The sequence below is a fragment of the Alosa pseudoharengus genome, unplaced genomic scaffold (genome assembly GCF_046254945.1).
Source record: "Alosa pseudoharengus isolate Yale_2024_CS ecotype anadromous, Long Island Sound unplaced genomic scaffold, YU_APseudo_1.1 YU_APseudo_1.1_scf_2, whole genome shotgun sequence".
In the NCBI taxonomy this organism is placed as follows: domain Eukaryota; kingdom Metazoa; phylum Chordata; class Actinopteri; order Clupeiformes; family Clupeidae; genus Alosa; species Alosa pseudoharengus.
Genome location: NW_027468663.1, coordinates 23102486 through 23174574, shown reverse-complemented (window position 1 = coordinate 23174574; position 72089 = coordinate 23102486). Strand labels below are relative to the sequence as shown.

General features: G+C 40.7%; 2 protein-coding genes across 2 annotated transcripts; both read left to right on the top strand.

The window, feature by feature from the left end:
- Positions 1 to 22222: 22222 nt before the first annotated feature.
- Positions 22223 to 37594, top strand: LOC143135131 (uncharacterized). The gene is made up of 2 exons (XM_076295860.1): positions 22223 to 22397; positions 35085 to 37594. Exons 1-2 carry the CDS (start codon positions 22282 to 22284, stop codon positions 35491 to 35493), a joined length of 525 nt encoding a protein of 174 aa, XP_076151975.1. The 5' UTR covers positions 22223 to 22281; the 3' UTR covers positions 35494 to 37594.
- A 19769-nt stretch (positions 37595 to 57363) lies between these two features.
- LOC143135130 (DELTA-sagatoxin-Srs1a-like) lies at positions 57364 to 67409 on the top strand. Its single transcript, XM_076295859.1, has 3 exons — positions 57364 to 57445; positions 57579 to 57652; positions 66830 to 67409. Exons 2-3 carry the CDS (start codon positions 57588 to 57590, stop codon positions 67245 to 67247), a joined length of 483 nt encoding a protein of 160 aa, XP_076151974.1. The 5' UTR covers positions 57364 to 57445; positions 57579 to 57587; the 3' UTR covers positions 67248 to 67409.
- The last annotated feature ends 4680 nt before the right edge of the window (positions 67410 to 72089 follow it).

The following is a 72089-nucleotide window of genomic DNA, read 5'->3' as shown; positions in this document are numbered from 1 at the left end:
GCCAGGCTTTTTAAAATGTCTTTGTATTTCATTCCCAGCCTAAAATAGCACTCTACCATACTATCCCTGTCCATTGTGTGAGCAGCGACTGTTCCTGTTTGAGGAGTTGCGCTTGATTTGCTCATCCAGCTGTCCAGTGCACAGCCTATAGGCCTACCTATTTCGTGGCCACAAATTACTATTTCGTGGGAACGAATTAATATTTCGTGGCCACAAATGACCTATTTCGTGGGAACAAATTACTATTTCGTGGGAACTAATTAATATTTCGTGGCCACAAATTAGTACTTTGTGGGAACGAATTGCTATTTTGTGGCCACAACTTATTATTTTGTGGGAACGAATTGCTATTTCGTGGCCACAACTTATTATTTTTTTTCCCCATGACATATCCGGGGCTCCGTAACAACCTTCCAACAACATGCCCGGAACCAATTTGAACATCAAAAGCATGTATGCTTCTGGGAAATAACCCTAAACTTCACCACCAACGTTTTTCTGTCTGTCCAACGCTGTCCACTCCAGCACATGAGAATATGCAATGCGAATTCCACATATGTGTTGCCAAATGTTCTTTTTCTTACATTACATAGATGGTGATACCATAACGAACAATAATAAACCATACAAAGAGTTTGTATCAATATTTAACCTCATACTAATGGAAATAAATTACCTTTGTTTCTGATGTCCACTCCAACACATTTCAAGTGTAGTGTTTAGGATTGTAGTAAACCATACATTTTCAAAATGAAGTTATCTTGTGTAATGCTATCATGCAGTTAACAAGCATATTTTACCAGGTGGTGCTATATATTAACCTGGCCACGCCCACCTTTCTCCTTTCAGGGAGATACTAGTCTGTACACCATAGTTCAGTTTCCGTCAAACAAAAAATATACCAGGCCAATCAACAACGAGAGGGGATGACAAAATCAAAACTGACTGTGGTAAATGGTAGAAGCAATGCCTGCAAAGCTGCAAACATAAAAAATTGTAGTTGGAAAAATACAGAAATGTATTTAAACCAAAAGTAAGCTCACATGCATTGTTTCCTGACTATTCTGTTTATAGTTTGTAAAGTTTAGGTCACTCTGATCAATGTGATTGACCAATGATTTCAAAGTTAATGACATTTCTACACCCGTCACCATGTTAGCATTGTAATGGATCGTGTGTGACCTGACTATTCACTCATGAATGAATTTGGCTTACCAGGCAAGCTATATACCCCTCAAAAGATTAGATTAAACAGTCATGTTTTCATAGACCCTTATGTTGCTTATCTCTGTCCCTTTTAGTCATTTGTTCATATTTGGAGGGATTTTTCTTCTTTAGATTCTGCACATACACTGCCCTGTCTGCTTTAAAGGACAAGTTCGCTATTTTACACTTAAAGCCCTGTTTTCAGATAGTTTATGATTAAATAGAACGTTTAAGATTGAAATTTGGACACATGCTGCTGTCCTGAGAATTTTCGGTTTCTGTGGTAGCACCCCCCACCTCCACGGCTGCATGGTGCACTGGAACAATCTTTCTAAAACGCATTAAACTTTCGTTTACAAAGACGTGAAACTCACCGAGTGGTCAAGGGTGTTCACTGATATGCTCACACAAAAATCGCTGCAAAGATGCTTTCCAACAGGTTTTATCGTAGTTTTTGTCCAACTCCATTGACTTGTATTGGATGTGCTGTGAGGTACGGTATTACTCCGCCGCCGGAAACGGATATGGGGTTGTTTGTATTCTTTCTGTAGTCTTATGCAGTCGCGGTTTTGTAGGCTACGGTATCCCAATTATTGTCACGTCCATGGCTAATTCTAAAATGTCTCGGAACTTGCACGATGTGAATGATAGCCTACGTGAATCATTACATTTTCATCATGAAAGTTCCACAGCCAAAAAAATAGTAATGTAGTCTAGGGTTAGTGTTAGGCTTATGATGTGAAAATGACAGGTTATGGACATAACAAATAAGTTAATTTTCCGCCTGTTACAAACGTTACGTTACAAAATGTCAACCTTACCCCTCAAGTTCTTCCAACTCTGTCGTCCCAGGACGTAATGTGGGAACCAAGGCCGTCAGTTTGTTTTTAGAAGTGGTGGGGACAATAACCATAAGCTTGAGTGTGTTTTGAAAAGTGCGGGGTAGGCTACCCTTATGTAAGCTATTCATCCATTCAACGCTGCATTACAATATGATCAACAGTAGTGTTGCGCCGGTTAAGGTTTTTTAACATCCGCACCCACCCGACCCGTCAGGAGAGTCAATCGCACCCACTCGACCCTCAATATACACTGATTAACTACCCGAACCTGACCCGACAAAAAAAAAAAAACAATGAGACGTCTTTTTGCCGCAACGTGTGTCTGAAAACTAGGTGAAAATTTGCAGGCCTGCTGATCTGTTCACATGATGCGGAATTTTGGGGAGGCAGCATCAGCTATTAATGTGACGTGCAGCAGGGGCGTGTAGAGTGATAAGCGTAGGCCTTATTATGCGTGGGCCTTCAGATGCAGCAGGTGTGTGATTTCCAAAACCATGGTGGGAGAACCGACTGCACTTTGGTTAGCTTGCATTTGCTTTCCTGTAGCCTACGCACTGTGCGTACAATTCATTAATGAAATCATTTAATACAACAATAAAAACAGCTTGTGTACTGTCTTAATTGAAACATGCTTCACGCACAAATGATAGCCTAGGGCAAAGATAATGGACATCTCAACATAAGGATAGGCCTAAATTAGATGATGGTTGGTGTAAACTTTGTCACACGACACGTGATAAGCAGTTCTGGCGCTTAAAAACGCAACGTTCCATTCAGTCATACATCATTCAAACGTAGGCCTAGTGTTCGTCATGAAAAGAAAACAGCAGCTTAATATTTTTCAGGTGTTTAACAGTAGGCCTACGCGCACTGTATCAGTTATGCCGTAGGCAGTGAGATTATTAGGCATTGCATCCTGTCACTCTGTTTGGAACATCGCAGTTCGGGTTGATAAGATTCAGTTAATGCGAGTAGGCTACTTGTTAGGTTACCAATAGCTGTCTTTTCTGTAGGCCTAGGCCTATCAGAAATCGCGACATAAGATCATTGGTTTCTTTTTTTCTTTTCTTTCTTGTTCGCGTGTTGGGTAGTGAAGCGATAATGCATTTAAATCAATGTACATCAGAGCCGATATGGCCAGCCCTGATCTGCTGCTCTGTAGGCTAAGGTACTTCTGTCCCACACAAATTTGCTGAACTACTTGCGAAGTAGCCTATTCATCACAGACATCACATGTATCACACGAAAGAGCTTTTTCTCAGCTTTTAAACGATGTTGGTGGTTAGTTGTTGTGATAAACGGTTCGCGAGAAAAGTAGCCTAACTTTAATTTAATCATATTTTCTGCACCCGTCTCCCTACCCATTCATCTTGGCTTCACGAACTTTCCCTCAACACATGACAAACCATATATCAGAATAAACAGCAGACCTTACCGAACACAGCAAGGTGTAATTAAAGTTTAAAGTTTTAATTAAAGTTTAAAGCACTCCCCTGTACAGTTAGCCATTCCAGAGTAATCCGGTTTTAAATTTGCAGCAATGTCTATATGCATGTCTCCAACTTTGGGGTTCACAATGTGTTTAAATTGTTCAATAGGCCTACATGATTGTATAACAGGCCAAATACAAAATAAACGTTACAAATATCGCCTAGATAGCCTATCTGTAAACATTACAATCAGAGGATATAGCCTACATATAGGGCAGACCGACGCTCATGAGTTCATGCTTTGTTTTATCGCTGGATTTTAGGATAGCCTACTATGGCAACCGATTGCATTCCGAGCTCCAGTCAACTCTAGCAGGCATTACATGAGGGTCGGGTGGGTGCGGATGTTAAAAAACCTTAACCGCGCAACACTCGATCCACACATAGTCTATCTAGGCAGGTGTGCATGCTGTGAGGATGTCATTGTGCGCGCCTATCGCATGGTTTAGACTCGATTATTTCAGTATGTGGGTTTTTTTTCGGTCACAATTGGTTTGCACATTTTTAGAAGTGGTGGGGACAAAATTCAAATTATAAATAGTGGTGGGGACATATCCCACCCGTCCCCCCCGTAATCTACGGGTATGGTGGGAACCACTGTATTTCTCAGGCGAAAGAGCTTTTTGGGCGATTTCTTTCGACCTCCAGCAAAGTTCAGTAAAATGCAGACCGCAGAGACACGGTGATCAGCTTTCTGCAGATTCTCAACAGGTGTTCTCACATTCAACCCCAGAAATTCCAGCCACAACTTTAGCCTTTCTGGATCGTTGAAAGGAAGTCTGTGACAACTTTTTTGCCACGAATTTTCCCGCAATTCGGAACTGCACAAAATCGCCCCATTTTTAGCTGTCTGTTGCAAAATACTTCAAGACAGCGATCTTCTGCTTCTTCTGTGTATTCAATGAAATGCTGGTGGTTTACTTGTAATTGGCAAGTGTACGGTGTAAGGTGCATTATCGCTACCAACTGGGCCAGAGTGTCTATTATTCAAGCTCTCAACAGAAGAATGTACGGGTGTGAGGCGTTTGGAAAAATAGCTCCACAGTTTTACAACGAATGGTAAAACACCTGTTGGAAAGCATCTTTTGCAGCGATTTTTGTGTGACCATATCAGTGAACACCCCTGACCACACCTGACACTCAGGCTTTTAGTCAATGCAAAGGCTCACTTAATGAAACTGAAACCATGATTCTATTTATCACCTTCTTCACCTTCAGAGGGTGAAGCACAGTTGAAAAAGTGTTTGAGACAAACAGTTTTAGCATTTTACCATTTTAGAAGTAAAATATTAATTATCTGTGTGTTTAGACAAAGAAACACTAAAATGTCCACTCCAACTCAAGTGTAACAACTTTTTTTTAAGCAACAACTTTGTTTTCCAAGGAGGTCTCTCATCCAAGTACTAGTCAAGACCACTCCTGCTTAGCATCAACAGTTTTGCAGAGGCAGGACATCTTTTAGTATGGCTGCTGGCTACACATCTGTATCTGTCTGTAACTCTGGCAGCATTTGTTCCACCCACAGAATTAGAATGTTTTCGGTAGCCATCTACTTGATGTTGTAATTCATCAATATAAATTACACATAAATCACACAATAACTGTATGTGTCACTGTCACTTTGTTATATATTGTTACTTAATATTGAATTTCAGAAAGGATTAATATGTGATCCCTTTAAAAATATGTAGGCTGGGGCTATGGCATTCTGGAAATGTACTGTGAAAATGTGATATTCGTTAGCACAACTTAAATATACGTGTTGTGTTTAATAAACGCATAGCTAAGCTATTGTGTTTTACAGTGTGTGTGTAAGTCTTTACTTGATCCAACATGTACGCTATGTGTGTGAGTCTTTATCTGATACAACATGCTCTGTGTGTGTGAGTCTGTACTGATACATGTTCTCTGTGTGTGTCTTATGATACATGTATGAACTCTAAGGTTTAGACTACGAGCAAATCAGATTTGCATTTCAAATCAGATATTTTTGTTGTTTGTACTATCAATTGTCAGTAAAATAGATATGAAAGTTATATGCATTGTTTGCTGTCATAACAATGTAGGAAACAGTAACTAGTTACTCTGGTACTCACAGCTTTCAAACATGGAAGTATAAGAAAGAAGGAGCATCATCTCACAATCCAAAAACTTTAATTTTCAACTCATGAAGCACAACTGCAAACATTGTTCTATATAGTAAAGTGAATGTGGAAGCATGTGGAAATATCCTCTAAAGAAAGCTAGCCTTCTATGGTGAGATACAGGCTAGTAGAGAAGCAATAGCAGAGTGAGAAGCCTGAGTTACGAACTTACATGCATGTTCAGCAATGTGTCAATAAAGACGAAGTTGGAGAACATTTAAAGTGTGGTGATTCCTCGGCACCTTAAGGATATCACACCTCCCACTTCAAAATATAGTTTGGATCAGATCAAGGTTTTTAGCTATTCAGACAATCAAAAATCAATCTAGACACAATTTGGCTATGCTAGAAATCAATTTTGACTCTGAACCAGTGGTGTAGTCTAGTTATCTGTAGTGGGTATACTGTGATCAACCCCAAATGTTAATACCTATCCTTGCCTATTTTAAAGTGGGTATACTGAGATGGTGAGGCTTTTGAAGTGGGTATACTGCGTAGTCCTGCGTATCACGTAGACCACACCACTAGTCTGACCATAGCCTGAGTCTGACTCCTTACCTGATACAATGTGTCTCATTTGGCAGCTTTGAAGCTTTGACAACTGGATTCGTTGATGGAGAATATAAGGAGGAGGATGGTTTGTTACTGGAGGAGGGAATTCGTTTACTGCAGGATACACAAAGACGCCAAGACTGCACCATCACTCTTACAGGGTTAGTTTACACAGTTAAAGTGTGAGTTGGTTGGTTGGTTGTGTGTGTACAGTACATGTTTGTGTAATATATAAAGTCTCATTCTCTTCTTACAGGAAGCGATGCCATAAAGACGCTGACCAGTGCAATGATTTTAAGGTCAGGGACAGTGATTGCAACCACAAGGTGCAGATTACAATGAAGGGAGAGTACTATAATGAGACACCAGACCGAGGTGACTGCAAAGAAGATGAGGAAGAGGAGGTGAAAGAAAATAGTGAAGAGAGGGATGAGGATGAAGATGATGAAGAAAGTGAGGATGAGAGTGATGAAGAAAGTGAAGAGGATGGTTGGGAGGTTTGGGACAAGAGTTTGGAGATGTATGATGAAGAGCTGGGAGAAGGCAGTGTCCCAGATGCTCCAATCAAGGGCCATGCTTCAGCCGTTCCAGTCCAGGGTCTTCATCAACCATTGTATGCCAATCCTGCCCAAAAAGAGTATGAAGATGGCAACAGTAAAGAAAGAAAAGAGGAAGAGGGTAGAGAGGTGAGCACATACATGTACAATGAAGCAGCAGCCTTGCGTTCTTTTCCAGATCAGGGTCCGGCTCCAGCTTTCTATCCCAATCCAGCATCATATCCTTCTACAGTTCAAGGTCATGTTCCAGGCTTGTATCCTTCTACAGGTCAAGGTCATGTTCCAGGCTTGTATCCTTCTACAGGTCAAGGTCATGCTCCAGGCTTGTATCCTCCTACAGTTCAAGGTCATGCTCCAGGCTTGTATCCTCCTACAGTTCAAGGTCATGCTCCAGGCTTGTATCCTCCTACAGTTCAAGGTCATGCTCCAGGCTTGTATCCTCCTACAGTTCAAGATCGCATTTCAGCCTTGTATCCTCCTACAGTTCAAGGTCATGTTCCAGGCTTGTATCCTCCTACAGTTCAAGATCGTATTTCAGCCTTGTATCCTCCTACAGTTCAAGATCGTATTTCAGCCTTGTATCCACCTACAGTTCAAGGTCATGTTCCAGGCTTGTATCCTCCTACAGTTCAAGGCCATGTTTCAGCCTTGTATCCTCCTACAGTTCAAGATCGTATTTCAGCCTTGTATCCTCCTACAGTTCAAGATTGTATTTCAGCCTTGTATCCTCCTACAGTTAAAGGTCATGTCCCAGCTTCATATCCCAATCCAGCCCAGGATCATGCTCTAACATTGCATCCTGATCCTGAAGAGATTAACTAATCTTTTCTTTTTTTGTAAATCTAATCTGATTTGCATACCTGAATTCCAGTATCCAATAATGATACCAATACCAGAGCATTTTTTTTCTTTCTTTCAGGTGGTGTTTAGACGAAAACGATGCAAAAGATTATATTTTTTTGCATTTGACCCTGTCAATTAGACGCAAACGGAGGTTTTACCTAATCCTCCCCCCCCCAAACAGAGTTTTTAAAAACCGGGCTGATTGTTTTTTTTGGGAAAATTATGTTTGCTCGTTTGTGTCTAAACAGGTACAAATTGAGATTTATGTGATGAGGTGGAGATTTTGTTAGGCAGCCGACATCACAGTAGCCTATGCACAAACTTGCACCTGCGCCAAAAGTGTGACCTATGTTTACACTTTCATTTGGCTATGGTGATTATGGATGCATTCAGAGTACAGTAGCAGTCACATTTATGTTGGTGCAAACCCTTTTCGTCTGTTTGCATTTGCAGATACAGTTCACAGGTTTAGAAGAGAAAGAGGAAGTGATTTGTTGCTGTTGTTGCTATTTTCGGGATTGTGATTGGCTAACGTGGGCTTGAGCTTCTCGTTACACTGTTTGGCATGCTCTTGACGCCATATACCCGGGCCGGGTAAGTGTAAACGAACATTTTTCTGGTTGTTTTTGTAGTCCAACGTTATGCACATAAAAGGCTAGTTGGTTGTTTTTTGTAGTCCAACGCTATGCATATCCAAGGCTATCTTTTTATTATTTCATTACTCCCATTATGGTCAAGTAAAGTCCTTTCTAGAATGGGTCTCTCTCGCTCTAGTATATTCTTAAGAGGCACATTCCATACACTTTTGTCTTTATCTTCTGCCTGTCTGTATCTATATCCATTCTTTTTCACTCTAAGTACTGCTTTCTCTATCTGTCTGACTGTAAGTACTGCTTTCTCTATGTGTTTGTTTCTCCCATTTTTTCTGTTACTCTATCCATAAATTCACTCATTATGTCTGCTTTCTAAGAGTTTCAATTTATATCCCTTCCATGTCCTCCATTCTGTTAATTGATTGTTCAACCTGTCCCCTTCTTCCTCCATGTCTTCTCTATCATGCATTTTCTATGTTCACTCCTCTTATTCCCCAGAACCTCCCCCACTCTGTCTCTATGACATCAATCCTTCTCCAGCTTCTCTTGCTCACACTCAGCATCTCTGTATGATCTCTCTATGAACTCCAATATATGACGAGTAGGTAACCAATAATGTTAGGCCTCAAGGCACAATGAAAGGAGGACTTAACCTCTGCAATTTATTGAATTGGACACAATAAACTTGTGAATCTATGCAGAGACTCCTGTGTTTTGTCTTATTTTCAAATTGAAATTGAAATGGGGAAATAATATGTGTTTATGGTTGTAAACACTACTGCTTTGTAAGATGTGGACATAGGTATGACTTCCAGTAAGGACACCTTTGTAAATCACTGAACAAAATATGGTAGATGTTTGATCTATATTCAATTCTATCTTTATTCCAGACTTATAGGAGGGTCCATAGCAATTAAAATGATTACATAAGATAAAATCATGTCATAATACTAGTAAAATTGCTAGTATGCAGATGTAACAGCCAATAGGTACATATACTGCAATCTGTTCTAGGGTAATCTCTGTTTCACGAGGTTACTGAGTACTGTCGGTAGGGGAAAAAAAACAATCGGTACTACACTGAAAATAAAATAAATCGCTGGATTTACTTGATTTTATTGTGTAGATCGGTTGCACATGAATGAAATATCTAGAATTAGTCCAGCATTTCTCTTTCGGTTTACAAAATTGATTCATGCTGTGATAACCCAATTTGATCAAGTAATTCCAATGAAATTGATATGTGAAACAGACTGTGGGAGGTGGAAGGGGTTTGAATGCTGTCCGGCAGTATGAGTGGAACGTCGGAGGGATAGAACCGGATCAGGGTTCAGACTTCTCCAGGGGGCACACGATTGGAAAATCTTCGCCTGCTGCTATAGTGGGTGCTATTTCGAATTCGTCATTTCACTCACACTCAGCTTAAGTCCGCTGCAGCCAGAGCCGTATATGGAGAGCCATATATGCGGCTCTGGCTGTGGCATCGCTGGTGTGGACTGCCCGTTCGGCGATCTGTTTGGCAGATGGCTAGATTATAAATATTGAATAAATAACACTGCAGTTCTTTAAATTAAGATGAACAATATCAGCATAATCCATGTGTCTCTTCACAAATGAAAGCCTAATTTAAGTACGGTATACTCTGCCATGGTGCACAGAGACATAGCTATTAGGGATGTAGCCCAGGGGTCTTCAGAGAGAGACACGGAGCACGGACCAGCCCCCGCCCCCCCCCCCAAAAAAAAAAAAAACATTAGGCCTGATATTATTTGGAACTAAGTGTCACACACACATACACACACCCCTAGCCTACACATGTAAACATGTATATTATCTGTAACATGGGTAATTTATAGAAATGTATTCTGTTTATTATTGAAATTTTTTCAACCTTAAGGTAATTAATCATGGGGCAAAAAATATGGGCTGTTGCTGAGCGACACTTACCCATTGAGATTGGGTAACATAATTTCTATCTGAACGATTTGAATACTTATGGGCAACGAGACCATCCAATCAGAGTGCTAGCAATGAATCACATGACCAACCATCTCTGAGCTTCTGAAATGTTCAATAAAGATATACCAGGGTCACAATAGTGAAGCGAGGGGAAAAGAGAAGCTTCTTATATCTTTTTACTCCACTAAGTGTTTACAGTATGTTGAAACCCAAAATGGACATTTTACTTCATCAAATGCTTAAAAAACCAACTAAAATCTATTTTACTTGCTAAAGTTGTTAAGAAGACATTGTTTTTTCCAGTAAACTGTTAGCTGCCATTACTCAATTTAGATTGCAGAGGATTTAGCTAAATAGCGGTGGTTTTGCTAACAAAGTTGCTAGTTGTCTGCTGCCCTCATTGCACTGTGTTGCCTAAAAATTTCCTTGTGTATCATCATATCATCAGCTATACAGTTAACAATCACAGCTTGAGTATGGATGCAATATCTCATAGCCTACCTAGCTGGTTGAGGAGTACGGTCACAAATATGTGATCAGATGCAGCTGGGCCCCTGGGAGTACAATCACAAATATGTGATTAGAACGTTTTCGAAAATGGTTCTATAACATGACTCAACAATTACCCTCAGGGACTTTTCTGCCATTAAACAATTTTAAGAACACTGAAACTATAGAACGTTTGCGTATAATTCTAGAAGGAGCCAGGAAAATAATTCACTCTCTGGGGAACGGCATTGTCTTAAAGAATTCACTCCTCAACAGGCTAGAGGTTGTCTGACCCTGGTGAGTAGCACAGATTCTCCAGTGGATGGACGTCACTTCTTCTGGTTTTGTCGCTAACTAAATGGTGCATGTTCCCACGGTGATCATGATTGCATAAAGACTCATATGTAGCCTATATATTTTATAAACGAATACAAATCATCTTTTCTACGTTCTGTTTATGTTTATGTAACCTATAATTTTTCTGAAGAGGGAAAAAATAACCTGACTCTCGCCAGATGAATTTTGTTCTGCCTAGCTCCACTCATCCATCTGGGACCAATCCATTGGAGTGTTGCTTCAGAAGGCTGGGCCTAATCAAAAAATGCTTGCATATGATTGAATAAGCCACTTTTCCGTCTGTAAGAGCCATAATGTTAATATGAAGGAAATCATTTAATTCTAAATATCTGTATTATTTTTGGAGTATTTGAGATTTATAAATAGCTGTTGTAGTAATGTAGTAATGATAAAGTAATAATTTAGTATTGCACATTGTATTTGACCTTTGACTGACGTCACGGATGAGTGCAGCAAACTTAGAGATTGTGGTGAGACGTCAGAGCGCAACAGTCTTTGACCGTGACTACATGGAATTACTGGCACTGCTGAAGGATTTTAAGTTTGGAAGATAATTGTTTTGTAAAGTGACTATTTTTATTTCAGTAAATCTTTAAACTTTCAAGAAGTCTCGCATCATTGATTTTAGTCTCAAGAATTAGAACAACAACAAAACCAAAGAAATCGCCCCTACACCGTCATCTATTGACGTGCTACTTCAACCACTCACATCGAAGCCAACCCGTGACGCTGATAACAGTCTCACAGTCGCTTCTACGCTATGTCACATCTATGAAACTCCCGCCCTGCGTCCTGATTGGCTGTACCATAAAATCGGGTGCAGAAATCACTCTCAATGGAAGAGGTCCCAGATGGATGTGAGTAAAGCTAGGCGGAGCTAAGCGGAACGAAATTCATCTGGCGAGAGTCAGGTTAGGAAAAAAAATGCTTCAGATTAAATAATTTGGCGGACCCCCTGCACAGGGCCAGGTTAAGGTCATCTGGGGCCCGGGGCAGAGGCCTCCCCGAGGCCCCCCCCCCCCCCCCATTTTTTTTCAATATATATTACTATTATTATTATTATCAATATACATAAGACAGAGAGAGAGGCAATTAAATTATGACAGATAATGTAAAAATGAAATTTGCATTTATATTGTGGAACTGTTAACCAACATACAATTGTACCAACATACAAAAAACAAGTAGGCCTAACCTACAAACATGGGGCAATGCACAAAAAAAATCAACTATGAAATATTATATTATTACCATCAATGAATTACTTAAACTAAGGCTTGAAAAAAACTGTCAGTACCCAGGTCAGCCTAAAATGTGCAACTCCCGAACTCATGAAACATTGTAGCCTAGAGTTTGGCGCGCACGCACACAGCCACATCATGATACATTGTTAACACACATCCCTAGCCAACCACGACGTCAAATACATTGAAACACGCAGTGTAGCGCACACACACAGCCCAGCCACATCAAATACAAACAAGGGGGGTGTTGGAGCCGATAAGGTACGTTGTCAGGGACAGGGGTGGACGTGGACTTTACTATTTTGATACTCGTTTTGAAAAAAGTGGACAAGGCGCCTGCAGGAATGAATGCGATGGTACGCACGCACACACCCACCTAACTTTCAACGCTTTGATAATATTTGTCCCGGTTAGGTTCCTGTATTGGTCAGTTAAAAAGTAGTCTACAGAGTAGGCTAATGACATCCACATGCAATATCTTTACAACAACAACGCCTAACAACGACCTATTTATTTGGACAACTTTGTATAGCCCTATAAAGGCTAATGTTACCTTTAGTTTTGTTCTAGCGAAGGCCACGTTCACGTATGGCTTTAAACAGCGGTAATGCTAGCCATTTTGACAAGCAGAATAATCTTGCCTACCTTGTGCTTGCGGCTTGCCCATTAGAAATAACTCTTCGCTTTGCTGTTTTCATCCTTTCTGTTTTCGTTGTTTAAAAAACGTGTTATATCCATGATGAGTCTCGAGTTAATGAATTAGCTCATAACATTGTGTGCTGATAACCAGCATAGATAGTAATAGAAAACAACAAGCTAGCCGACAACTTCTGTAGCATGCGTAAGTAGGCTCCCCTGCTCAAACAAAAGGTGCGCGCGTGCATAGTTCTGCATTAAGTTGATTTTGATAACGTGTTTACAAACTTACTTTACAGAAAATTGTAAAAAGCCTACTGTTATGCAGTTAATGGAATACTGTGCAGAGTTGGGAAGTTATGGTAGCCTAGGCCTATTTGGTGTGAACACACACACACGGGCAATTCTCTCTCGAGTAGCCTGATGATACGCACAGTGTGTACTTGGGTACGGCCGTGGTTTTGGCGCGCCTTACTGAGAACGTCTGGCTGCCGCTCTCTCTTTTTTCGAGCTCCGCTTTCATATTTCCTAATTGTCTCATGCGAAGCCATTGTTGTCTGTGATATCATGCATTGATAAGGGGAAAGACAGGTGACGATAAGACATTTGTTTTCTTTTTTAAATGTCCCGCGCCGGGGCCCCCTAGTGGCCGGGGCCCGGGGCAGCAGCCCCTTTGCCCAATGCACAAACGCGGCCCTGCCCCTGCAGTACCTCCACGGACCCCCGGTTGAATATCACTGTAGCCTATAATTTCATAAAAAGACATTACACAAAGTGTCTTTTCCCTCCGCTTCGCATCGGGGTCCATGTATTTGTTACCGTTTTCATTGGCTTATGCCGAGGAACAAGCTTCGCCAAAGACACTGAACTTGAATCCAACATTCTTTAGAATGCATCTGAACAACCGTTTCTAGTGAATCTCAAGCACGAAATCTGTTGCCATTGACAGCGGTCAAGATACCATACCATCCCCCCTCATCTGACTTTTGTTCTTCAGGTGCTAATCAGTGTTGGGAGTAACGGCGTTTAAGTATAACGGCGTTACTAACGGCGTTAATTTGTCAATAACGGAGTAATCTAATTAATTACTTTTTACAACGTTACAACGCCGTTAACGTTACTGGACGTTAAATGCGGCGCGTTACTTACTTTGCATTGATTAAATAAACTGTGTAATCCGAACGCACCCCCTGCTCACAGCTAGTGAGGAGGTGGGTTAATAACGACGTAAGCGATTATGATTGGCTAAGGCAGAGTCATGTTTCATGATAGCCAATCAGAGCCAGTGTTTTTACACACTTGCCAGCACACGCGCCACACACACACGCAACAGCTAAAGTAGAGATTCGATGAAACAGCAGAGGTCAGGAGCAATCCGATGAAAAGTTGGCATTTTCAAGGTGGAGATATAAGCATTACTTCAAATTCATTGTGGTCAAAGGCAAGAACGTTCATGTAATGTGTAGGCTACATTATGTCCAGGAGCGAAGACTTTGTCGACATCCGTTGTGAGCAACTCTTATTTAATGAGGCATCTCACACACGCATCCAAGCTAGTGGCCAAAAACACCGATAGCCTACCTCCACCACAGATGATAGCTCGCCATCCACTAGCAAAGAAGGACTCGGAGCAAAGTCCTCCAAGCAGCAAAAGCTAGATCTTTCTGCCTCACAACAAAAACCTATGACACAGGCTGAAGTCAACCGTAGGTCTGTCGATGTGCAATATCTTGAATTTCCCCTTGGGGATCAATAAAGTATCTATCTATCTAATAAATATCGAAAGTTATGTAGCCTACAAACACCTGTCTGTTCTACTAATTTCAACTGGCTTTTCAAAACTGCTCAACAAATCATAGAGTAATTCAGTTACTAACTCAGTTACTTTTTGGAACAAGTAGTGAGTAACTATAACTAATTACTTTTTTAAAGTAACGTTCCCAACACTGGTGCTAATACACCACACCTCCCCTCCCCTTAATCCACTGAATAGACATCTTATTTCCATCACAATAGCCAGCAGAGAAAGGCCAACACACTGCATGAAAAGTGTGATTTTCGTCAGTATGAGGCACTGTAGATTGTCGTGGAAGTTCAGGTTAATGGCTGTTCACGGCAATTTGCAGGCAACGCCAAAAACTGCCATGAATTGTCAGAAATTGATGTGGGCCTTGCTTGGCAGTTGTCCCTAAGAACAACATTCTATTTGTTCACTTGCTTTAATGGGAAATAGCAGCGAAATGCAATAATCAAACATGTCATGAGCAGCTGAAAGTGCCGGTATGTTTACATCTCAAACGTGTTATAAACTTCCTGTTTCACTACGTGCAACAGCATAAAGGACCGTAGTGCAATTTTCCCTATCTCCCCCTGAGCCTTGAACACACTTAAAGAAAGGCTGAAAGAAAAACATAGTCAAACAAGAGGCCATATGCACCATAAACACATAAATAAAGTGCACAACAACACAACGCCCACAGGACCCACAGTAATGTTAACCCATGGAATAGTCCCTGTGCCAGGCAGGCACACTGGCCATCCTGGAGGACCGGTGCGGGCCCGCCGCCGGGGACACGCTCGGCTCCGACGGGGGTGAAGCCACAGGGGCCCCAGAGACTGGCAGCGGTGCACGGAGGATGTCCCGGCTCGACGTGTCTTGACCTGGCACCGCTGGTGCAACAGAAGTCATCAGCGTGCCGCGCAGGGGAGAATCTGCCAACAGTACTGGCGGCGGAGCGGGCCCTGTCACCAATAGGGGCGTTATGGGGCCGCTCATGAGGTCAGGCAGCCGTGACGCCACAACAGGTGCCGGCACAGCAACGCGAGTTTCCAGATCGTCGTAGATCGACGGGGGTACCGGCTAGTCGTTGCGAACTGGGCAGAGCTTGCACAGGAATCTCCGGTTCCGAAGCGTGACCCATCCTGACCCGTCAATTTTGATCACGTACTGATCATGCTGTCGCACCTCCATGACGCTGCCCGTCCTGTCCCACCAGATAGGGTGGGGTCCTGTCTGGTTCTGCATGCGGAGAGGCGTTTGGTGTGCTCCGCCCAGGCGCCAGCCGTGTGGATGTGCCGTTTCCGGAGGGCATCCCTTGCCGTCAGCGTCTCACGGTAAGTCTCGTGCGGCCTGTACCTCCCGGGGGCTATCGGGATGAAATCGCGTATCGGGCGGCCGAAGACACACATTGCTGGGGATACTTTTGTGTGGGTGTTACGGTATTGCAGTATCGCCCCCTGCACAGCGTCGGTGTTGTGTTTGCCCTTCGGGCCAGTGTTGTCAGTGATGAGCCGCTTCATCGTCTTCACCCAAATTTCTGCACGGCAGTTGCTGTGGGGGAAGGCCACTGATGAGAGACGGTGGTGCACGCCCCATCTGTGCAAAAAAAGACCTGGTCTCGTCAGAGGTGAACTCTGGCCCCCCGTCTGATGCAAGTTCTTCAGTTCTTGTATGTTGCAAAGGCCCTACGTAGATGGCATATGAGGTCGCCGGCACCGCCCGTCGACCTTGAGATGATTGGCCAGATCAAATAGCGCTCCACCGTCACAAGGTAGTGTACATCCCTGTGCATGAAAAAGTCTGAACACACTGCCTGGGGTAGACAGCTGTGATAGGCAGGGTTGGTGGCGCCGCAGGTTGTGAAGGTGCCATCCGGTGGCAGTGTTCCCAGTCATTCCGAGTGGCACTGATGTCGGCCGACATGCCTGGCCAGAAGACAGAGGATTCTGCGCGGGTGGTCATCATCGAGACGCCCTGGTGGGTAGCGTGAAGGGCGCTCAGTACCTCGCTGCGGAGAGAGGGCGGTACAATAACTCTGTCCTTGTACAGGACCACCCCGTCAGCTGACGTAATGTCCTCGCGGTACTGGTGGAAGACACGAATTGCCTCTGCCATCCCGATCCTCGACTCGGGGAAGCCGTCCACCGCCATCTCCTCTAACATACGCATGTTGCCGTCGCTGCTGGTGGCCTCCCTATAATGCACTGTTGAGCGTTTTAAATCCGAAATAATAAGGAATATGAGGAGGCTGCTATTAACTTTAAAGAGTGCATCTAAAATCGAAACTATCTACTGCCTATGACGCAAATTGAATAGCCATGCCCGGTACACGTCTGCTTTAATTGACAGCATGGTAACTAGATTTTAATCGGTCAATGGAAGCAGCTGTCCGTTAATGTTTGTACTGATTCATGTCCCTTTCATTTTGCAACTGTGAGGTCCATAGCAGGCGCCCCACAGAAATGTTTCATTTTGCGAGTGAGATGCATGCTGTCCCCTCTGCGACGCGTTCGCCCCCAGTTTCAGAGCTATTCTAGGGCGGTGACTGGTAAACAAACTATCCTAATAGAAAATTGATAGCTTTCCTGGTTAAATGGTATAAGCTAGGCCTATTACACAACATACATTGTGCTGGCGACCCAAATAAAATCTGCGCCCCACCCGTGGGTCGCGACCCAGTCTTTGGGAACCAATGCAATACCCAATAATTACGTTGCTAATCATTGCTATTTCTCTTACCAGTTGCCAGTGTCTGTCTTAAAAAAATCTGGAAGCTTGGCACATTTGGCAACATCCTCCTCCAATGCCTTCCTTTCTTTTTTTACCTGGCCTTTTCAGTCCCTCTTGGCCTTTTTATACCATCCATCCTCCCTGACACTTATCGCTACGGTAGGGCCGGCCTGGCTATTGGTAGGCCTTTCTGAGAAAACGTTTTGAAAAAGACAGGCTACAGTATATGGATCCAACCAACTATTTGGGATGGGGAGAACTCCCTCAGATGGTAGGCTACAACCAATGCAGAGGCTGCGGTGTCAGACATAGATTGCGGAACATGAGTAGCCTACTTTAAGAGAAGATAGACTAATGTGACATGTTAATATGTTTTTCCTTGACCGGCCCAAAAGTGAAGCGGCCCACCGATAATTCTCCCGATTACCCACCCCGGGCCTGACAGACAGACTAGACGCACAATTGGGGGTAAATACCATGCATTTTGAATATCCAATAGCACACCACTAACATTTTAGTCCTGTCTCGTCTCGTCAACGAAAACGAAACCTACATTTCCTCATAGTTTTTATTATCAAATATCTATTTTTAGCTCGTCAACGTCTCGTCTTAGTCATGGAAAAAAAGGTCGTTAGGGACTGTTCGTTATTTATAACCGGGGCCACCGGAGGGATTTTGAGTGCTTCAATCAAAAGTTGCATGACCCTCCCCTGCCTGCAAGAAAATTTTCAACGACCCTCCAGCATTATCAAAAAAAAGACATGACCCTCCCCGGCTAATCGATCACAAATACATTTGGCCGAACAACTCTAGGATGTGTGACATATTAGATATTTGTCATTTTTGTGGTTACACCATTTAACAATTTAACAGGCTGTTAGTTCTATCTTTTGTTTAAAAATAGTATACACGTCATATTAAATAATAAGAAACAGAAATACAAAGTATACACTTTAGCAAATCTCTGGCATGTTTTGTTTTAAAGGTTTAAACATATTTTTAATTTTCTCATCTTACCAACCCTTATATGTCACTGACCCTCAAATCATCGTTATGGTTGCTTGAATGCGAACTCAGAGTGATGTTAACCTAGGCCTATTTAGGTTAACAACGTGGTTGTCGTGAGAGCACGATTCATTGGCTGTGTTCGGCCGTAGGCTATGTCTACATGCGCACCTGCCAGGCTACTCAGCTACGAGTAGACAAAGAATTCCCCCTGTATATTCACTCCAAGTTGGCCTACCATAACTTACCAACTCGAGTAAACTGGCTATTTATATTTATACATAAACTGGCTATTTATATGACCAAATGTTTTTGTTCAACTTTATGAAGCAGAATTACGCACTGCTACTTGGAATGTAACACATTTTTGTTGGCAGGAGAGGGAATGACAGCGATTAACAAATTGCACTTGTTGCTGGTTACCAATAAATACTATATATTTTTTTGCAAACAACAAAAACATAAAGAATGGAGACAGCAAAGCTAGAGATGGGCAGGAACAAGGTCAATTGGTAGACATGCTTGTCAAAACGTTAGGAGCTGGATGTGTGGATAAATGAAGCAAAAGTAGCCTATGCTTTACTATGTTAAGCATGCACACTGTTTAAAGTTAGGCTACACGGTAAACTACAAGTAAACCAAAGTTAAATTTAGCTTTTTTAGGGCTGAATAAAGTTGACCAAATGGATATAGGCTGTTAGGCGTGAATAAAGTTGGCTACTTTGTTGCTCCATCCTTCCAACGTTAATGGGAACAAATGTTGACATTTTCCGTGTTTTGCGTGAGAAACCCGGGAAATCTCCCTTATTTTCATTGCTCAATGTTGACAGAGCTATGGAACGAAAGAGAATGTTATATGGCGACAGAAATCAACAATCAAACAAGCCACTTTGATTTTTTGCTGTTTTCATTAATACAAAAGATGGGTGACCCCCCCTCCTAGACAAAAAAAAGTTAGGTGACTCTCCCCTATTTTCCTCCGGTGGCCCCGTTTATAAATAACGAACAGTCATTTAACGAAAATGTTTTGTCATATTTTTCATTAACAAAATTAACACTGCAGTGCAGCAGAATGGCCTGACTGATACTGGTACACCGACAGTGCTTCTGGAACAGCCAGAAGCCGACACCCTCCTTCGACCAGTCTATGGCGAGGCACGTTGGATTGGACTTGTCAAAGATGCAGACACCACGCTCGATGTCCTGGACAATCGCCTCCTTCGACTCGCGGAATATGTTCTCCAGCCCTGGGGACCACTCAAAGCGTACCCCACTCTGCAGAAGCTTACGGAATGGCTGCATACATTCAGCCATACTGAAGGCGTAGGCCACCTGGTTGACCAGTCCGAACCACGACCTGACGTCAGTGTTGTTACGAGGTCGTGGAAAGTCACGGATTGCCTCCAGGTAACGGCTGCATGGCCGCACGTCAGTCATGGTTATTGTGAAGCCTGCGAAGTCTACCGTGGGTGCGCTGAAGACCGGTTGAGGATGATTCCATTCCGGCCGCATACATCCAGCCATTGTATCTGGAAGTAACTCTCCTCGATGGTATCGGCCCACAGCAGTGTGTCGTCCACGCACTTAGTCTTGTTCCCAATGTCTGCGACCACCTTGTCATACCGCCGCGAGCAACCGTGCCCCAATGCCATGTACCCTTGTGGGGCTGAAAGGGACCGGTGGTAGGCGTTCCAGGCATCGAACACAGTCCTGCGTTTCCCCCTGGATACTTGTCTCGCCTGGTGAAACGGGGATTGTGTGTGGTGGGTCTCGCTGAACGCATGCTTGTTCAGAGCCTGAAAGTCAACTGTGCGACGTGGCTTGCCATTCTTCTTCGCACAGATCACCATGTAGTGGCACCACGTCATCGGTGTGCCAACGGGTACCTCCTCCAACACGCCAAGACGAACGTCCTGGTCGAGGCCCGTTTTCACTTCATCTTGCCAGTGTATGGCCACGGGAATGGGGTGTGATAGGCGACCGGCGTCGCATCCTCGTCAAGCATGAGACGAAGCGGTGGACCGGACATCCTCGGCAGGGGCTGGTGAGGGCACGTATTGAATGTGCTCTGCGCATACGTTCTGAGTAAATACTCCTGCAGTGCTTCTCTGTTAGCCTCCGTCGCAGGCATGGGGAGCGTGGTTGAGGGTCAAGTAGGTGTGATGCTGAGCGCTTTCCAGACTCCTTGGCTTCAATGTATTCTATCATGTCCCTCAACGGCATATCGTGTTTTTTTTGGCCAAGCAGATCGAGTTGTATTTCTTGATCCACTATGCCGCGGGCAATCACATAGCGTAATATTTCTCCCGTGAAGTCATTTACCTGATCGCACCCCACCTGTCCCCTTCAAGCTGGCATGGAATGATCGGATGGGCTCCCCATGCCCCTGTCGCATGTTAGACAGGGCCACCTGAGCTACCATGGTATTCTCTGCATGGACGGCAAGCATCTTCATGGCGGCAAGGACATCTTTTTCATCACTGTCCACTAGGCTCTTGCCCGCCGCGCGGGTGAGGTCTTTCCTCAGATCCTCCTCACAGCATTCTAGTAGCTGTGTGACAATGTCAGGTCCAACAAGTTTAGTGCCCATTTTGTACTCACCCCAGCGGGTTATAAAGTACGACCAGGTCTCGGCACTTCCAGCCAGTCCTACCCAGGGCACCTGGGTTTCTCCACTTTTGCATTCGTGCCCGGCTCCCTGGGGACTGCAGCATGTGTGGTAGCATGTATGTTCAGCATGGCCACTACCACCGCTGCCTCTGCATGTGTGGCCACAATCCTCAATCAGGCAACATGCATTCACAGGCACCATCAGCACAGTTACTTTGTGGAATTATCCCGTAATAGTGGGGATGTTAAGCTCAACGATCTTGCTTTTTATAAAAGAAGCATGAAACTTTCAGGTTTTGTTCTTGATGACCTAAGCTTTAATTTTTGATCTGGAGGCATTCATAGGTTTGACCTCTGAGCTCAGATAGAGGTCATTGACCTCTGTAATATGTTGTGACACTACATGTGTGGGGTAAAAAATGTAAATAATAGATATCACCATGAAACTTTCTCAGTTGATTACTCATGTTAAGATAAGAAAATGTATTGAAAGTTTATTGCAAATATGCAAATTAGGCCTTATCTGATTAAAAATGTGCTAATGTGCATACATTTTAAAAAACAAAATCACATTGTCTGATAAAGCCAGGCTCAAAATATTTTTTTCATTTTGTTGTCATATGAGATGGGAAAAGAATTACTGAGGGGTTTATGGACATCTACTTCTATTATCCTGTAATTCACCTGTACCACTGTGATATGAAATTTCTGTTCAAGCTTAAGACCTTAACAGTTCCACTATAAGACAGATTAGTCAGTAGGCTATCAAAGTCCCATTTTTTGTTTTTGAAGACAAATGCGTGTATTCAGATTCCCGGGCGACGTTACTTGCCAATGTCTTCACGGTTCACTCACGGTGTCTATTTTCTTCAGTGCTGGCAATCTCTGCTTGGCTGCATCCAGTTGTGTGATTATACTGTAGATAAGAACAACATTCCATTTGTTCACTTGCTTTAATGGGAAATAGCAGCGAAATGACAATAATAAAACATGTCATGAGCAGCTGAAAGTGTTATAAACGTCCTGTTTCGCTACGTGCAACAGCATAAAGGACCATAGTGCAATATTCCCTAGTAATAAGAACATTCCATGGTACCTTGTCCAAGTAGGTGGAGTCAGTCACACCTAATCATCAGACTATAAGACTTTCAGACTGATAGCAGCTGTTGCAGTCTGCAGATCAGCTAGAGCTCAGAAACTCTCTTGACTTCATCTCACAGACACTGATTGATGACCTGTCCACAATGGCGGCTGCTGCGGCCGGGTTTGCTTTTACACAGGTTCAAAATGTGCTTCCTACACATCGCCAGTGCAACATAGAGATTGAGAACACCTCTATTTTCACCCTGTACAATCCGAGGTAAGTACAGCTCAGCTTTGGTGCTAAACTAGACTACAGCTCAGCCTGCATGCTAAACTACAGCTCAGCCTGCATGTTAACCCTACGAACCCTAGATTATTTTAAGGGCATTCTCACTACCTTTAGTTAGAAGCATTTATCATGGTCATTGTAAGCGCCATACACACATGCTATATATTGTTTTGTTTTTTTCAGCAGAGTCTAGGCTACCCAGATCTGCCACAATTTCATATATTAATAGGCTACTTGCATTTATTTCATTTTTTAAATAATAAAAATACAAAAAGTGTATTATAAAAATTCTTTATGTTGACATGCAGGGGCGTAGAAAGCATGGGAGTTGTGGGTGTTATAACATACACACTTTTGCTGAAACAAAAGTAGTCAGGGGGCCAATTCTGAAAAGGGCTTTCGTTAAGACTTTTGCGGACATGTTTTGGTACAAGCTGTCACCCTATTTTTATAGGTAGAAAACACCCATAGGTAAGATATTAGGATGGTTGTCAAGGTGATTTCTTTTTGTGACTTGTACAAGCAATTTCAGGCCATTCCAATCAGTCCAATCACAGCGCTCTATTTTGTTAGAGAGTCTCAAATGAAAGCTAACATGGAATGTCTGCAGAAGTGTCGGAATGGACATTTGTTGTACAGTGTACAACAAGATACAACAGAACTAGAACATGAAAAAAGCAATCTCCGCCTAAAGCGAACCAGTTTTCAAAGTGAATATCAGCTTGGAAACATAACATAGTATCCCAAAACCTCTTTTAATCAGTACCCCTATGGGAATGAGTCAAGCCGGGTGTAAAGCTTGTAGGGATAGACAGTGCAATGCTGCACAAGTTATAATTCTTTAATTTCAAGGCGGAAATGTAGAACTGTAGATGGAGGTCTATGGTGCTATTTGACTTCATTAATGTACCAGGTTGTAACACAAATTATGTTTAATTGACATATCACTATAGTTATTAATTACATCCTCACATAATTGCTCTCTCACTTCTTTAGGGTTAGGGGTTAGTAACTAGTTATAGTAATAACTATATAATAGTCGTATGGCAAAGGTATGTTTTTCCTCATCCAAGCAGTGACACTCAGGTAGGCAACCAACAGAAGGCAGACTCAATCTGAGTCCTGGTCAGGGACACAAGTTTACTTAAGTTTTGATAATGAATACCTTCCCAATACAAAACATGCATGCATGCATCCAAGGGCATAATATAAATCTAATCTACAAAACAGGATAAACAATATCATGGCAAATAATCTGAAACAATATAGTTGCATATAATGTGGCAAAACGCAATAATATTGATGTGAGTACCTGGGTATTCTTGCACCAAGCTGCACAGGCACACCCACATGCCCCTACAAAATATCCACTTTCCTTGCATCCATATATCGTCAGCTCCAAGCACCTGGCTAGGTTATTTGGTTAAAAGCTGGAGGACAAGAATTCCATCCTTCATGTGCCAACCACAACTGGTTGGTGAGGGCAACTGTGGATGGGTCACACCTTGTCGTCCATTATCCTTTACTTATCACTTCCCGTATTGACCATTTATAAACTGCAAGAGGGCCCTTTAACATAGGCTTCACTGTAATTTGGAAAATGGACAAGAATATAGAGTGGCCTTTGCCTTTGTGTCAGGGGCCTAGCCCATGGGCATCGGAGGCATTTTGAAAGTGGGTGAGACATTTCATAGGTTAGATACAATTTCCTGAATGCTGGTACATTTTAATAGGTTATTTAGATACTTCTACAGTATATGACAAAATAAAGCTATTAATTCAATGACTAATTCGGAATCAGCTTTAATAACCTCATGGCAGAGCTAGTAAATGGAGTTGAGCGTTGCGAATATCCTCGCTCAGGTACTGTTCACTCGGCCGCTCCTCTGCTCAAATTCACATTGCCAAACGTTCACTCTGTTCACTCGGCCGCTCCTCTGCTCAAATTCACATTGCCAAATGTTCACTCTGTTCACTCGGTCGCTCCGCACGATCACTCCCCGCTCCACTTAAAAATCCTCCCGTTCCAGTGAAATCGCTCCACGCTCGCTCCAATTTAAAAGAGGGAGGAATAATCTAGAAGCTGAATTGTCACCTTAGAAAACTTAAATCCCAAAGAACTAAGAGCAAAGGCAATGTCACTCATAGAACATTTATTGTAAAATATAATGCAACACCAATATAGTGCAACAACAAACAAGCTTGGCAACGTCAATACACATAAACCTAAAACTAAAGGGATCAGTGGGATTACAGTTTTTCTCCATTGGTTTGGCTCATTTCTTGAAACAGAAATTACATACTCAAAACACTAAGATAATTTGGCAAAAAGGTCTTACTTTTTTGCACAACACCAATGCTCACTTGCAAAAGCTCATATTTCAAAAATTGCAAAGATCCTTCTCAATTGCTTTGGCTCATTTCTTGAAACAGACCGGACGTAACACTCTTGGTGCTTTTGCCAAAATAACCTGGATGGTTCAGCACAACACCATGGTTCACCTGCAAAAGCTCATATCTCTCCAAAAACAGTTCACTCATGTGTCAAAACTAAATTTCTTTCTCATATAAATAGTCAGTGCCCCCAAAATGCATCGTCCCTTTGGCATTGTGTAAGCACTGCAAGTCGAAATGTTTAGAAGTTTTGTCACCATTGAAATATCTCTCATGTCCACCTCTCAGTCTTAGCCCAGTCCTTCATTGACAATGGTTACTGTACTCGTTTTTTGTCTAGTTGACAGAATATAATTGTGTATAAAACGGAAAAAGAAAAAAATAGGATTTTACGGTAAGGGTAGAGAAATGAGAAACTACCTTTTTGATGTGCCAAATGACACAATGATGCGAAGACTGAACAGGTAGTTTTGAGAATTTCAATTATGATCTGAGAAATGTACCAAAGTGACTGAGAAAAACTGTAAAAAGAAAATGTAGTGCAATATAGTGCAATATAAACACATAAACAAAAAACAAGGCTATTATGTAGCCTACAGTACAGTAAAAAAGAGAAATATATGGTATTCATGGTATTGTGTTCTTCTAATTTTGACAATTGATCAGACTTGTAACAGGATGGACGGCGGCGGAGTAGACAGAGAAGGCCAAGTGATTTCAAAAAGTGATTTTTTTATTTTTCTCTTTTTTTTTCTTTTCTAAAATTACGTGCAAATCATTACCATGTCATAACACTCAAAAACAAAAACTGATCAAAATCCAAAATAAATAGGCACAGAAATTCACCAGGCTATATCTCACTAGACCCTGAGCAATTTGAAAAGACATATTACTCTCACGCTTCTATCTCCAAGACTGAGCCCATGGGGCCTAATACAGACCAGAACTAGCTGTAGCCCCACCTACTAGACACATCCACTGTCTAACATAAATCAATTATCCCCCAAACATTTTGTCACTACAAAATAATAATTCAAAGAAACAAATACAAAATAAACAAAAATACAAAATAATTTCCTTTCCCCAAAATAACTCATAAACCAATACAATTCACCTTAAACCACAGAACATCAAAACACCACTGTCAAAATGGTCAGGCCAACATCAACCCGGGAAACCCATCTACTTGTACCCCTAGTGGTAGTGTCCCTCGGGTTTCCCAGTAATAGGGAGGGAAAGTGAAAACCAGCGCCCCAAGTGGTTGCGTTCCTATCGAAGAGCAGCTCCAATGTTAAGTCCCATAGACCTATTTTAAAAAAATACTGTGAAGCCAAATCAGCGATCTTATCCACCAAAAATATTTTTCAGTGTCTATACAGTAATAATCTTCTAATTGTGAAAATGTCAGACCCTATTTTGCCTTATTTTAAAAAATCGAAATTGCTCCTTTTGTTTCATAAACGAACTACAAAAAAGTCACGTGACTTTACCCTTCGACGTTACTCACGGTAGCATGGTTTGTTTATTAGCCTGGGTAGCATTGCCACTTAACACTTACTGCCAGCTCTTCATGTGAGTAGAAGCACAACACCAGTTATCCAGACATAAAGGTTATCACCACGCGGTTTACATCACCTTCCGTTATTACAAAAATATGTAAGCCAGTTAAGCAAATTGCCGTATTGATCCGTTAGAGATTAAGCGCCCAAACCTGTGACGTCACATGCAACTGTAGTTTGTTATGACCATGTTACGACAAAAACTCAAAACAATTCAACTTATCCTAAAAATAAGGTATGACCACTTGAAGCAATAGAGGTGACCCCAGTGCCTAACATATGGAAGGCATTAAATTAAGATCCCAATGTGCACCGATATTTTTTCTAAAAAAAAAATCCCATCCCCTCCGCTAAACTCTAGGAACGCAACCACTAGATGGCCATGAGATTACTTTCCCTCGCTATGTACGATGCGGTATGGTGGTGAGTAAACTGAATACGGTGTAGTTAGTTTTAACAAATAAATGAGAATGTTTTTAACGGCCAGTGTGTACAGTTGCATTTGTCGAATGTAGATGGAGTTAATACAGATGAGATGTGGAAATGACAATGAGTTGTGAACGAACCTTTCAATGGAATACCGCGTACCCGCAATTGCCCTCACAATATGCCGGTGTTACGGATATACGGTTTCTGAGATTCTGAGTTTCCAGGGCGGAGTTTAGCGTGAATATTTATGAACGGAGTATGTCGTGCGCGAGTACCTAGACGCCCATTGCTGAAGCGTAGTACCCTGGAAATCCAGAGTTCTCGCGAGAGCACAATTTAAATTGTGCCCGCAAGATACTCTGGCCACGAGCAATGATCCAAATTTCTTCTACCTCTCGAGCAAGAGGGACCAATCAAATCGGTGTAGGCGGGACAAAGGCGAGCTGCACTGATGACGACGGTGCTGCGACGTCAGGAATCATCTAGAAAACATTGCAAGATAGCTACCGATGAACACCAGTTGTTTGAAACGGCTTTGGCCGCTACAATAAAGGATTTAGATTTGGCTTTTCAACTAAAAGAGGAGCCGAAAATCGCCCTCAAATCGTTCCTTTGCAAGAACTGGATACGTCACACCGTTAATTGTTGTGATTGGTCGTAGCGTTATCCAACTGCGTGCAGTGAGAGTTTCAAATGCATGCTTGGTGCCGCCCCTCGAATTGGGCCATTTTCATTACTCGTGGCCAGACCCTTAATCTGAAAGATTCCAGGGTCTGGTTTACCAGGCTAAAAGCGTAGATGAAATGGAACTGAAAATGTTGTCAAAGAAAGTAGAAGATCACGGCGTTTTAACACGTTTTTGGATGTTGTCATGTTAATGGAAAGTATGACTATGTCGTGTTCGTCGTGTTTAGATGCAATTTGGCGTCAATGTTGTTATCTTGTGTAGCAGCCAGTCAAACAAAACTTTGTGTCAGATTCAGTGGGTCGCTTACCATTAAGGATATTTAGCGATTTTTACACAGTAGGCCTTGATGGTAGTCCTAGCCTTGCTAGGCTATTATGTTTTTATCGTTTTGATTGTAGCCTAGCCTCTGTGCATCTGTAGTGACATGTTAGCCCAGGCAGCAACATAGCCTAGGCTACATCAGATTGACCCACTGTATAGCCTACAACACAAATGTCTGTGCAATAAATAGCCCATGTTACACGCCTGTGTATGTCCTACAAATGGCATCCTGTCATTGCCCTCATGCACATGTGATATGTTATTCTGAGACATAATCTATAGGAATTACTACACATAACTAAACACAAAAAGTTGTGAACACAATTTATTGTATTAGTTATTTACAGCCAGGGCAAATAAACTGTCCTTCAGTGTCAGGTCAATTTACACATTCAGTGGTAGGCCTACCAGCCCTGGCAGCAATCACATTTTATCTTCAAGACAAAAATCATTGGCTTGACATCAGTATTAACTCAAAGTTGTAAAAGAAAACAATATTATCATACCATACCAAAATACCCACAGAGTATTGTGTGCAAGGATAAGGATATACAAAATAAAGTTTGGGTAGTTTAGCAGATTTGGTCAAAAATGTAAATTCATGCATGCATGCATATAGAACTGGTGAACATATTTTCATCACAGCAGGCAACTAAGTAACTTGTCATCTTGATAATATGATACACTACAATAAGAAAGCAACATAATTCTGTCTGTTTCTCTGTTCCTACCTGAACAGTAAACTTTCAAAGCGATAAGACCTGCTCAAAATGCCATTAACTCTATTAAGAGTGTATGGGCTTTCAAAATGATTTTGGAAACGTTATTTTAAGGTAAAAACTCTTCAGGGGTCCTTTTTGCATCACATGACTCATTTGGGGTTTGAAGGGCCAGTTTACTACCTGTTATAATCAGCCCATATGTAGTCATTCACCTCAATCTGATGAACTTTACGTTATAGTCCCCCCCCCCCCCATCATCCTCATTGAGCACATAGGTTCTTGTAAAGTACTACTTAATTGCATTTGTAACCATTACCTTTTGAATATACAGATTCTATGACCATACCCCACATTAATAACATTAACCCATTCATCGTGTGTATCTAAGGACTTCTGTAAGTAGGCATCATTCATGTAAAGCTAGACAGTGTTTGTAAGGTAATAAAGCATATTGACTTAATGTAGTTATGACCTTTATGGATAAACATAACCAATATACTATAAGTGCATGGCCCATATTGATGCCCTGCTTCCCTAATGGTACAATAACAACATGATTGTATAAAACAAGTTTTATTATTTCAGAGACTCCAAGATATCAGAATGTCCAATAAAGCATGCCTTAATGATCTGTTTTGGCAACAGAGGTAGCTGGGCATTGTAATGCAGCACAAAATTTATCAAACTAGTTTGTGTAGGCAAGCATGCATGACCAAACCTCGAAACTCATTGGACATCACACAAAAAAAACGATGATGTAACTTTAAAGACATCTACCATGATGTCTCACTGACATTACAACTTTAAGTGCTAAATAGCCCATTTAAACAGGGCTAAATGAAAGTAATGACAATTTGATAGGCTGTAGGCTAGCCTGTCTAGGCTACACAAGATCAAAACATAGCTTACGCCAGCCATCACCAAATGGCGGACCGCGGTCCGAGCATAATAGCCTAATTTAGATTTTCACGTAAGATTTCAAAGCTGCGCTAAATGTTTCGTTGGTTAGGATAACAGCATTCAGGAGCTTCAGGAACCATCATTTCGCTTGCTGCTACTCAGCCAGTGAAATCTGTGAATTCTGATAAAGTCGAGTCAGTGAGTAAAGTAGTAGCCTATGGAGAAGAGACTGATAGCCTGAAACGAGCGAGGAGAGGAGACGGGACGAGAAACAATCAGATGGATATAAATTAACGATAAGTAACTTATTTTCAAATCGTCGATTGCTCAAAGAGGAGAAAGCTAGAGAGCGAGAAGAGAGCTTTATATAACGATACGGTGGCAATACCACGCAAAACTGTCACGTCCGTAACACCAACTAAATATGGATGTGACAGTTTTGCGCGGAATTGCCCTGGACCTCTTCTATATTCTGAGACAGGCGATTTTAAGCGCCAATTTGAAGCACCTCTACTAGACAAAGCATATATTTTGAGCAAGCATAGGGTAGGCTAGGCCCATTCAACAGTGAACTGAGACCACAGAATATTTTACGATTTAAGAAGGCAATGCGATTGATCCACCACAATCTAGTTAAGCCTACATGCATTCACTGCCCAACAACGTGACATTCCTGGGTTTCAGGGATTTCGGGTCAACATAAAAAAACTAAACAAAATAAATTAAACTTGCTGATTAATGGGTTCAAAGAACCAGCTGTGGAATAACCATCCTTGTCTCAGCTCAAATTTTATTTTAAGTTCACGTTAAGATCTTAAAAATAGCCAAGGCTACTCAAGTTTTTCTCCCTAGGCTACTCTTATCTTGCCTTATTTCTCCTCATTTCGAATGTTGCCTTTTAGGCTACTTATTTTATTTCACATTAAACATTAGGCCTAGGCCTACACTCTTCTATTTCTTGAATTTCCCCTTGGGGATCAATAAAGTATCTATCTATCTATCTATCTATCTATCTACAACTAGGCTCCATCCATCCATTCTAATATTATACATACATACTGTACATATACATAGCCTAAACACGCATGTTAAACATTATGATGCTCCGGACCTTTGCTTGTGGAAATTTTCCGTAACTGGACCTCGCTGAAGATTAATTGAATACCCCTGGCCTACGCCAAATTGCATAATCGTACACTTACTCGACCACCAGTGGTCGTCGAAATTGTCACGTTTTTCCACAATAACCCATATCAACATTCAAAAACGTGTTAAAATTGCTGTAGTCTTCTAGCTTCTTTACCAACATTTTCAGTTCCATTTGAGTCACGCTTCATGAATGCTCTCTAGGCGCGGGCGCACGACAACCTCCGTTTATAAATATTCACGCTAAACTCCACCCGACTCCACCCATGGAAACTCAGAGGCCGTTTACACGACACCGCCGGGTGGATTTTCTCTTACCGCTTTCACACCTTTAACGACTCCGGCAAGAAAAAACCTCGCGTGTACACACAGAGGTGTAACCGGCTAAATGTGCTGTAGTGTATATGCCAGACCAGTCGATGGCGCCGCTGTGCAGAAGCTTCACGATATTTTCGCGTGAATCGCGTAGAAGAAAACATTGTTGAAACAGTTTGTTAAGCCAGAGAATGTCTAATAAGTGCTCTGGTTAAGCAGTCGCATGAAATAAGGAGACTACAGACAATTCGGTTTTCAATTCAACTGTTAAACTAATAAAGTTAATTTTCAAGGTATGTGACTGCTATGTGAAATTTCAAATGCTTAGTCTACGCATTGCATTAGGTCTGAGCACCACTGGAGAAAACACTAACATGCAGTAAGCTAATGTTTAACTAGGTTAAGCTAAAGTGTGCTTCTAACTTAGCCACTAAAGGCTGATAGGCATATAAATCATGACAGGGGAAAGAAAAACATTTTAATATAATAAATAAATGGTTCGGTTTGTTTTGACAAGCAACATGTCAGGTCGAGTACTGTGGCTGGGTTAGGGGTGGGGCTGGCTATGTCGTCATAGGATTGCCGGCTTCACACGTCTACACGGCACGGTCTAGCCGGCGGTTTCAGAAGTTCCCACTTCGGAAGCCGGTTTCAAAAGCTATCGGTTTCAGTCTCCTAAACTGCCGGCGTCGTGTACATGCAAGGCGTAACCGTTAACAAAACCTCACCGGTTTCACAAAAACCGGCGTCGTGTGCACGGCCCCTCAGAATCTCAGAAACCGTATATCTGGTAACACCGGTAGATGGCTACCTGCACGCTATGCACTGCGCACGGGTCGCGGCTCAGTCTGTGACAAGACTATTGTACATGTGATCAGGGCCGTAGTCACCATAGACATTGAGGGGGACGTGTCCCCCCCAATATTCAAATATATCCAAAATGTCCCCCCCAATATTTGGACATAGAAAAAGAAAGAAAGAATAAAGCGCTATACTATATACTATAACCAACACGTATCTGAAATGTAATCAAACGTAAATAACGCACAAATTAGTGACCTATGGTTCCAGAGTAGCCTACACCCCTGAGTGATTTGTCCTGGTGATTTTCCGTTTTTCGTTAGTGGCGTGCGCTATCAAAAGCTTCCATTTACTGCACCCTACTGCGGTGAGGTAGGGCTGTCAACAATATCGCAAAAGCTACCGGTAAAATTTTCACAAAACTTCTTGGAAAGCTGTAGCACAGGCTAAGGAAATCTCATACATGTTTTGACCCGATCAGACTGAAAGGGAACATTTTCCATACTGTAGCCTATTCTCGCAATGATAGCGAAAGTGAAACATTTTATTTTAAATGATGAATTTGTGCAAGCCTGTGTCATTTCTTTCAAGTCTTTCAACATAAATTATGCATTCATATTCTTGTAGTAATGCCAGAAATTACCGTGTATAGGCCTCTTAGAAATGATTGTTGCATCTTGCATATTATTTAGATGGGCACTTAATCGCGCATCCATGCAGGCAAAACGTGATCAAATGTGGCGACGTTTACAATACGTGATAGCCTACAGTTAATGTGAATCGCGGACAATAACCAAAGAAAGGAATTTGCATCTCCATTCACCAATTAAAGGCTGTAGTAGGCCTAGTGTTTCTACATGTTGGCACAAAACGTCATTTCTGTCAGAAAGCAGTCTTTAATGCATACAGGGGTAACATGAGGTGAGTCAGACAGAAGAGGGGCCTGTCTTAGTAGCCTATTCCTGAATCCTGTCCCTTTCAAACTACGTTAAAATTGTGTGATTAGCCGCCAGCATAATAAAATCTAAATTAAAAGACAAAATCTTATTAGGCTCCAAACCTATGAGTCTAAGCCTTAGTTTAAAAAAATCTTCAGGTGTAAGTAATAAGTTAAAGAACCACAAGATACTCTAGTTTGTAATTTCTTATACATTTTGAACACAAATGGAGTCACGGGTCCAGGGATGGACCAGTGAAGTTGCTTCTTCTCCACCCTTCTCTTTTCACAAAACTCACCAGAGGGGGGGGGGGGGGGGGGGGCATCTGTGTCCAGGGGTTCATAATCCATCCATGCCATGCCTATGTCCGTCAAAAGTTTGGAATAACCTAATTGACTGACCTAACTAACGACTTGTTTGTGATTTTTAATAATATTTTTTGCATGGTAGGAAATGTATTGAAATTCTGTTTGGGGGTCCCTCAGACCCCACCACAGATTTGGTCCCCCCCAATGTTGACATCATGACTACGGCCTTGCATGTGATGACGTATACAATGAAATTATGCTGACATATTTTGGACAGAACCATTAGACTGAGAATCAACAATCAGTTTAGACCAACAATGTCTAATCACTTGGAAATTGTGCTATATGGAGGCTACCTGTACTTAATCATTTGCAAAGATATAGTGAGACATTGAGACATGTACAAATACATTTGCAATTTGATTAAATGAATGAGAAATCCAATTCTGCTGTGAACAATTGCCAAGTAGTTTGGTCCGGTTTGGTGAGGTTTGTCCGTGTTATTTTGAGAATGTACAGTAATTTCTGTTTCAAGAGATGAGCCAAACCAATGGAGAAAAACTATAATGTATTGGATGAGTAACTTGTACCGGACAAATAAATTGGTATGCTGTGACCCGCATAGCCTTTCTGCGTTTATGGACATCATCCTACTGTAGGTAATGGTGTACAGTAATGGATGACTGGGATTAGTTATCGCAGCCGTAGAAGCTACTGTACTGTAATCAACTAAAGTGGTGTCTGTGACAGCCAAACTGACTCCTTGTTGGTGCCCCCCACCCAATCCCAATCATCCCCCACCTTTTTTTTATGCAGCCCTTGCCACTTAATCTACTAAACCCCTCTTCTACTGCACTTTTTACCCCCCCCCCCCCCCATTAATGCACAAATAGGCTGACACCAGACATAATTTCACTGCATTTCTTACTTCCAGTAACTATATGCATGTGACAATAAACTTCCTTGTATCCTTGTATCCTTGTATTGTATTATATAGCGATGGGAAGTTTGCCAACTGTGGTCTATAGACCCTTTCAAGAGAGTTCCATTGTCAGCATCATAATTGGCCCCACAAGACTTCCTTTTTAACATTCCATATGTTATCTTAATGCAGAGGAAATAGATTGGGGCCCAAATAGAATGTTCAAGCATTGTTTGTTTACCTTGTTGAAAGGGTCCATACTAACCAGCCCCAAACCTATAGTACAATCTGAGCCCCCTGTAGCTCAGGATTTAGATAAACTGTTTAGCACACTGGCAAGTTTAGCAGTCAGCACTGTAACCTCTGGCCATTTCAGCAGTTAGGGGTGTGCACGGCGTGTCATTAGATCGGGACGTCGCCATATTGGAGATACTCGCCTCATTAGAAAGCATTAGGCACTGAAGTAAATCCCTAACATTGTCAAGGGAAATGGTTAATTATTGCCGTGTTTTAACTTGTACCAGTAGGTCAGACCGAGAAAAACATCTGGAGTAGGTATCGACTTCCAAAAGTTATTAAAAAACCAGGGAGAAAGGAGAATAATGCCAGAGGAAGGGGGCGCTTGTGGTTGGACTTGGTACTGCGTCTCCCTCACCCAACTCATATGGATCTGCGCTGCCAAAAAAACATAATTTCTCGAAATATTGCGTCTCTTTTGTGGTCCAAGTCCTGCCCTATTTGCCTTTGCATCTTAGACGCATTTTGATGAGCTTTTCTGTTGTTTAGACACGGCTACAATCACGTAAGATATCCAAAGTGCATAATACTCCATTGTACTTCATTCACTGAGTACCGCCAACATGGCCGCGCGTGCTGGGTTACCATGGTTACCGACCAGAACGTGACGTACGTACAAACCTTATATGCTTTTAGAGCTGCCCGAATTTACCGGGAGTATGGAGGAAACCAACGTTACATTATTCTTAGTCATGAGTCTAGTAAGCAGGTGATGTGAGGCATTCTCATAAGCTGTATTGTGGGTATATCAGCTATATTAAGCAGTCAGATTTATTAGGTTTGTAGGGGTTTTATAATCAATTGTTATATTTTCAACAGTGCGTGGAGAGCATCACAATGTATTTCAGCCACTTTCAATTCCTTTGTTGGTTCTGAAAAGTGGTGCTTACATTAGCGACAAATGTCTGTGATTTGGCCGTGTCTTTTGTGTCTAGGTCTTACTGCAACAGTGAATTCTGTGCTGCTCCTCTGCCTCCCAGACTCGGCCCATCCGAAACAGGCAGTGCTTGCTTCTCCAAGAATCCCAACGCAGCATGTGGGGCTGTGGCCGTCTTCACCTATGACATCTACGAGAAATCCAAAGATCGTAGCATCGGAAAAATAGCTGTGATATTCTCTAATCCGTATGACTTTAATCTTTACTCTAACTGGTACGCAGTGGGAGTGTTCAACATGAAAAAGCCCTGTGACTATGAGCTGTATAAGGAGATGTATTACGGGAGTCAGACGACATTTGTCAGGGGTCAAGCCTCTAGTGGTAGTCTCACTCACAGGGGCTCCTCAGTGACCATTACTGCCAATATGTCGGATAGCTACACGCCTGTCCTCACGGTCAATGTCTAATGAGACCAGGGGGTGCATTAAAATTCTAGCATCAATGCAGTGTTGCAACACCTATGGCGGTAACAATAATGTCAGAGCAAAATAATTAAATTTAGGCCTATAGATAAAAAATTACAGTAGCTATGTTGCTAACTCTAGCATATTTACATTGTGTACTTGTACTGATGTTCATCAAAATGCACTGCCCCTACCTAAATAAACAATAAAAAAAATATACATTTAGTTTAAAATTTTAATTCAGTTCCAAGCAAATAAATTCAATTTGAAATTATGCTGTTCAGATTCAGTTTTTTATTGCAATGAACCATTAGAGCCCTAGGCTATTTTCAGTGTAATTTTACTTACATTTACCTTTACTTTTCTTTTAAGCTCTTATCTTAGTAATTGTGATGGCCATCTATGCTGTATCTTGTTTTTTTTTCAGGACAGTCTGGGCTAACCATATGGAAAAGTATAATGTGATGATATTGTGAATTGGTGTTTTTAAAAAAAAAAAAAAAAGTTTTTGCATTCATTTCACCAGGAAGCATGCCAGTAGAAATAACTACTCATTGTTATGTAGTTGGAAATGTGTGGAATCTGGCAGTATAAAATTGATGATGGGATACTCTATGGCTAAGCAATTTACAAAAATATATGTATTGACATGTTTTTTTCATTATGAAAAGTTTCATTCACTGAAATCTTGTCACTAAACCATTGGATGAAGAATGTGCCTTATACTCATCTGCATTTGTGACCTGAACCAGGGCCGGGGGCCACTTTTCAGCCCGGGAGTTTTAGGCCCAAGACCGGCCCACTTTTTCCATGGTGGTGGAAATTGGATAAATTAAGCAACAGTTCAGCTCTTACTATCCTGTAGTTTTTATTAATATCATGGTTCAACAAATAATGTAAAGGTTAAACAATAATAATTCACTTAAGCTGAGAAGTTAACAAAAACTATTCCACTATTCCACAAGGATAGGTTAATAACTAAAACAGAAAGAAAGAAATAAAACATTTGATATGTATCCCACTCTTCCACAAAGAGGCATATTGAACTAATGTTTACAGTTCAATTCACAGTTACATTGGGCATAGCACCAACAGCATCACAGCCCCCTAAGCAGTGTACTGGTTTCAGCCACGTTATCTACATCTGTGTCATTGCTTATAGACGAGGATTTCCTTCTCTGTGCACATTACAGTTTTTTTCAATTGCTAAAATTTCAGAATTTCTGAAACCTTGTTCCATTTTCCTAAAACATTAAACACAAAATCTCATCTTCTAGTACTATTTACAAACCCTTTGACTCCTCTTGCAAAATGAAACTTTCACCTCAAAACAGTTTTTTATCTGTTGTGATAGTCTGCTGCCCTTGTCTGCGTCTGTCTTGCTCTGTGCCCTGTGTGTCTTTCTTGTAGGCGTGGCTGCAGACCATCTGTGGAATTGGTGACACCTGGGCCCGGTGTCTCCACACCCTTTAAAAATGGCTTCCACCCTGTTACCCGTTGGAGCTTCTTTTCTTTTGCCCAATTGCTTTTTTTGCATGCAACACGCTTTCATCCATTGTCCATGCATCCACACACTCACTTTACACTATTGACTTTACTGACTTCCACACTCCCCGGTTTAGTCTGTCCTCTTGTGTTACCCTTATAATAAATTACTTATTATTTTGGGCTTTAAAGTCTGCGTCCTTCATCTTTTGCCATGGCCTTTGAGCCGGGTCATGACACTGTGCTCAAAATCAAACTTTCACCTCAAACATATTACCAGTGCTCAGAACCAAACACTGCTCTAAAATCATAAATAAGTGATCAAAATGATATACACTATCAAGCAGTAAGTGAACAATACGGCAACAAATAGAAAACATATTGTTCAAAACATATAGTTCTCAGGGAGAAGTACATTATTATGACCGCCGCGCAGCAAAGCTATAGGTTCAGTCAGATTTTTTCTTTTTCACATGTCCAAATTTCCGTCAAGGATTCCCGGGACACTGTAAGACCGGGGTACACGAAACTTGGTGGGCATGTAACCCCACATGGATAGCATGGAACCATCGTTTTTCGTTTTGATCTGTAGCCCCCCCCCCCCCCGCTGGACTGGACCCCCCGAAAGGAGGGTAGGGCAGACACAGTTTTCTGTGAATATCTCGAGAACCGTAGGGCCTAGGAGGTCCACCTTTTTTTTGTGTGTTGGTCTTAAGGGGACATGTCAACCCATCCCATTACCACTTATTTCATGTATAGCGCCACCTAGTTAAAAATTAAAAAGCAAAAAAATTAGGTGAATATCTTTAGAACCGTAGGGCCTAGGATGACCAATTTTTTTCGTATGTTTGCCTCCAGGGGTCATCTTAACCCATTCCATGTGCACACATGTGCATAAACAGATACACACGCACACACATACATTCACAGTAATCATACGTATGACACATACTCACACAGTAGACATATGTACGCATGCATGCACATGCACACACACAGGCACATACGCAGGCACACACACAAGCACGCACACACACACACACACACACACACACACATAAACATAAACATGTACACGCACACATGCACACAAGAATTTCTCAGAATTATGAACAGGCAAGATGGTGGTGGGGTTGTATAAAATGAATTTTACATGTGAAATCTATGAACTAATCATGTTTTGGTACTTGTTGTCTAGCAGATACCAGTGAGAATTATGCAGTGTGGATAATGCAATTTAGTGAGACAGAATCATATAAGCGTGATTTATTTTTGTGGAAAAAATATGCTGGACTGGGCGGCGGTCATATTTTGTAGTTACAGTAATCTCAAAACAAATTTCATATATTTCCGTCATTGTCTTTTGATGAACGAAAACATGTTCTATCACAGTAGCTCAAAATTGATCAGAAATTACTACTTTGCTTTGCTCTTTGCAATTTGTTTTGTTCTTCCTCCTCCTTGTACCCCTATTTTTTACAGTATCCTGTATCTGACAAACTTGTCTTTTGTCTCTGTGATACTGTAATTATTGTTCTTTGTTGATATGAACCTGCAACCAGTCAAAATCTATTGAACAGTCAGACCTGTAAACAAATGGAAAGCACAATGTTCAGGGCCATACAATAAATACCTCCTTCTCATTCTCATCTTCAACAACCTTTTTGCTCTCTGAACTGGCTTATTCACTGGTATATTCCAATTAAACAACTGTAACTCCTTAACACCTATTTCATTGTCCCTATTTCACACAAAGCTCAGCCAAGGTTGTTGCCTACTACTAAACCAGGTAGTGGGGCAGTTAAGCACAAAAATTGATCACTTTATGATAAAATCATCAAATGCAGTGTTGGGCAAGTTACTTCAAAATCGTAAAGTATTATTATTGTCATTTCAAAGTAATTTGTTACATTATAATATTACTGCCTCTGAATTGTAAGGCATTACACTACTATTGTATTACTTTTAAGTTACTTTTACCAAAATATCTAGAAATATGGATTTGGAAATCCAGTTTTATTATGCTCAATGCAGCTCATTGCACTTCTAATGGAGGGTGATGTGGTATAACATAATGACTGAGCTAGGCAAACAACAGTAGAATGCAATAGGCGCAGTGATGGCTCATGATGCAATACAAGGAACAATCATAGCCAGAATGTTGTTAAAAGCAGACAAAAGGTCGAAGTCTGGTCAATTGTGATAGAAATGCTGTAACTTTAGGCTTAGGCCTACTCATTAAAATCAACAGTGAGCCCACTACCTGTATATTGTAACCCAAAACTTGTCAAGATAGGCTACACAGTGCCGCTGCTGGCCATTTTGGTGCCCTAACTGGTGAAATACAATATTAACCTAAGTATGTCATCATTAGCCTGGCCTCGGCCTGTCTACGTACTTCCGGTCGATTTCTTCTCCCTACAGTACTGCGAAGTCAGAGAGTCTGGTTTCCAGGCTATGTCATCATATCATATCATATCATATCATATGGCCAACTATAAAGATGTAATCTGCCTGTTCCCAGGGATGGGTAGTATTTCTGAAACATGTAATATGTATTTCAAATACAAAATAGTATTTTGTCATTTGTATTTTATTGGGTTGAAGGAAATGGCTCTGTATTTTGTATCAAAATACTTTATTGGTGTGTATTTTTGAATTTTAAAAATACTGCAAAATACTATATGTGAAAAAAACTAAAAAAGCAGATACTACACAAAGGTGTAATGAATAATTGGTAATTAGGCAACAATGGTTTATTTTTATCGCAATCAGCTAATGTGAGAACAGCTGTGTTCAAAGACACTCACAGCTTTTCAGTGACGGCTATTGTTGAAGCATCAGCTCTGGTCTGAAGCACTGGTGTGAAGTCATACGCAAGTAAAGATGAGCAAGTTTACTTGTGCAAGTTCACATAAGGACACCGACAAAGGCAACCATGTCCTATTGTCTCCATGCCAATCTTTAACAGAAAAAGTGTCAGATATCTCAATGAACCACAATGACATCAATAGATGGTAAGGTGTTGAGTGTGTTTGAATTCCCTTCCTTGTAGCAACCTTTTCTGCATTCCACAGTGGGAATCCCCTTCCTTGTAGCATCCTTTTCTGCATTCCACAGCTAATTAAATAACAATTATATTTCCTTATTAGCTGCAAATTTGAGGTTGGAGATATTAAGGTACAGGTATATCAAGTTTCTCACATACTGGAACTTCAAGATACATAGCCTTATGATTTTCTTATTCAGTTCTGCACTGGACATGAATTACGAAATTCAGCACAGATACACAATTATGATTTTGGCCTATTGATTATAATGTGGTTAATTGAAAGCTCTGTCAGTCGTTTTGGATAAGCATCAGCTAGATGACTAAATGTAAATGTAAATTCTTGAATTATTCTTCTGATGACACTGACGGGCCAAATTGTATTGTTTTTTACTTTTTTAATAGGCTAAATGTTTGGGATAAAAAAAGCTTTTTTTGCAGTGCTTCCATACTTCCTTGAAAAAAGTATTTTGAGTATTTTCTAAAATACAAAAATACAGTATTTTATTTTGCTACATATGGTTATTGTATTTTGTAGTTTATTTTGATAAATTAAAAATGACGGTATTAGGTATTTTATTTTGAAATACATTCTGATGTATTTTTGCCCATCCCTGCCTGTTCCCAGCATTAGCACAACACTTTGCGATGGTTAGCTTGAATATGCATAATTTATCCTGGTGCAACACACACCTTGCACGTAGCTGTTCGCTTATTTCCTCTGTGCACGAAGTTTTTGTAACCGAAAGTAATGATAAAAGGCACAACTCCGGGAGGACTTCTTGTCGCCATGGTCAATGTATTTATGTCTGTGAGTGTGCGCAAATAGCGCATGTGTTACATTGCACATTATGGCAAAGGGGCCATGCCGCTCGTTATACGTTTCACAAAGTGTGTGTAGCAGTAAAATAAAATAGAAATACATGAATACATTTAGAATAAAAAGCAATAATTGCATGAAATACAGCTTGTTCAGGAGTCTCGAAGCTTGAGTCCGAGTCAAGTCTGAAGTCTTTTGAGTGGAGTCACAAGTCAAGTCTGAAGTCACTGTTTTTGCAACCTAAGTCCAAGTCCCCATCTTTTTTACATTTCTATCCCTTCTTTCTCTTTAATTCAAGTTCACAGCACGAAGCTGACATGAAGAGCATTTATGCTTTATCAAGAATCAAAAAGATTAGTGTGGCACCGCTCTAGATGTGTCATTAAATTAATTGTGCTATTTCACGATGTATAGAGATCGTTCGGTTTCAAACACAAAGTGCACTTAACTGTTCTTCATATCCTAGTTGTCTCTGACAAATTGAAAATAATGAGCGTATAGGCTTATGTCCATCGAGTCAGTTGCAGCCAGCCACAGTCATCTTCAACCAGTAACAGGAGATACGTTCTGCTATTTGCGCAGTTGTTTGCGAATATGTATCAAAACATAACACCACTTAATTTCAGGTTAAAATGCATTGTAATGCGCATTACTGAAGTTTGTACTGAGTAAAATATTACCTAATTGTTTTTTGTAATGCCTTACATTACCGCGTTACAGCAAAAAGCAATATATTACAGTAATTACATTACTTTTGTAACTTGTTACTCCCAACACTGATCAAATGTGGTATGCAAAGTCACAAAGGGGGTCTGATCATATTTAGAATCATAGTCGCCTCGGATTTGGCCCCAGCCAATGGGTTTTGTTAGGTGAAAAAGGGATTGAAAGCAGGAACTAACAACGAGTACGGTTACTTATTTGACCATACATCTTTGTCATTGTTCACACACTCATAAACATCAACATTATTTAAATATTATTTATATATTTAAATTATTAAAAATAACAAATGTATACAATTTGGCCCCTGCGATACCAAATAGTACTGGATGTAAGTTCATGTAGTGTGATCAGAATTTGTGTTGTCATAATAATTCAAGAATTTACATTTAGTCATTTAGCTGACTTTTATCCAACACTTTCAATGAAGTATCTTCCTTCAATGAAGTATCTTAAGTTCCAGTATGTGAGAAACTTGATATGCCTAAATATCTTCAACCTCAAGTATGCAGCTAATAAGGAAATAGAAGCTGTTTAGACAAGCTGTCTAGATAAGGTGAACTTCTCCCCACAGTGGAATGTAGATGCTACAAGGACATGAAAACAAACACCCCCAAAGATTTACCATCTGTTGATCGTTGTGGAACATTGTGGTTCATTCATTTCTTGAGATTGTTGAGATTTAGAGTTTCGGGCTTGAAGAATCACAACAATCCTGTTTGGGCTGTTTTTAAATTATTGGGCCAAGTTTCATTTTAGATTTCAGTTGGACTAGACTGCCTGAAGCTATTTGGATAATTAATTTGGATACAGAGATAACATCATAAGTCTTTGGAAAAAAAAGACCTATCGCTTAGCTAATGCTAAGCCCTGTCCATCAAACACAGATTAGGCAATAACAGCAGCATGCAGACATCTTCAGCCTTTTTATTTGCCTCATTCACACAGCGACCATGTGTACACCAAAAGGAGGCTATGGGGTACAATGACTAACGTGTTCTCGGCAATTACTGGCAGATGCATAGAGCTCAATAATGAAATGGTTTGTGTACCACATAGTCTAGTTTTGGTTTACAATGGCCACTGCGTGAATAATGTGAATAGAGATGATTATATAGAGATGTAAGTTTAAAATAATGGCAAAACAATATGCATGGGATTAATGCAACACTGATACGTATGTGGAATGTTTGCTTTCAGTCTTGTATGATCTCTCTGTAAATTAAGCCTATATTAAATTAAATTCCTTCCTCCAGACTCTCCCCTATTCTAAGCGCATTTCTGACTGCATGAAAACATTTACTGACATAACCTACACATGGGCATCACCATAGGTAATCCATCTATCAGATTTTGTGTTGGTTCTTTTACAGAAATGCCAACACCCAAAGCCAACTGGAAAGAACAAAACCTATTTTACCAGTTTTATAGACTTGCATGTATCCTATCATTATTTATAGGGTAAGGCTATTTGTACCCCTGGTACTATTAGCAGTGTATGCTATTCGTACCCTGGTGCAATTAGAAGTGAATTCTATTCGTACCCCGGTGCACACAGCAATGTGTCCTATTAGTACCCCGTCTGGTACAAATATCAATGTATGCTATCTGTATCCCGGTGCACACAGCAATGTGTTCTATTAATACCCTGTCTGGTACAAATATCAGTGTATGCTATTTGCACCCCTGTGCATTTATTCTGGCATATTGATCACAATGTAATAACAAGCAACATGTTTTTTTGTTGTTACGTAACAGGGTGTGAATACCTCAGCTGTGTAATAGACACTCTAAAAAAGGTATGCTGTTTGCATCAATGTATAGTTAGAAGTGGATGCTATTCGTACACTGGTATATATAGTACTGTATGCTATTTACACCCTGGTGCATGAACTAGCTAATTGTTGCAATCAAAACTTCTGTTTGAGAACTGATTTCTTGTTCAAATTGCGGGCCTTCTCTCCAGAGACGTTGGTACACACATGCACACTCACTCTGCCAAAATGCATTACACGGGAATTGAACCCCAGTCTCCCACATGCTAACCCATGTCTGTGACCACTGCATCTTTTTCCACAAGTAGATTGCGTTTGCAGGTAAACTTATAGTTCATAGGCCTGAATGTCATATTCACAAAATTTCTGTTAATTAACAAACTGACGGTTGTATGTGTTCACTGAACCAAGATAATGAAAATAAAACACAAATTTTCAATCTAAAACTTATTATTAGATATTAGTACCGAAACCTTTCAGAATTCTTCACTTTCTGCTGACGAAAAAACGAATGTCCGCCATGTTTTTTGTGTATGTGAGCAACGTCTTTTTTTTTTTTTTTTTTAAGTATATTTTTTGGGCTTTTTATGCCTTTAATCAGATAGGATAGTGGAGATTGACAGGAAGTGAGTGGGAGAGAGAGTCGGGGTGGGATCCGGAAAGGACCACGAGGCGGGAATCGAACCCGGGTCGCCGGCGTACGGTGCAGGTGCCCCAGCCAGTCGCGCCACTGCTGGGGCTGTGAGCAACGTCTTTTTGTTGTTATGTCAGGGTAGCTCAGCTGTGTGGCCAAGGCTATTCGTACCAGGGGTGTAAATAGACACTCTGTTATTTTATATGGTGTTATTAAATGTCCCATCAACAATTGATGGGAACATTAACGGATCCTAATATTATGCAATGGGCTCGTGTCTGAACCACTCCTCCCCAAACTACACAAAACACATAATTAAGTAGTGAATTTTTATATGAAACAATTAAAATAGTAATTGTGGAAAACTACCAATGAAATTATCGGTTTCTCAGTCCCCACCAAGAACCACAGGAAGAATAATCAGGACAAGAAGTAATTTAAATTATATATATATAAGGGACAGAGCAGTGACCCACCTGGTCTTGAACCGGGGTGTCTAGGGGCACTAATCCTGCAGCTTCACTGCAACGCCAAAGACCCAGGCCGTTGGTATGACAGTCATACTCAACAGTAGTGACGGAAGTCCGTCACACTGCCCTCCCCTTCTGGAAGCTTGCCCATGCACTTCACGCACATGTCCCTCGAGCAAACACCAGCCGTACTTCTCCCATCCCAGGGTGGTCCACACATGTGCTTCACCCATCTCTGGGGTCCATCACACTGGTTCAACCAATCCCATGACACCTACACACAGGCAACTACACACACATGCATAAACACATACGGGTGATTCTCACGAAATCCAGATTTAGCCCATATGTCAGGTAAAATGCAGAAATGTCTAGCAGAGGAGGGGACAGGCAGTGGTTCTGGGATTATGTCCCGTATGTCCTGACGATAGTACCAGACCCTTTCTCCTGGAAATCTGATACTTGGCACATAAAAGCGGTTTCCCCCTGCAAGTCATGGTGTCGACTTCATACTGCCCTTCAGCAATCTGTGTTACTGTGCCGGGGAACAAGTCACCATCGTACTCTACCAAGATCCACTGTCCAACCTCTATGGTCTCGGTTCTGTCAGGGTCCTCTTCACCTTCCTCGGAGAGCACATGGCTATGGGCAGAAAAACACTCGCAATTTCTTCCACAAAAGCAGGACACCTCCCGTGTGTTGATGACTCCTGCTTTTGTGGAAGTTATTTGATGTATTTTCATGGTTCCAGGAACAGTTTTCAGGTTGGGGGGAACTAATTCACAGCTGGTCTTTATTTTCTCCTCTGACACTTGGTACAGAGTCACTGATGATTTATTCTTCAGCTGCTCATACAGAGACTCTGCATCAGGAATACTGGTCCCATACGAAACGATTCTGTCCGCAACATTCTTCAAGGCCCCACCTACTCCATCTGGTGCACCTTTGCCATGTGACGCCTCAGTAAAGTTCCAGGTCACCCATTGAAATCCATGCATAAAGGGCACAGTGGAGGCTAGATAGAAAGATGTTTTGTTTCTATACTGGGAAGTTGGGCCATCTGAAATGAAATGTAGGTTGTGGACTTCAGGATACTTTCCTCATATGTATCTTAGCACTGGGTCAAGATGAGCCCAGGTTGCAACTGCATTGTGCTGTAAGCAGTCTGAGAGGGATGCAAAGGCTTCCACTCTGCCCCTACTGAGATAGTGTGGAGGGTTACCTGATCATTCCCAGTTACAAAATGGGTGTCTTTGATTTCTTTGGCATATTTGCAGCTGTAATTTTCGCTGTAATCCACATGCACAGCAACAGCATCATCTGACAGGGCTTTCAATTGCTTTCAATGTCAAATATTGGTGCTTGACATTAAACATGTGAATGGCAAAACCTGGAAGGTGTTCTCTTGTTAGGGCCAGCAACCGCTCAATGGATGAGGTACGCTTTTCAAGGAAGGTTTTCTTTGTCTGCCTTTCCTCTGTAGATCCATCCTTGAGGGTCTTTGTTACAGTGATAGACCTTGTGATCCACTCTTGCCAGATGACAGTGTTCCCCTGAGTGAGAGGATCTAAGAATGTAGGAAAGGTCTTTTCGATGCATTTTTGACATCTGCCATACATGCAGGACATGTTGCCAGTGTCACACACACTGGACTGCACAAGATCCTCTGGGCTTGATGTTTCAATGATTCCCAGTTGTTCCATTATTTTTATTTTAAAGGCAATGTTCTCGTGCATTTTACATGCACACGTCTCTCTGTCTTTAACTTTCGGCCTAATAATCCAAAATGGCCTCAATCTAAAGAACTGAGCTTTGGACACTGTTTGCTCAGGATGTTCAGCAAGGAATCGTCGATGGAGTTTTGCCAAGGTGTCTGTGAGTGCTCTTTTTCTATAAATGTGTCCCTTGCGACGAATCTCTCCAGCCTTGCCATTTATGACAGTCGAGACATCATCCCGATGTAGGAACATGCTCACAACCTTGCCAAGGTTTTTCCGCTTGCTATTGATGGGCAGTCTCTTTTTAGCCTCTCTGATCCTGGCCCTTTGTGAAATCTTTGCTGGTAGAATTACACTTTTTGGTCTAGCCTCCAGCCTTCTATTTTTTCTGTTTAGTGACAGCAGTTGTGTTGTCTTTGCCCCAAGTTTCTCCTCAACATACCTTAACTTTGCTCTTAATTTGGCCATAATGATTTGAATTGACATGAATTGATGCCCGCTCTCTTTTTTTAATGACTGGCCGTTAGGGTGCATCAAAAAACACAATTCTTGAATTTTTATATGGCTGGGTGCTAAAAGTGTTCCAATATATGTAGAAACAACACATGCAAAATATTTTTCCAGTACATTATGATTTAGGGGTGCCACCGCACATCTGTTTTTGTTGGATAAAGTGGTTAACAGTGCTCAATGGTCGCCATGGAGATCTGAGGTAAACAATACTACAGCTCAAGAAAACTGAGGTGATCTTTCTGTTTGAGGTGATCTTGATCTGTGTTGGATGTGTTATTACATATTACTATCATATCTGTAGTTGTTTCCCCGACCCCTCTGCAAAGCTAATTGCATGCCCACAGCTGAACCACAAGCGCAGTTGAATAGTTAACCAATTGTGACATTAAAAAAAATCAAACTTTAGCGATCATACATGATAATAAGATGTCAACGAGCAGCGACATACAGAGTAGGCCTAGTAGTTCTACTAATCTACTTAAAAATACTTGAACTATTTATTGCACAATGAAGAAAACTGATGCTCTGAATACTTATTCAGCTGTCTCTAAAAGTTTCTCTAATTGACGCATTCAACCGCGATTTTGATTACACCTGCTTTTAACAGGCGCAAGTTTTTCACCGCAAAACTGACATGCGCTGTTTTCATACATATGGCGGAACACCTAATCAATGCTATTAGCACTTGTCGTCTCCTGTGTTTGCGCGATACTCCCACTTACCCCTGACCCTCCTATGAATGCATATTCATGACACGGAAAAGCGCAAATAGCCACGACAGGCAGTCTACACTTTTTCCTCAGTGCGGCCTGTTTGTACATACCTCGCCATGCTTTTACGTGCACTTTGCAAATGAAATATGCCTGACGTGGGCACAAAAACATACATCTGGCCCTGTCTCTCCTTTTTTCATCCGCTTTCTCTGGGTGTGTCTTTCTTCTCTCCTTTGTATCCCTTATTCTCTCTCTCTCTCTATTTATCTCTTTGGCTGTGGAGAACATGTGTGTGTGTGTGTGTGTATGTCTGTGTGTGTGTGTGTTTGTGTGTGTGTGTGTCTGTGTTTGTGTCTCTGTGTGTGTGTGTGTCTGTGTGTGTATGTCTGTGTGTGTGTGTGTGTATGTCTGTGTGTGTGTGTGTCTGTGTGTGTGTGTGTCTTTGTGTGTGTGTGTGTGTCTGTGTGTGTGTGTGTGTCTTTGTGTGTATGTCTCTCTCTGTGTGTGTGTGTCTGTGTTTGTGTGTGTGTGTGTGTGTGTGTTTGTGTGTGTGTGTGTGTGTGTGTGTGTGTGTGTGTTTGTGTTTGTGTCTGTGTGTGTGTGTGTTTGTGTGTGTGTCTGTGTCTTTGTGTGTATGTCTCTCTCTCTCTGTGTGTCTGTATGTGTGTGTGTGTGTGTGTGTCTGTGTGTGTGTGTGTGTGTGTCTTTGTGTGTGTGTGTGTGTCTGTGTGTGTGTATGTCTCTCTCTGTGTGTGTGTGTCTGTGTTTGTGTGTGTGTGTGTGTGTGTGTCTTTGTGTGTGTGTGTGTGTTTGTGTGTGTGTGTGTGTTTGTGTTTGTGTCTGTGTGTGTGTGTGTTTGTGTGTGTGTCTGTGTCTTTGTGTGTGTGTGTGTGTGTGTCTGTGTCTTTGTGTGTATGTCTCTCTGTGTGTGTGTGTCTGTCTGTGTCTGTATGTGTGTGTGTGTGTGTGTGTGTGTGTCTTTGTGTGTGTGTGTGTATGTGAGTGTGTGTGTGTGTCTGTGTGTGTGAGTGTGTGTGTGTGTTTGTGTGTGTGTGTGTCTGTGTGTGTGTGTGTGTATGTCTCTGTGTGTGTGTGTGTGTCTGTGTGTGTGTCTTTGTGTGTGTCTTTGTGTGTATGTCTCTCTCTGTGTGTGTGTCTGTGTTTTTGTGTGTGTGTGTGTGTGTGTCTTTGTGTGTGTGTGTGTGTCTTTGTGTGTGTGTTTGTGTTTGTGTGTGTGTGTTTGTGTGTGTGTCTGTGTCTTTGTGTGTATGTCTCTCTCTCTCTGTGTGTCTGTATGTGTGTGTGTGTGTCTGTGTGTCTGTGTCTTTGTGTGTGTGTGTGTGTGTGTCTGTGTCTTTGTGTGTATGTCTCTCTCTGTGTGTGTGTCTGTCTGTGTCTGTATGTGTGTGTGTGTGTGTGTGTGTCTGTGTCTTTGTGTGTGTGTGTGTGTGTCTGTGTGTGTGTGTATGTGTGTGTGTGTGTGAGTTGAACATGACCGCAACCAACAACCAAACCTTTGCCGCTGCAAACCCAAGCTAATCCCTGAATAGGACGGTTACTCTTGGGTGGCGGGTGGGGGAGACATACAGTATCTGGGGGGAGACACACTGGCTAGGTTCAGAGTTCAGGTTCCATTCCCTCTCTCTTTCTCCCTGGTGATGTTGCTCAGTGGAGCAGAGACTCTGGCACAGACTGAGCAGTTAAGTTCGGAGTTTAGTTAGTGTCAGCTCTTACCATTAGGCCCTGTTAGTCAGTGAGTTAGCCACTAGAGAGGGTTTGTTCTTTTAAGTTTGTCAGTATCGCCCTTTGTGTTTAACAATAAAGTCAATTAAATGTTATATGTGTGTCCGACATCCATCACTGCTGCACAAAATTCAGGGTAAGGCCACGTGAACATGTCCCATTGACCTCCATTCATTTTGTCTATAAGAGAGTGAGTGGAGAATCTTGAAAGTTGAATTCTGAGAAATGCCCAAGTTACCCAAAGGGCAAACAAACAACTTTTACTTTGATAACCCTATAGAACATGTCACTGTATACAAGTTCACTGTACTCAAAATTTCCAGGTCAAATTTTGGCAATTAGACTAAAAATTGCACATTTTTCGAAATTTCGCCAAAGTTCATGTGTTAGGTGGCACCCCTAAATCTCAATGGAATTACTCAAAACTGTGCAAAAGTAATTTTTATGTTAATTGGAACAAAATGCAATGCCAGCCAAAATGATATTTTGCAAATTAAAATTTCCCATTCAAATTTGATGCACCCTACTGGCCGTATTCTCTGGGGGGTGGATGCTTCCATTGGCCCTGTCAGGTCTAAACTTTCTTCTGCTGGTGTTCTGTTCAGATTTTCTTTATTTGTTTCCAGTTCCTGTCTGTTGGTTTCTTCATTTGCAAAGGAATTTTCTGCCTTACTTAATGAAGATGCTGGGGTGAGATCAACAAGTGCTTGCTCTTGCTTTTTTTTTCTGTAATATTTTGTTGGATTTTTCCCTTCATTTTATTTTTTTTCTCTCATGCTGTCTACTGGTGAGGTCCTCAGTAGTCTTAATTTTACCATTTTCTTTACGCTTCCGATACCTGGAAAAGGAAAAATGAATGAAAGGTGAAATGCAGTAAGCCCTGACATAAATACAATAGTGTGTGATTGTAAACATGCGCAATGCGCATACACATGTATGTGTGTGAAAGAGAGTGAGAGAGATTTGACTGTGTGAAAGAGAGTGTATATACAATACATAATAATTATGTCAGCCTGTGTGTGTGTGTGTGTGTGTGTTAGGGCTGCACGATATTAGGAAAACATGCGACATGCGATAACATTATTGAGTCCTGCGATAACGATATAACTTGCGATATTTAATTTGAAAAAAATAACAAAAAAAATCTCCATTCTACTTGCTGCTAGCATAGACTGTAGGGTTGGGTGGGGGGGTAAATGTATACATGGATTTCTATGCAACGTCATGAAAACATGTGTGCGCAACTAAGAGGCAGAAAGCACCATAGAACAGCATAGAGCAGTGCTCTCCTTGAATAGAATAAAATGAGTTGTTATGCTGAAAACTGCACCAATACGAAATCACGATGGTTAGAGAATGTTCAATATGTTCAATATCCCTAACGGAATGCATGTCTTCACCAAAAATGACAAAATACAATGTTATATTAATAAAGCAAATGAACAGCAAACTCTGAAATATAGCCTGAAATGAAATGGTATATCATTGAGACAACAGGGGTATACAAAAAATTCCGATTGTAGCTTACAGCAGCCTGCTATTTAGGTTAAGTTTATAACGTTGTGGACGGCCACCAAGAGTCTTCTGCCCCATGGCAGCGTGCATATCTAGTTTTGTTGGTAAACGAGAAACCCGTGTATAATTACAGAAATAAATGTATAATTTTCTACATAAAAAATATAAAATATTATGTAGCCTAGGCCTGATGAAAGTGGACAGGTAAGAGACCTACTGACTAGGCTATCGAAGTTGTGTGGAAAATCCTCCTAAAAGACGGATAGACAGCCAATCTGAACACTTGTGCACCAACCAGCGGAATATTCCACATTGCCAGCCTTCGCTGGGCCTAGCAAAAAAGCTACTTAGCATAAGCTATATCGCGGCGGTCACTCATCTAAAATCTTAAGTATCCCAGTCTGTAACCTCATACGCTGCGCATCCCACGCTAGACTACGAGGGCAGCGTAAAGGGAAAGTAAGGGGCTGCGATCGCACAGTCCAACGAAGTAGGCTAAACAACTTTTACAAATAACGAATCCTGATTAGCTCTCTACTGCTGTCTGGGGCTTTTGCTAAATGCAAATCATGAAATACAAGCCTTACAGACAGTGAAAGACATATCTTCTGATCCTATAACGATAACGAAAGATTGTTTATTTTAACACGGTGGAGAAGGATGCATTTGGCGCTGTGTTTGTAACACGTCATCCTTCATAAAACCAAAATATTTCCATATAACAGACGTGCTTTTCCTTTTAGTCACCAATCCCTCTTCACCCAAGTGTAACCTACCTTGCTCGACTCACTATCTTCAGCCATCACGACTTAGCTCCCACCAACACCTAAAACACCGCGCACCTAAACTGGTAGGGGATCAACGGGCTTCTCGGGCAGCATGACAGCATCGGTTTGGTAAAATATGTTGACATCCAAAAATGTAGAAAATGTATCGAAAATTAAGTAATCTTGGCGGTATGTCTATCGCAAGCATTGATATCGCGATAACGATAGATTTTAGATATATCGTGCAGCCCTAGTGTGTGTGTGTGTGTGAGCCGTGGCCTACTGGTTAGCACTTCGGACCTGTAACCGGAGGGTTGCCGGTTCGAACTCCGACCAGTAGGCACGGCTGAAGTGCCCTTGAGCAAGGCACCTAACCCTGAGCGCCGCTGTTGATGCAGGCAGCTCACTGCGCCAGGATTAGTGTGTGCTTCACCTCACTGTGTGTACACTGTGTGTGTTTCACTAATTCACGGATTGGGATAAATGCAGAGACCAAATTTCCCTCACGGGATCAAAAGAGTATATATACACTTATACATGCATGCATGTTTGTGTGTGTATTTGTGTTTCTGTGTATGTGCGTGCAAGTGTTGGTCAAAACAATTAATCCAATGTTTCCCTATTATCACCCTGTCCCCTAACCTCTCTCTCTCCTTTCTTCTGTACTCCTCAAGTAACACTGGATTGCTGTATATCTTTTCCCTATGCTTTGCTGATGCCCTTTTCTTTTCAACTGATGCTTGCCTGTAACAAAATACACAATAGCCATCTTGAATGTAACATTTCGTAAAAAGACATAGAAACACGTTGTTTCATACAGTGTTTCCCACAGAATTGAATTCTATTTGCTGTGGTAGGTTTGCAGAATTAACTCGAATGCAATAGTTTTTAGCAAATTAGTGCAGCGCGGTTATGATTTTAACCAGATTTAAGCACAATTTAGTAGAATCCGGAAATTCATTGTGTGGTGGTCAATGTTAATATTGTGGTGGGCCGCCACAAGTAAGTCAATGTATGGGAAACACTGTCACAGTAAAATGATTTAATATTAAATTATATTACATTTATAGTAGGTGGCCTGTACTGCATTCACAGTTTTTTGTGGAATCACTACATGAAAATGAAAAATTAGTGAACCCTGCTGGGGGGGTTGTAATAGCTATTTCGTTTACACAATCTGTTCAAGAAGTGTTTAAGGCAAATATCAAGTTATACTGAAATGAGTAAGAGTTTCATGAGTCTTCATAAGTTTCATTACCATTAGTCTCATTCTCATTACCGAAACATTGAGTCTCTCCACCACAACAGGCCCTCAATTGTTGCGGTGGATGATAATGGTGTTGCGGAGGATGAGTGACCTGCTGCAGTTACACCCATTCTCAAAAAACCTGACTCCGACCCCACATCACTAATAAACTACCGCCTTATCTCCAACCTCCCCTTCCTGGCCAAGGTACTGGAAAGAGTGGTGGCCTCACAACTACACACCTTTCTTAACCACCTGTATGAGCCCTTTCAATCTGGCTTCCGCTCATGTCACAGTACAGAGACTGCCCTTCTACGCATAGTTAACGACCTCCTCCTGTCTGCTGACTCTGGTTCACTTAACATTCTCATTCTCCTTGACCTTAGGGCTGCTTTCGATACATCAACCACAATGTTCTAATCTCCCGTCTGTCTGCTATTGGTGTTTCTGGCACAGCCCTCAATTGGTTTCAGTCATACCTCACCAACAGAAAGCAGTTTGTAACACTTGGTCCACATCAGTCCCCCAAGTCCCCTGTCACTTGTGGTGTCCCCCAGGGTTCTGTACTTGGGCCCCTCCTCTTTCTCATATACATCCTCCCTCTTGGCTTCCACTGCTATGCAGATGACATCCAACTCTATCTTACCACTCCCTCTCCCTCTGACCCCCCACCACACTCCCTCACTGAATGCCTCTCTGACTTAAAATTATGGATGCAAAACAATTTTCTCAAGCTCAACACAGACAAAACCAAAATTCTGCTGATTGGCCCTAAAAGCATCCTCACCAAATCTCCCCATCTCACTCTCAACATTGATGGCTCATCTGTCCACTCCACCTCTGTTGTTAAAAACCTTGGCATTCAGCTTGACTCCACCCTTAGCTTTGATCCTCATATCAAATCACTCACTAAGATTGCTTTTTTTCACCTCCGTAACATTGCACGCCTCCGACCCTTCCTCTCTGCTAGTGATGCACAGACTTTGGTTCACTCTTTCATTAGGCATAAAAAAAAAAAGGTTTGGTTCCTGTTGGTTGTCAGTTGAGGCCATGGTCGGTAGGGAAATTTTTTTTTTTTTTTTTTTTCCCAGTGGCAGTAAGGGATAGGTAGAAAATCAGTCCCTCCTGGATTTCACGAGGTGTTTTGAGACTGTTACGACCTAAAATGCCTGGATGGAAGTTGCGGTGTTTTTAGCTGTTTCTTGTGGAGAAATTGCGGGAGGAAGTGAAAATTGCAAAAATAGTTTTTTTTTTTTTTTATTTAGGGCAATTTAGGTTAGTAAGACCAAAATCACACTGATGATCTTGATGCTTATTAAAAAAGGATAATCAAAGGTAAACAGTAAGGATTACAGAAAATCAAAGTAGGCCTACTTTATTTGTGAAAATGCTTTGACTGAGGCAATTCACAAAGCAGTATAACCTTTCGTAGAACTGTCCAAAAAAGACAGTCACCTAAAGAGATGGCATCATGTCATATGTTTCAATACATTCATATATTTTGTAATTCATATTAAGTTCATATCTTTTTAATAATTCATAGTCTGTGGCCTGCATAATTACTAATAGCCAAGTAAGTATCTAGTAATTTCATATTGATTTAAACTATTTGACTACACTTCTGTTTAATGTCATTACATTGGTGGTGTACGTCTAATTGACTGCCTGCCCCTTTAAGGACGTGAGAGTAGCCTAATTACATTTCTGAGGATTGGAAGGCTTGCATCTCACTGTGTTCGGCTACGAGTGTAAATCACTTTTTGCATAGTGCATTACGATATGTGGATGCAATTGGGAATGTCTTCTATATCATTAGTTAAAATAAATGTTAAAAAAACAACTCGAATTAAATCATTCTTGGATCATAAAAGAGGTAAATGTCTTGCAATTTTATTAATTTCTATGATTTTGGTAGCACTACTCAAACTAAGCCCACAAGCTAGCAAACATGACATAAGCTAAAAGGACATATCCAGGTAAACGTTTGCCAATGGGTTGCATAGCCTTCTCAAATGTCAGTAAACCAAGTAGGCCTTAATTAACTTACTTTCATAGTCTAGGTAGGTTAGCAACACCAGGTTGAGAGATGCAAGTAAGCAGATCATTAACGTTAGCCTTCTATTTATTGTCATCAAAACTGCAGAGGAACGAACACGTTAGGGCAGTCTTTGGTGTCATATGCAGAAGGTGCAGAAGTAAGTGTGCCATCTGGCTCAATATTCTGCGCGAGGGACTGTTGTGGTAGGTGAAATTTCACGGTGAAACTACGATGATTGGTCAAATTTGCGAAAAAGTTGCGGTGTTTGGACAAAATTGCGAGTGCCTTAGTAAGTGACGAAAACAATCGTCTTCGTGAACAGCTGTGCATAGGCTACTTTGTAAAAGAGAGAATACGCTCATCCCTATACATAACGCAAGGGGTAATTAATGTAATTATAGTTCGCCTTTTATTTGTGGATTTATTTAATGTAGCCTAGACTATTTAGTGTTATTTCTTCCCCAAGCTCATAAAATAAATTTGGGTCGCACATAAATTGACACGGTCGGTCGGAAACCGGAACCCAAGAATTTTTTTTTTATGCCTTATGTCCCGTTTAGATTACTGCAACTCACTTTTCCTTGGTCTCCCCACTAAAACCCTTCAAAGACTACAATATATTCAAAACTCTGCAGCTAGGCTCCTCACCCATACCAGACGATCAGCACACATCACCCCCATTCTCCATCAACTCCATTGGCTACCAGTTCCGTCCCGGATCAAATACAAAGTACTACTACTCACCTTCAAAGCCCTCCACAACCTTGCTCCCCCCTACATCTGCGACCTCCTGACCCCTTACACTCCTTCCCGCTCACTCAGATCCTCTGACCAAAACCTCTTGGCTATCCCCCGCTCCAGACTCTCCACCCTGGGTGGCAGGTCCTTCAGTGCCTTGGCCCCCAAACTCTGGAACTCCCTCCCCCAACCCCTTCGTGCCTGTCCTTCTCTTCCTTAGTGATTGTTTAATGATCACTTCTCCTCCACACCCAACACATAGTTCATACAGATAACTTGTCTTTGTTGTATTGTTTTGTTTGTTTGTTATTGTATTTCCCTGCCTTTGTCTCTGTTGTATTGTTTGTTTGTTTGTTTGTTATTGTGTTTCCTTGCCTACCTACTATGTAAAGCGACCTTGGGTTTGAGAAAAGCACTATATAAAATAAACGTATTATTATTTATTATTATTAAACATTCTTGCTAACTGTGGAAGCACCATGAGGGTTAGCTAAACTTTCCCACACTTTTTACATTTAGACCATTATCGTGTATATAATATTACAAAATTAAAACGCCAACATTTTTTAAAACTTCACAAACTAATGTTTCGGTAATGAGAACAAAAAAGGCGTGTAGGTACTATGACAAACAACATTTTAACTTTTACCTGGAGAGAAAAAATAAGAACTGCTTACCTGGTAGCCATCTTGAGTGTCACAGTCAATTATGTCCCTTCCAACAAAATTCCTTGAAAATGCAAGTTCCTTGAGGACTTAAATAATGATTGAAAATTGTTGCGGAGGATGAGAAAATTGGTCTTGGACACATTTATATTCCTTATTATTATCACAACATTTACCAATGATCACCAAATACCACATGTTTCTTTACTGTAAATGTTTATAGAATTTATGTGGAGAGTGTTTTTCTGAATGTGCAGGACTGAGCAGCGGTCATTTTTTAGTTATATTGTTTAGTTTAGTTATAGTTTATTGCTGGCGTTACTCAAGTTCCTCTGTGAGTTTTAGCTACAGAGGATCTGACACTTCAAATACTGACACATCGTGTTCAGAGCTCTAAATTAACTTCTTTGATCACCAGCTAATGTGACAATCAGAATTTCCACTAGCCAATTTTTGAAAATAAGAGAAATTATGAATGCCACTGAATGCATTTGATCTAGCAACAGCATAACAACCACCATAACTACCCTAGCAACAGCCTAGCAACCATGTCAAATACCCTAGCAACAGCCTAGCAACCACTTCCACTGTTACAACCTTGCAACCAACATAGCAACCAATGAGTCTAACCTAGCAACCAGCATAGCAACCACCACAAGTAACCTAGCATCAGCCTAGCAACCACCTCAAGTACCCTAACAACAGCCTAGCAACCATGTCAAATATCCTAGCAACAGCCTAGCAACCATGTCAAATACCCTAGCAACAGCCTAGCAACCACCACAACTTCAACCTAGCAACCACCATAGCAACCAACAGGATTACCTAAGCAACCAGCATAGCAACCACTTCATTTGGCATAACAACCAACATATGTACCCTAGCAACACTATTGCAACTATATCGGCATTATTTGTTTTTACTCTGTATGATATTTTACATCATATGTTTTCCATTTTCATGCACTGTATTTCCTTCAGGAAATGCTTTTCTAGTTGATCATCACTACCCTTAGCAATGAAGGTGAAATTGATTTAAACAATCACTTTCAATACATAATGAGTTATTCAGGGAATTTCAGTGACACATTATGTCTAAGGGCTCATTACGTGAAGATAATTACTCACACTTACGCACACACACACACACACACTGGGTAATAAGAACATTCCATGGTACCTTGTCCAAGTATGAGGTGGAGTCACACCCAATCATCAGAATATAAAACTTTCAGACTGTTTGCAGCTGTTGCAGTCTGCAGATCAGCTAGAGCTCAGAAACTCTCTTGACATCATCCCACAGACACAGATTGAAGACCTGAACCCCCACCCAAAAGGCCTGAAGTAAGTAACTCTTTGCTGTAATTCCTTGTTGGGTTGGTCCACTAGCATTGCAATAAATGAATGGATATTCATTTCCATTTCCACTTTGTGGAACAAAAACTTATTCTGAATGTTTGTGCTGTTTCTTGCACAGGTTCAAAACATGGGTAATCGCCAGTGCAGTGTTAAGATTGAGAACACCTCTACTTTCACCCTGTGCAATGAGATGTAAGTACAGCTCAGTCTTTGGGCTAAACTAGGCTACAGCTCAGCCTGCATGCTAAACTACACCTCAGGCTGCATGCTAAACTAAAAAAAAATATTTGAGGAAACTGATTATAAGTTATAAATGGTTATTGACATAATCAATTTAAACTAATAACTATTTGAGTTGGGTACTAGTGGAACAGGAATTCAATAAAGATAGATTCTGGGAGTCTACATTCTCCTGATGGTTGTTAAGGCTTAGGAGCTCACTATCCAGACCCATGGGGGTATTCCAAGTACGTGGTTTAGTGATAAACCTGGATAAGTTAACTCAGAGTAAGTGGTAAACCTCCTACAACAAGAGCCCTATGGTCATACGGCTCTTCTATTAGGTTTACCACCTACTCTGAGTTAACTAACCCAGGTTTGTCACTAAACCACGTTGGAATACCCCCTGATGGTTGTTTATGTTGGGGTTTGTGTTGTAAACATTAGCTAAAGAGGTCTGATTCTAGTAAGGTAATGCTAGTTCTCTAGTGTAACTTACATGTTGCTTCCATCTTTGCCCATTTAAAGAGATCCGGTATCTTGAGATTTTTCCTATGGGAATTTTGAATTATCACACTTGTTAAACTCTGGCGGGGACGAAGAAATCGGAAATGTAGATGTTTACTCTACAGACTTTTGGGTAACACTCCATAATAAGGTGCCATAATAAATAGCAAACTAGTAATTACCTAACCCTTTGTTAATATTTGTTAATTGTTACTAACATATCTATTTGGCACAAGTTAATAGTTTTTTCATCATCAATTAAATATTTGTTGTTTGCATCAATTAACTAATATTGTATTAATATGTGTTAATAGTTAACTAAATGTCCTTTTGGCACTAATTAACAGTTATTTCTTACATCATTTAAATGTTAAATGTTTATTTACAAACTATATGTTAATAGAAAAGTTAATGACGGAGCTACCTTGACATGCCGCCACTCTTGTCAGTGCACGAAACGCTTGCAATAAAGTTGGTTAAGCTTAATTAATATATTAGTCAGGGCTCCGAACCGGTTCAAGGAACGAAAACGAAAACCGAAAACGAACGGAATTTTACGAGGAGCGGAAACGGAAACGAAAACAAAATGGTCTTCAACTGTTCCGGAACAGAAACGTTATTCTGAAATCCACAAAACCGGTTAATAACGTTTTTTTTCGTTCTCTGTATATTTTATAAAATTTCACAAAAGCATATCCTATGTCAGGGAGACTATTTCCGGTTGTGCGAAAAACAAGCCCACATCTACACTGTTAATGTGAGCTAACAAGCCGCTATGTAGCCAACTACTGTAGGCGAACAGCCTAATAATTTGATTTCTGCGGTTTGAAAAAAAAAAAAAAACGAATAAATGGACCTTTGGTCCAAATGTGTATATTTTGTCTTGCTGTTGTAATGTAACCTATCCGTCTGCCACTTCGGATCTTAGGCCAGCTCGTAGCGTAGGCCAGTGATTCTTAAACTAGGGGTCGCGACCCCAAATGGGGTCGCCAAAAACTTCCGTGGGGTCGCCAATTATTTTCTGTATTCAGTCTGAAATTATTATTAGGTGAAACAAAGGAAAATAATATTGCCCTTTTCTGCCTTTTTCTTATTTACACGCAGTTAAGAGAAGAGAGAGATTTTGTTTCGTCTTTCAACGAGATCTGGTTCAGCCTATGGGCTACTGGTCCGCTGATAGAAACAATGTAACTATCTGCTCCCACTATGCAAACTCAACTTGTTCCCGCTATTTTAAGTAAAACAAAACAAAAGACATAGGTAGCCTACTAGCCAAAATGGACAGGTGGCTGCTTAAAAAATTGAACAAAAGCTCGGAAGTGCCATCTACCAGTGCGTCCGTCTACTCCTCCGTGATCCTCAGATGGGACAAGTCTAACGGCCGGTGAGAATAAAAAAGAACAAACGGCGCGTCGGCTTTATCAGAAATAATTTCTGAAATATGCATTCACTTGCCAAGTTAAAGATAACCTCAACCACCCACAATGTGTGATTTGCGTCGATGTTCTGGCGAATGAGATCTTAAAACCTGTCAAAATGAAACGACATCTCAAAATACAGATGTCGGCTCAGCACCGTGCAGGAAAATCTCCGTGTCGCCGTATGCAGCATTCCTCCTAGAATTAACTTGCTATGTTCACGGAAGCATGCCCACCCTTCCCATTGAAATTGTTAAAGATAGTAAACCAGAAAAGGGAAATAAAAAAATATTGTTATTGTTATCGCCATAAATATAATTAATGTAACGTTGTAGGCCTAATGCTGCATGTGTAGGCCCTATGTGTGTGTGCGTGCTTGTGTGTGCGCGCGCTACGCAGATAGCGCTCTGGGGCCGGTTCCCCGATAACGCTCACTCTTAGCGCGCTAAGAAGACTCAAAAGATATATCTTACAAAAGTTGTTTATGTTCCTAAGTGTGTTCCCCGAAGTGTCCCTTAGGAAGCTTCTTAACACGCTGCCTCTTACGTTCGACGTTACAAAGGCGCTGTCCCAAGTGAAGGTGCTGAATTAGTTGGCATCGATTGCTCAGGAATCGATTTTCTACTTCACGTGAAGGTGCATGACGGCGTTAAGAAACACAACACGTTCTATGCAAATGAAACATTCCTCAAATTATTCCAGTAACATGTATTTTAACATAGTTTAAGGTATCAGTAAAATATAAACTATTAACTAAATTATCAGTAATATGTTCACATGATATGTTGTGACGGGTAGACTAACCGGGTAGGCCTATCCCTCGCTAATCATCCACCCTCCTTATGCCGTTGTGCCACTTGTGTCGCTTCTTGACATGGATTTAACAACTTCTTAAAATGATGTAATACACTTTTATATTAATGGTAAGGTACCTTACAATTATAATTGATTGGCAAGCAGCTGCAGTTACTTCTGTTTAATGCGGTATTGATAGATAGATAGATAGATAGATAGATAGATAGATACTTTATTGATCCCCAGGGGAAATTAAAGGTTCAAATTAAAAAAATGATTGCCATTGGTTAATGTTTTCAATAAAAAGCAACCGATCTACAATGAACAGAGAGACATTTAGATACAGTAGGGTGGGGAAGCAACGTAAAAAAAAGGGCACCAAGCCTCTCGTCAGAGGAACTTGAAGTTTTGCTGGACGAGGTGAGCTTGCACAAGGTGACACCGTTTTCCAGCTTTCGGAATAACTTGTGCAACAGCAACAAAAACGAGCTATGGAGCGACTGGACTACACGCCGTTTTTGATTTAATGCAAGGACACGTTGGATCGCTGCCATAGGCCTAGTTGGTCGCTTACTGGACACCACCATGCTCCTACCCATTTATAGATCTTAGCCATTTAGAGGCACATTCTTTGCCAGCTTTTAATTATCAAAAGTGATTGCCAATTTAAACGCTTTAATGACATTACGAAATAGCCTAGGCTTACCACCATATTAGTTCTGATACCAAATAAAGTAAACTTTATAAATAGCCCTGCATCCATTGAGAAAATACTTTATTATTAGTCTTAAAATGTCCATAACATAAAATCATCGTTGAGCCACAACATCATCAAATACTGTACCATAGTTTGACTTGTACTGCGCTGCGCTGATTAAAGACTGCTGCACAGTGGCGGCGACTAGCGCCTTGAGAGCTCAAACAACGCTAAGAGAGAGCTACGAATGGTCCAGACCAACCTTACGAAAGTGTGACTTACAGAAGATATACTTAGCGTACGAACGTGTCGGGAATCATGCCATAACGTTAAGAGAGAGGTTAAGGAATAGGTTAAGAACTACTTAGCGATAAGAACGTTTTGGGGAACCGGCCCCTGATCTGATATGGCGGCAGCCTACACTTGTTTAATCGTGATTGTTTGGTTTTCACTGTTCTTGTTCACATGGAGTAAATAAAACAAATGACTTTGCTTTCTAGTTTTTGCTTGATTTAGTTGTTAACGTTTGAGGGGGGTATTTGAGTAAGGACTTAGAATGGGTTTTGGGAAAGTAGGGGTCGCCAGACCTCGCCATACTTTTTTGTGGGGTCGCCAGACAAAAAGTTTAAGAACCACTGGCGTAGGCTACTGAAACTGATTTGGAAATTGTTTGTAGCCTATGCGTAATAGCCTATTTTGCCTGTCCACGCCTTGTCGTTTTAAAGTCGGGATTTGAAATGTTTGCGCAATTATAGCCTATTCTATGTAGAAGAGTTAAACGGGAAATTTGAGATAGGCCTTGTCAGCAACAGACAGGTTCGTTTATAAACAGGGTTGGAATTATAGCGCAAGCCTTTGAAGATCTCCATATGGATAAAACTTAGGCTACAACCAGGTAAGTAGCACGTATCCAGTAATATTTTTGATAAGAAATTATTTATAGGCATAGGTTAGGCCTACAGTAAGTCTTCAATTCAAGAACGAAAACGTTAAACATAGGCCTACCTGAACCGTTCGGAACGGAACGTTTGAAAAATAATTTCGTTTTCAAGCCCTGATATTAGTAGTATATAGCTATAAGCGTGGGGCCCCTTATAATAAAGTTGGTTGAGCTTAATTAATATATTAGTAATATATAGTTATAAGTATGGGGGACCCTTATAATAAAGTTGGTTAAGCTTAATTAATATATTAGTAGTATATAGCTATCAGTGTGGGGCCCCTTATAATAAAGTTGGTTAAGCTTAATTAATATATTAGTAATATATAACTATCAGTATGGGGGACCCTTATAATAAAGTTGGTTAAGCTTTATTAATATATTAGTAATATATAACTATTAGTCAGACGGTGAAGGGACTGAGACTAAAACTGGCTTATCACATTTATTCCTTTTATTTAGGAAAAGTTAAAACAAAACATGCCTTCAGGCACTGGCATACATAAAACAGCATCTGCACAAGCAAAATAAAAAGAAGTAGTTGAATGGGCTATATTACATGCATGATTCCTATACCATCACTGTCATTCCTACTAGCAAGGGAGACGTGCGACATGGAATGTTCAGGTGCACAGAACGAGTTTATTAATATTCTGAGACTCACTAAACACTCACAGACAGCGGCGCCGGAACGACTTTGAAAGTAGGGGTGCAAAAAAAAAAGCTGGTTTCGGGCTGGGTTCCTCGAGACAATTTTGAAAATTCCAGAGGCCAACTATTCATGCACGTTTTTACGTGGGATATTACGATATAAGATAGTCTAATAATAACTAGATGTAATGCAGAGCGGTACAAAATATGACCGCCGCCCAGTCAAGCACATTTTTTCCACAAAAATAAATCACGCTGAAAGGCCTATATGATTCTTCTAACTTTCTTAGTAAATTGCATTATCCACACTCAATTCTCACTGGTATCTGCTAGACAACAAGTACCAAAACATGAGTTCATAGATTTCACATGTAAAATTCATTTTATACAACCCCACCCCATCTTGCCTGTTCATAATTCTGAGAAATTCTTGTGTGCGTGATAGGCCTAATGATAATTTCAACTTTCTTTCATTAGACAGATGCAGTTTTGTTAAGTTCGTGGATGCATGCTTTAATGATAATTTTTAACTTTCTTTCATTAGACAGACTTCTGGTTCAGTTTATAAAAATGTAAAGTTTAGGAAACAGATAGATATCAAGGGTTTAAACCGATTGAACATGTCTGTGTCAATGTGTGTGTGTTTGCGGTCGCGCCCACCCGCGGAGAGAGAGAGAGAGAGAGAGAGTTAATGTTAGGCTACATGATGTAGCCTATTACTTGTGTTTTACCTTTAAATACATCAATAAAGAATTAAGGATATTTTTGTTTATTTATTTAGTAGGCCTAGCCTATGTCCATGAAGCTAGATTCAGATTCAATTAATCCAACATTGCGAGCCAAGCCTAGAGCAACAACTCTTTGTTGAAGCATATAGCCTACAGTGCAACTTCTTCTTGTTTCAGTGTTTAGTTAATAAGAAAGCATTGTCAATATGAACTACAAAAGATAGCCTAGGCTATAGGCACATTGTTTTTTTTTTTTCCGGGTTCGGGTCGTTAATCAGCGCATATTTTTGAGGGTCGGGTGGGTGCGGATGTTAAAAAAACCTTAACCCGCGCAACACTAGTGTAGGGGTTCCCAAACTTTTCAACCCGCGACCCCCAAAATAACCGTGCCAGAGACTGGCGACCCCCACTATCCCTGGATGTGACTCAAAAAATAAAATAAAATGTGCGCACCGGCCATACGCACTAGGCTTATCCAAACACGGGCTTAACAACAACACAAAAGAACAGAGCCTGTTATGATTTTACATATAGACATTTACTATATGATAAAAGCAGAATACCTTAGTCAAAAAATAATATCCATGTAACATGAGTGCACATTATTGCTGTCGTGCAAACTTAACTTTGAAACATTACTTTAATTTCCATTTCCATTTTAACAGAAGAATATCTCAGTCAGGGTAATATCCCCTGTTGTAAACATATGTACATTATTGCTGCGCAAATTTACATTTTGCAACTATGTTTCAGCGTTAATCTCATCTAATGAGATGGATGCGCGCTATGCGCGGAACACAGCAAGTCCATTCTTGGTTTAATTGTGGAGACGGCCACACGGAGATCATCCTCCACATTTAGACGCGATCTGTATTTGTTTTTAATATGTCAGTGCAGAGAAAGTCTTTTCGCACAGGTATGTGGAGCCAAACGGCGTCAGTACGTCCATCGCGGCCTTGAATAGCTGTGGATATTCCCTCTCGACTGAAATCCAGAACTCACCAAGTGTCTTGGAATTAAAATCTGTCTTTAAAGTGCAGTCAAGTGACAGCTCTTTTATTTTCCCCAAATTTATTTGATTTATGGAAATCATTTCACGACCCCCCGGGGGGTCCCGATCCCCAATTTGGGAACCCATGCTCTAGTGCATAGACATAGAGTTTTCCTAGACCAGTCACCTTTGCAGGCGAAATATCCGATTGGCTGAGCATGACATCATGACCAAGAGGCCAGACTAGAGCAGAGGTAATTAAAGCTATAGCGCTGTAGATTTAGTTCATGCTCTAATCAATGCGATGCCGTGTCGGTGTTGTGGTCAACAACTGCGCTTTTTTTTTTTACCCCCGAAAAGTGGGGGTGCTTCCGGCGCACTTGCTTACAGACGTAGACCATACGGAGGTAATGCATAAACATAATGCTAAACTAAATGTACATTAATTTTCTGCTAGACTGAATTGCAATTTCCATGAGCACTAAGCTAAACTACACTGAATGCATGGAAAGTTGCTAGCGGAGTTTACAGCTAGTCACGTTAGACTCGTGTGTAGCCTATGAACTCGTGGTCATAATGAAAACATTAATACACTTTCTCTAAGTTGCTAGAATTGCACCCAAATCCTAACAATACATGTAAAGTAATATAATACAGGTGGTATATCGAAGTTTTCAACTTAAACAACATTTTACAGTTACAAAATTAAAACAAAGTGGAGAGTGCTTTATACAGTCAACCTACCCAATGCAAAGCATAACGCTTCTGTTCAGCTATGGCAACAATACAAGGACAAAACGCAGCAGAGCTGCAGTATACCGTTTCTCCAAAGGGGGCTCCAAAACACCAATTTCAATAAAGCTGCTTAATTACGGCGAAAATAACAAACACTAAACTACATTTATAACTCTGTTACACCCCCTCCCCTGAATTTCACCAAAATCAAGCAGCAACCAAATAGTACTTCCAAAGGCAAAGAGTACACTACTTTCAAACACTAGACAGAGGGTCACCAATTACAGGACAGCCAACCACAAAGTATCCAATATGGATAAAGTGGAAGAAGAGGTGTGCAAACTCTCACACAACCAACCACTGGCAGTAGGGTGCCTTATACACCCCACAAGATAATAAAGCCATATTCCATAAATTCTCCACAAAGCTAATCAGAAAAGCTAGATAAATAATAATATGTCATTAACTTTTATATTAGTATATAGTTTGTAAATAAACATTTAACATTTAAATGATGTAAGAAATAACTGTTAATTAGTGCCAAAAAGACATTTAGTTAACTATTAACAAATATTAATACAATATTAATTAATTGATTTGTTAAAACATTAACATACAGATTTTATGCAAACAACTAATATTTAATTAATGATGAAAAAACTATTAACTTGTGCCAAATAGATATTTTAGTAACAGTTAACAAATATTAACAAAGGGTAATTACTAGTTTGCTATTTATTATGGCACCTTATTATTGAGTGTTACCGACTTTTGTCCTCTGCCTTCTAGTGGATACTGTGATCTTCGGTATGTTAAGGCAGCACACATGGATTTTTGCCACCCCAGAGCTAACATGCAATGCAACTTGTCTTACAGTAGGTAGTTAACCTAAATTAACATCCGGATCTCCTTATATGGGCAAAGATGGTAGCTTTAGTTCCTTTTTGCAGGCAAACTTCAGAGGTCTGTCAAATGCTTGTCACATGTCCAGGACTTGATTGATAATGGATTGTCTTGATTGATGAACTTCTATAATATATTGGATGAGTAACTTGTACCAGAAAAATAAATTGTTATACTCTGACCCACATAGCCTTTCTGCATTTATGGACATCATCCTACTTTAGGTAACGGTGTTGTACCGCAATGGATGACTGGGATTAGTTATCACAGCAGTAGAAGCTAATCAACTGAAGTGGTGTCTGTGACAGCCGAACTGACTATTGTATTATATAGCGATGGGCAGTTTACCAACTGTGGTCTATACTAACCAGCTCCAAACCCATAGTACAAATTGAGCCCTCTGTAGCTCAGGATTTGGATAAACTGTTTAGCACACTGGCAAGTTTAGCAGTCCAGGTCAGCACTGTAGCCTCTGGTCCACCAACATTACATTATTCCTAGTCACGGGTAAGTAAGCAGGTGATGTGAGGCATTTTCATAAGCTGTATTGTCGGTATATCAGCCACCTACGGATAGTAACGTTGAAGTGAAACTTTTTCATATTAGGCAGAGTAGTATAATCAGTAACAGTATTTATAACAGTATAATCAATTGGTATATTTTCAACAGTGCGTGGAGAGCTTCACCATTTTCTTCAACCACTTCCAATTCCTTCATTGGTTCTGAAAACTGGTGCTTACATTAGCCACAAATGTCTGTAATTTGGCTGTGTCTTTTTTGTCCAGGTCTCACTCTATCAGTGGATTCTGTGATGATCCTCTGCCTCCAAGAATCAACCAATCTGAAACAGGCAGGGCTCGCTTCGTCAAGACTCCCGACACAGCCTGTGGGGCTGTGGGCGTCTTCACCTATGACATCTATGATAAATCCAAAAATCAGAGCATCGGAAAAATAGCTGTGATGTTCTCTAATCCGAATGACTTTGGTTCCTACTCTAACTGGTACGCATTGGGAGTGTTCAGCATGAAAAAGCCCTGTGACTATGAGCTGTATAAGGAGATGTATTACGGGAGTGAGACGACATTTGTCAGGGGTCTAGCCTCTAGTGGCTGTCTCACTTACAGGGGCTCCTCAGTGACCATCAGTGCCACTATGTCGGATAGCTACGAGCCTGTCCTCAAGATCAATGTGTACAACAAGTGACACCAGGGGTGCATTCAAATTCTAGCATCAATGCAGTGTTGAAACACCTATGACGGTAACAATAATTTCAGAGCAAATTAATTAAATTTATAGATGAAAATTAGCTATGGTGCTAACTCCAGCATATTTACATTGTGTACTTGTACTGATGCCCATCAATATGCACCGTCCCTATCTAAATAAACAATTAAAATAAATAACAAATACATGTATTTGAATTGAATTCAGTACCAAACAAATAAATCCAATTTGAATTTATGCTGTTCAGATTCAGTTTTTCACTGCAATGAACCATTAGAGCCCTAGGCTATTTTCAGTGTAATTTTACTTACATTTACCATTAATTTTAAGCTCTTACCTTAGTAATTGTATGGCCATCTATGCTGTATCTTGGGGTTTTTTTTCAGGACAGTCTGGGCTAACCATATATGGGAAAGTATAATGTGATGATATTTGCATATGTCTTATGTCAGCCTTTATATCTAGAAAAAATAATTGGTGTGATTAATTTTCTTTTTTCAAGTTATTGCATTAATTTCACCAGGAAGCATGCAAGTAGAAATGTGTGGAATCTGGCAATATAAAATTGATGGGATACTCAATTTACAAAAGTATATGTCATAAATACTGACATACATATTTTTTCATTATGAATAGTTTCATTCACTGAAATCTTGTCACTGAACCATTGGATGAAGAATGTTATACTCATCTGCATTTGTGACCTGAAGCAGGGCCGGAGTGGGGCCACTTTTCAGCCCGGGACTCTCAAGACCGACCCACTTTTTCCATGGTGGTGGAAATTGGATAAATGAAGCAACATTTGTTATTAATGCTATGGTTCAACAAATAATTTAAAGGTTAAATAATAATTCACTTAAGCTGAGAAGTTAACAAAACAGATTCTACTATTCCACAAGGATAGGTTGATAAATTAACAACAGCAGAAAGAAATAAAGCATTTGAAATGTATTCCACCCTTCCACAAAGAGGCATATTGAACTAGTTTACAGTTCAAGTACAATGTACAGTTACATTGCGAATAGCACCAACAGCATCTACAACATAGCCGCCAAAGCAGTGCACTGGTTTCAGCCACTTTATCTATGACTGTATCGTTTCTTAATAACATGAGGATTTCCTTCTCTGTGCACATTAACATGAAAGCCTGACTCAATAAGCTTTGTAGCCTATTCTTTACAAATTTTAAGTTTGAGAAGCTTCTCTCATTTGCTAACAGGTTCGTTATAGGTTCACCCAGGCTAAAGTTCGTAACGTTTTCCCAACAGCTCAACTAATAAACATAAGCTAGGCTACAAACACAATAGGGGGGTAAAAAAAAACTTTACACATAAGTGTCTTATTATTTTTTTTATTCAACAACCTGGCTGTAGAAGTGCAATCCCAGACAAAGTTTAAGTCGTGTTAATTCCACTGTTCCCATCGATATTCAGGCTGTCTTCCTCAGTTATCTCCATGGTCAATCTGAAACAACACAAAATAAACATTAGCCATTTATTCCTTTTTGAAAATAGGCTAAGTCACAAATACACTTGTTTTTTATCATCAGTGATTCTGTTAGCATTATCACAGTTTTTTTTCCAAAATAGGCTAGTTATTGTGATAGCTGTTTTGCTCAAGCTAAGCAAAGTTATCAGTCGCTCGGCTGCTTGTTGATGTCTCTGAATAAACTAACAGAGATAAAAAGCAGATAGCCTACCTTGAAAAGTTGGGCTGTGTCCTAGTCCAACCCCAGGCTGGGCAAATCATGTCAAAAGATTGATAGTGAGCAAACCAAAGATCCTTGATTAACGTTACTGCTTGGACTTCTGCATGCGTGGCAAGAATATGGGGTTGTCTCATAGCACTGTTAAATCTGACACAAACAACAATCAAAGATTCTATAGTTAACTAAGATGAATCATAAGACGATTCACCAATGGAACGAAATGGCACTAGTTCTGGACTCCTAAATAGGCGTGTCAAAACTAGAGCCCGACCGATAAAGGATTTTGAAGGCCGATACCGATACAAATATTTGTTGAGTTAAAAATCCGATATTCCGATATATCGGCCGATATATATATTTTTTTTCAGAAACGCGCAACAAAACATTAACAGATTTCCCTAACATTAGTTATTTGTAGTTATTTATGAGTATTGACTAAAATAATATGATAATGCATTTCAAAAACAAACTTGTTTATTTTTAAATAATATTGTCAGAGTGGAACATCGAAATATATTAAAGTTCTGATAAATAAAATGTATAAAAATAGAAACTTAAGAAATTAAACTTAGTTTTTTGAACAAAAACACAATAACAACAAGTTTCATAAATATAACTCTGAACTAAGACTTAACAATTACAAAAAATAATGATGACATTATTACTATGATCATCATTTGTATTATTATTAAACAAGATAAAGGTCACTCTTAAATGTTTGAGTGTGCGTGTGTAATAATTAGTCCCTATTGCCTTATAAGCTACCTTATAATTACAATGTCAGCTTGCTTATCCCTTTACCTGCACTTTTAAAATTATTTCCATCAAGCTACATCAAACCATTTTCCATCATCAGTTGCTGCCTGCCTTCTAAAACCTACTATTTAGTGATCTAAATCATGTAACTCTGCTGCGGCTGAACGACAGTCTGAAGCGCACCCTTGGCGTCATTGGATTTCACACACGTGTAAAAGAAAAGCTAACTTTTATGCACAAGCTACGTTTTGCACAAGGTTTGATACTTTTTCTCTATGTCTAAATGTTCACTCCTCTCACGTCTAATTTACATTTTACAATGCAGGGACTGTAACTACAGATATACTAGTAATAAATCATTACTTTAGGCAGAATAAGTTTGTTGTGGTTTCCAAGCTCATTAATGTTAACGTTAGCGGTCTTCCACTGATATTCATAGCATTAGCTAGCTTTGTGGTTAGCTAGTCTATGATGAGCCCTAATTTAGCAATGGATAACGTCATACTGCAAATTGTAAAACATACGCTTTCAAAATAACAGGCCGGGGAGAGATGATACGTCTCACTGCTATAACTGTCACGCTATTAAAGAAATACATCTTTAGTCACATTGTCAAAAGTTAAAAGGACAGACAGTCAACTACACTGTAACAACGTAACGTAATTACTAGCTAATTCCGCTTCACTCTCGGCTTATTTAACAGCAGCAAAACTGGACATTGTTTTCACGAATTTTGTCATGCTTATTTGAGTTAAGAGAACTGATGGGGATGTTCTTTTAATTGTTATTTCAAGCAATGTATGTCTCGTGACCAAATCACCATGAACACACTTCACTGATGATCTCACTCGCGGATAACTGGTTCTCTCTGCCCGACTCTGGCTGGATCAGCAGGTTGCAGGATGTGTGGCGCGTTATACACGAGTGTTGCCAGCAGGGACGGTGTAGAGTGCCCTCTGGAGGACAAACTATACAACGCCAACACTCATGACATGGTTAAAGGGCGTTTCGTCCGTTTTTATTTCATTTTTAAAATATTAATTTATCGGCCATTATAAATGCCGATACCGATAGTTTGGAAAATGCCTAATATCGGCCCGCCGATAGATCGGTCGGGCTCTAGTCAAAACATAAACTTTTCTCTGAATAAGCAATAATAACATATAAATATAATTTTGTATACTATTTTACAGTGATTGTTTGTGTGTGATGCCAATGAAACACTCTTTCGGACACGGAATGAATCATTTAATTTTGCCCCGTTAACCGAGCTAGCTAGCTAGCTAGCTAACGTTAGCACAGTAAACGGAAAGTGAATGGGAATGCTCGCTAGCTAGCTAGCAGCTAAGAACTTGGGTTAAACTTATATTGTTGCAAACAAACGTGAAATAACATACGTTCAACAACTTTGTGGTAGTCTACTAGTTCTAGCAAAAAATATGTTAGGTTAGTTTATCAACCATCTCTCAGTCTAGAGCCTCTGAGAACAGGTGGCTGTGCACCAGAACTTTGAGGAGACAGTGACAGATCACGAACAAAGCTATTTTTGTCTTTAATTGTTTCGTTTCAATTTCAATGTCGGAATGTTAGGGAGACCTGTGGCTTGTAGAAAATGGGGAAAATAGGGCTAAGGGATTGGTCATATTCCGAGAAAATGTTCATTTCTCCCATAGGAATACATAGGCACTGGACCTCCCGCTAGACTCCTAAATGGGCGTGACAGCTTCGAACCCCACGTCACAACGTGCCAGAATTTACCCTCTTATGAATCGTCTCGCTTTATCAACCGTCTCTGCAACAATTGACTACTTTTACCACTGCTAGGTAATAATAAAAATAATGAAACGAGAATATGATCAATATTGAGCCAAGTACATATTCTTTTCCAGCCTTACTGTAGAAATGAAGTGGCCATGGGAACATAGTGCACCCCCATGGTTTCTAAATTTGTGCCATTCCAAAATACTTTTTTTTTTTCTTTAGCAGCCAGTTGACAATGAAGTAGGGAAAGGCAGGCACCTTAATTAATGTCATTACATACCACCTGGGTCTGCTGTGAAAAAATGGTCCTTCGGCTCATTTCCGTATCACAGGTTTGGGCCAAATCAGTGTTTTGTATTTTAAACACATTTCCTGACTTCCAGTTGAGTTGCGGAAATCGGACCTGGGACAAATCTGTAAACCGGTGATAAAACAGCATTGCTAGCAGAGCTGAAACCTCTATCAGGAGCAGATCTGGCCCACAGTAAGATACCATATGTCCGCTACAGGCGGATCTAAAGGCTTTTATGCGGATCCGGCCCAAAGGAAATTGCTATCTGGGTAGTGTTAAATGGCTTCAAATCAGCCATTTATTT

Excerpts from the sequence above, each read along its gene's own strand:
- LOC143135131 (XM_076295860.1), top strand. The coding sequence starts at position 22,282 with ATGGCGGCTGCTGCGGCCGGGTTTGCTTTTACACAGGTTCAAAATGTG. Across the intron at positions 22,398-35,084 it reads TTCACCCTGTACAATCCGAG|GTCTTACTGCAACAGTGAAT; the intron begins GTAAGTACAGCT and ends TTTTGTGTCTAG.
- LOC143135130 (XM_076295859.1), top strand. The coding sequence starts at position 57,588 with ATGGGTAATCGCCAGTGCAGTGTTAAGATTGAGAACACCTCTACTTTC. Across the intron at positions 57,653-66,829 it reads TTCACCCTGTGCAATGAGAT|GTCTCACTCTATCAGTGGAT; the intron begins GTAAGTACAGCT and ends TTTTTTGTCCAG.